This window comes from Andrographis paniculata, unplaced genomic scaffold (assembly GCF_009805555.1).
Source record: "Andrographis paniculata isolate CXL003 unplaced genomic scaffold, ASM980555v1 Contig54END, whole genome shotgun sequence".
Lineage (NCBI taxonomy): Eukaryota > Viridiplantae > Streptophyta > Magnoliopsida > Lamiales > Acanthaceae > Andrographis > Andrographis paniculata.
In genome coordinates, this window is record NW_026137589.1 from 1395581 (window position 1) to 1467669 (window position 72089).

General features: G+C 32.2%; 2 protein-coding genes across 5 annotated transcripts; one reads left to right on the plus strand and one right to left on the minus strand.

Moving 5' to 3' along the window:
* Positions 1-26433: 26433 nt before the first annotated feature.
* LOC127255565 (glycerol-3-phosphate acyltransferase, chloroplastic) lies at positions 26434-38988 on the plus strand. Of its 3 annotated transcripts, none has more exons than XM_051281153.1 (13): positions 26434-26866; positions 29033-29130; positions 30608-30694; positions 30785-30882; positions 31779-31836; positions 32498-32599; positions 32673-32734; positions 32816-32926; positions 34272-34350; positions 36714-36833; positions 36906-37019; positions 38305-38472; positions 38600-38988. In XM_051281153.1, exons 1-12 carry the CDS (start codon positions 26569-26571, stop codon positions 38437-38439), a joined length of 1362 nt encoding a protein of 453 aa, XP_051137110.1. In that variant the 5' UTR covers positions 26434-26568; the 3' UTR covers positions 38440-38472; positions 38600-38988. The 3 variants fall into 3 exon arrangements, with proteins under 3 accessions (XP_051137110.1, XP_051137112.1, XP_051137109.1); XM_051281155.1 differs by having other exon boundaries at positions 38635-38988; XM_051281152.1 differs by having other exon boundaries at positions 26435-26866; positions 38605-38988.
* A 2732-nt stretch (positions 38989-41720) lies between these two features.
* On the minus strand, positions 41721-56870 carry LOC127255617 (vacuolar sorting protein 3). Of its 2 annotated transcripts, XM_051281249.1 has the most exons (14): positions 55381-56868; positions 54593-54868; positions 49785-49981; positions 49479-49620; positions 48821-49096; positions 48578-48650; positions 47687-47735; positions 45995-46271; positions 45808-45863; positions 45455-45523; positions 45259-45370; positions 43266-43355; positions 42405-42575; positions 41721-42204 (listed from the first exon to the last, which is right to left on the minus strand). In XM_051281249.1, the coding sequence occupies exons 1-14, from the start codon at positions 56371-56373 to the stop codon at positions 42112-42114; spliced, it is 2874 nt and encodes a 957-aa protein (XP_051137206.1). In that variant the 5' UTR covers positions 56374-56868; the 3' UTR covers positions 41721-42111. The 2 variants fall into 2 exon arrangements, with proteins under 2 accessions (XP_051137206.1, XP_051137207.1); XM_051281250.1 differs by lacking the exon at positions 41721-42204 and having other exon boundaries at positions 42430-42575; positions 43170-43355; positions 55381-56870.
* Between the last annotated feature and the right edge of the window lie 15219 nt (positions 56871-72089).

Below are 72089 nucleotides of genomic sequence, written 5' to 3' on the forward strand. Positions count from 1 at the left end.
CTAAACTAAAAATGTATTATTTTGAATGTAATAATATGCTAATTTTTTCATATACTTATTGTGTGCTAAAATATACTCATTATAGTGTAAGTGTTTTTTATTTGCATATAAATATGTGTCAAACTACAAATGAATTACCTAAAAAATCAATCAATTTTTAATTTTAATTTTATTATTAAATATAAACTAATATATGAATTACCTAAAAATAAATAACACAAAAATATCTGTAAACACAAAATTATATGAAATTATTTATACACCGTATAAAATAAAAATAAAATAAAATAGTATAAGTAAATTATACGTTACAACACATCATCTTTAGATTAGGTGGCGCCCCAATATTTTGGAACTCCGATTATTAAAATATGGGGAAACAAAAAACAACTCTGTTGAGTGGCTAAGGAAAAAAAAAATTACTGAATTAACCTGAAACTCGCTCAAAAAATAATTGAAATGAGAGTAAAGAGATGTCTTTTATAAACATTCAAATGAGAGTGAAGAGATGTTTTTTATAAACATTCAAATGAGAGTTGTCATCAAATTTGTCATTAATGGCGACATTAATTGGTCGTAATCGACGTCTTTAATATTTAGTAACTTACGATCATAAATGTCAGAATTAATTTTATTCATAATAAATTCAATTATATTTAATAAAATTTTATTATTTAATTGTAATATATAAGATATTAAAGATAGAAGTATATTGATCGTAGTAGTAGTAGTAGTAATAATAATAATAATAATAATAATAATAATAATAATATTGACTAATATATTAATTGATAGTAATTAATTTTTAATGTATTAATTATAAATAGTTAGAATAAATATTTTTATTAAAAAATTAAAAAAAAAAAGAGAAAATATGATATGTGTTAATTACGAATATAATTATAATTAATTTGTATATTTAAAAATAAATTATTTTTTTAAAAAATAGTTATAAATTAAAAAAAGTTAAAAAATTTAAAAATGATTAATTATAAATATAATTAACATTAATTATATATTTTGATTAGAATTAAGAAAATATTAAATTAGTTTTAAATTTATTAAAAATTTCTAAATCTTAGAAATAATAGTAATTCATTTTTAATATCATTAATTACTATTATAATTTTCATTAATGGTGTTTTTAAATGAAGATTAAAAATATGAAATCAATTTTAAAAATATTTAAAATACAAAAAATAAGAAAAAAAAATTGAAACAGGATATAATAACAATAAGATATAAATAATAATAATAATAATTATTATATTATTATGGTAATTAATTATGAATATTTAATTTAATAGTATAAATTTATTTTTTATTAAAAAATCAATAATGAGAAAAAAATGGTATGAGTTTAATTTTTTTATATATAAATAAATAGATAAAAAAAAATTAAAATATAGGAGTACTTCGAATAATTATAAAATAAAATCAATTATTTAATTTTAAAATGAAAAAGTATTATATATATATATATTATAGTATATTATCAAATTATTTATATATTGATTGTGATAATTATAAATCCCGGGTGTGTTTGTTTGGGGGTTTGGATTTTGAGTTGTGATTTGAATAGTAAAAATTTTGAATTTGAATAGTTGTATGATGTGATATAAATAGGTGTTGATGTGATGTTTTTAATGTAAAATTGAGTTTTAATTATATACTGAAATAATTGTTTTTAAGAAAAATTTATTATATCGATTGTAAATCAATACAAGTAGTTAGATAATAAAATATATATTAATTGTTATAATTTAAATACAATTAACATACAAAAAATCGTAATAAAAAAATATTTAATCTAAATAATATTTTACATAAATTTTTTCAAATTTAATTGTTGATATGAATGGTCCGATATAGCATACTAAATTTATATTGTATATCATATATTGTATTAAAAATTTTGGTATCTTATTTTATAGTATCGATAATTTGTTATACCGAACTATACCTACGACATCGAATAGTATAATTTGTCATACTGAAATACCAAAACTAGAAATTATTTTATAATTTTTGAAAAATATTAGAAAAATTAATAACTTTTTTAGTATCAAATATACCGAATTACCGCATATAATATTGAAAATGCTATAAAAGAATATATGGTTACCATGCGTATTGGCAAAGTTCGTATAATATTATACCATATTGAATTTAAAGTATACAATAATTTTAATATTTTTTATACTATATGTGCATTATTTCATCAATTTAATATTTTTCACTCCTAGTTATTGATAGTAATAGATGAGTTTTGTTCTCGATTGAGTTTTTTAATGGATTTTATATTTTGTGTGATTAAAGTTTTTTTTTATTTATTTTTTGTTTTTTTACGAATAAAATATTGTTATTTTTTTTGTAATTTTTTAGAATATTTAATTTTTTTTTCAAATGCCAGTAAAATAAACGCATATCGGGAATATGTTTTAATTTGGATCCTTCTAATGGAATTTTCCTTTTTTCTTTTTGGAAGTAGAAAATGAAAGTAAGAATTTAAATTTAGAACCTAAAAAAAAATGAAAACATGAGTAGTGTGGTAATGTACACCAAGGATAGAATACTTGAAAAAAAATATCAAAACAATAAGAATGTTGAAAATAAATCATTATCCTATAGAAGTAAAAATAAAAAATAGGAAGATGTTATATTAGTAATAAATAATAACTATACAAGTAGGCAGGTAAGTTTTGTAAGTATAAATATATATGTAGGGTGTGTTCGTTTGTAGGATTTAAACAAAATCCTACTATTCATCCAAAAATTTCCTCCCAAAAACATCAAATCAAACCCCTATTTTTCATTTTTTATATTATATTAAAAATCAATTTTACATTGAAAACATCACATCAACACCTATTTATATCACATCATACAACTATTCAAATTCAAAATTTTTACTATTCAAATCCCAACTCAAAATCCAAACCCCCAAACAAACACACCCGTAGTGTATGTATGTAATGTGACGTATGTATGTGATATTATGTATATGGTGACATAAATATAACTATGTATGTATGGTTATATATATGTAATAAAAATACGTATGTGTTAATAATAAATGAGTGTGCAGAAAGAGAGGGGAGGACCAGAGGAGTGCGCAGAGAGAAAGAATGAGGAGAATTATGTGTCCCCTATCATTCCAAACAGTACTACATGTTAATAGGAATAATCAATCAATTAAAAACATCTATACTTTAACTAGCATACACCCCATGGGATTATCTATCCCAAAAACAAACCTTATATTCCTATTTCCACACACATAGTATATATATATATACATACGCACACACTGTGGTATGGAACAGCGGGATAGGATTTCGTCCCGGACTGACGATCCCGTCTATGCATACACACATTATCTATACAATACATGCGCAGTGACCGTGTGTGTTAAAAGAAGAATAAATTTATGTCTATAAATTGCTATGATTGTAATGGAATATGCCATTATCGTAAATAATATTCTAATAAAATAAATACTAGTCAAACAATTGAAGGTGTATTTCATGTGACTGAGTTTTGGGAGGATTTTCCTGTTTTGTTAGGACATTTTCAATGCAGCTGTATTTTTTATGCTGCGGCTGCGTAAATGGAGTTTTGTTACTCCAATCAAACATCATTTCTAACACCATTTATGGTGTTTATTACATTGCAACACCATTTTTGGAGATACACGGTAGCAACGCTATTTTTGGTGTTAGTGTATTTTTTTTACTTTTAAATTTTTTTAATCTTTTATATTAATTCTTTGATTTATTTTTTATTTTTTAATTTTTTTCCAAAAAATAATATTAATTGTAGATATAAAAAGTGGTTTAAAATAATGTATAAAATGAAATATTTGAAGAATATTTCTTTTGGGGTAAAAAAAATAGAGTTATGAATTTGAATAAAAATACTATAGCAATGGTATTTTTGGAGTTAAAACTACCTAAAAAGCGTTTGGATTTGATATGGCCTCACTGTGCATATCCTATCAGATAAATCTTGCAACCTACTGTTAGAAAATAAACATATAATCAAATATGTTAGCGGATGTGGAATTTAAACAAACCTCCAGCCATTGCTAAAAATTAAAGTTATTCTCAATATTCTCTTCTTCAAGCAAACGGTAAATTGGAACTGTGGAAAAATGGTGTTGCCAAACTCTGGAATCCTTGTGAGGATGTTGCCAAACTTTGGAACCCTGTGAAGATGTTGCCAGCTCCTGGAACCCTAGGATGATGTTGTCAAACTCTGGCTCTCAAATAGCGATGGTGTATTCTGATTTTTTGAGAGTAGGTTTAGTAAACCGTATGTGAGAGTATTTATAATAAAAAAAAGAAACCGTCCATCACGATTTTTCTGCCACTTCTCACGTATATTTTGAATGTGATAGACTTAATGGGAGAAAAATGGGCCACAATTTTAGGTTAGTTTAATTATATAAGATAATTAAAAAATAATCAAAATTCAAATATGATTAATTAATTAATTAAACTAACATTCTCCCACTTGGCTCATTCAAACTATCACAACATAATGAGAAACTTTACATACGATCATGGTGGTAGGTCTTCTATAAACGAATATTACCTTCCATGTATCACGATATGTCAAGCATCTCAAACTAAATTCACAACTTAATGAATAAATCATATATTTATTCCGGGTTAAACATAAGCGAGTTTTCTCAATAATAAACAAATATGTGCACGATAAAGCGAGAAAACATCAAACTGAATAAGAGTCTCAAATAACAATGCGTGCAAATAAACTACATTGTAGAATCAAGTCTCATACTTGCTACGTGATCCCTGAAACTCTTTAGTGGCATGCCTTTAGTCAAGGGATCAACAAGCATCAACTCTGTACTAACGTGTTCAATGACCACTTTATTTTCCTTGACTCGTTCTCTTAAGGCTAAATATTTGATGTCGGTGTGTTTACTTCGACTCCCACTCTTATTGTTTTTAGCCATAAATACCGTAGCAGAGTTGTCACAGTACAACTTAATCGGTCTGGAAATAGAGTCAACGACTCTAAGCCTGGACATGAAACTCTTCAACCATACACCATGCGAGCTAGCCTTGAAACATGAAACAAACTCAGCCTCCATAGTGGAAGTAGCAGTGATAGACTGCTTCGCACTTCTCCAAGAGATAGCTCCACAAGCTAACATGAACACATAATCCGATGTGGATTTCCGAGTGTCAATGCAGCCAGCGTAGTCCGAATCGGAGTAGCCAATCACTTCCAAAACATCAGTTTGTCTATACATGAGCATGAAATCCTTCTTACCTTGAAGGTACCTCATATAACATCCCTTTATCATTTAGTTGCAAGCAAAATATCATCTACGTACAACATAATGAAGCAAATATGACTCCCACTAACCTTTTGGTATATACAGTGATCCATGACGTTTTCTTCAAAACCGAATGAAGAGATAATAACATCATGAAATTTCAAATACCATTGGAGAGGCTTGCTTCAATCCATATATGGATTTATTAAGCTTACAGACTAAATTTTCTCACATTCCTCCATCAATGATTTCTCATCCTCTTGAACACACATGATCATCAATTCATTGATAGACCATTTATCTTTATGTGTATTGTAGGATAATGTCTCGCATCTGCATTATGTGCTCGCACACACCCCTCACACCCGTGAATCTCATGGTGGAGAACTGAATGATTGGCATAATCAATGTCCATCCAACCTAAATGAAGGAGGATCATTTCCTTCCAGATTTCGTAATTATCACCAGTCAATTCGGGGACATCACACTTAATGTCAGAGAAATTTATGGGATTAAATGCTCCAAAATTAAATATACATGCTCATCAATAAACAAGACAAGTGAATTACATGTTCTACCAATGTAAACATATTAAAACATGAATTTAGAGACATAAAACTTGCCTGTGGGCTAAAGTTTTACTCAATTAGATTCAAACAAAAACTTAACAATAAAATTATCAAATTGTGTTCCTTTTCTTAACTCCTGTGGGTAGATTAAGAAATACAATTCGATATTTTACCCTAATTACTCATATGAATATAACAAGACTCCTGTAGGTAGATCTCATCACATTGTACATGATAATTACAATCGATGTCTATTAATGTGATTTCAAATAAATCATGAATAAAGAATTAATCGAGGATGCTGTGACTATTCCCCAATTAAATAAAATTTAATAAATCACAAACATCATGAATATGCAATCTGAAGTACACATCTCAATAAGCTATTGAGTGCTCTGTATGTGAATTTATAAAATAAATTAGCAATCTTATTACAAGTTATCGAGCAACATCAACAATTGTCTTTGGACAAATTATTGACTCGCCAATGATAAATTTGTTTTGACAATCGAAAGTTGACGATAAGTAGTGTGTCAAACAATACTCCAAATTTGGACAAATCTATGTTCACACACAAATAACCAAATTATCATCACCATATTCATTGTCACTAAATATGCATGTAACTACTTAATCGTTGACTTGCCTTTGGGTCAATCAGAAGCCTTATAAATTACATACACAACTGTCTAACATATAAAATAAACAAATTTACACAGCATAGGCTGCTGTGGCAGCATAACTGTTTCAACCAATTCATAAAAATATTATATTATTTATTGCGAAATAAATTCACCTTAAAATAAACTGATATGTAGATCAGATTTGATAGAAGCTATAACAATAGCAATTAATATTTGGACTCATTAAAATAATCAAGTAGTCCAGAAAGTACCAAATGCAGCGAAATTATATAGAAAATATGCCACCAAAAAAGACTATAATTTAATACACCAAATAATTATAATCGAATTTGAATAAATGGATATTGCAGAGAACAAATACTATTGTATTTCAAATTTATATTAATCATAAAACGGAATATAATGAATCTAATTTTAATAAAATCAGCAACCATGAATGAATAAATAAACATGTCTTCATGGATAAATATAGATTACAATTGCACATATATGATATGCATACAGTTATACTTGACAATTAAGTGTCCCGATGAAATAATCAAACCCATTTTGATTCCAAATATTGGAGATGTATAATCGTAATTGTACATGCAAACAATTTTCTAAAGATGCGAAAATAATATATGATTTCATACTGATTCCAATTAAATAAAATTGCACATATTTATATATTATTAACAAACTCAATCAATAAATAAACAAATATGCACAAACATAATCAAACACGTCCTCTCAATTTGTACAACAGAGTATGATTACACGCGGACATGCATGCAGGTCCGTTCTTGACCTTTATTAGACCCGGGGCAAAATTAGAATATTGGGTCCTTAAATATATTTCTTATATAATAATAATAATAATAATAATAATAATAATAATAATAATAATAATAATAATAATAACAACAACAATAATAATAATAATAATAATAATAATATATTTTTTTAATATAAATGTATTAATAAAATATTTTTTATATATTAAAAGATCAAAATATAAATATAAAATTAATGTGACATATTTAGTATAACATAAAAAATTAAAAAAATATATTTGATTTAATATTTTTTTAAAAAATATTTTTATAAACAATCAAAAGTCTTTAAAAGAAAATTTTCAAACAAAAATATTTATTAAGGGTTTGTCTCTTTTGATTGGTTTAGGGAAAATTTTGGTTTGAATTTGATATTAAGATAATGTTTGATGAAATGTTTGTGAGAGAGAAAGCATAATCCTAATAGTAAAAATTAGAAAATTTAGATTAAATAAACAAACTCAACGTTTATATAATACACAAATTTTTAAAACTACTACTAAAAAATATAATAAAATATATAAATTTAAACATATAAATATAAAAATAAAAATAATAAGAACACAAAAATATTACTTATCATATCTTTTTAATTTTATATAATTCACAAACAATATAAAATCGTACCATTAAATAAACATACTAAAACATACAAATAAATAATTTAATAATTAATGTAAAATCATTTATTTAAAAAATAATTATAAAATAAATTTTTTATTTAAATTTTATTTTATACATTCCAAAAAAAAATAATAATAATAATAAATATTATTGGGTCCCCTTATGGGCCCCTAAAGACAATGGCCCTGGACAAGGGCCCCTATGGCCCTGGCCCAGGGCCGGGCCTGTATGCATGCATATATATGGATAAGAATGACATTTGACATTCTTTTCATTCACAAAATTAACAATGAAATAAATAAATATACATAATTACATATTGCATGCAGACACAACATAATATTTAAATTTTGTGACTGTTTGTTGAATAAATCCATAATATATAAAGCTAAAATGCTTTATTGTTGTTTTATGCTGGCAATCATTAATTGATTTCTTTGCAATCAATTAATTCAAGCAAACACCATAATCGATGCAATTAATTATATATATATGCGTTAACGTTAATTAATTGATATTTTAACAATTAATTAATCCAATTTCAAATACCCAAAAAAGCGAGGCGAGCAATTTCATTAGCAATTGAAACAAAAGTCAATCAAATTAATTGATTGGAAAGGATTCAATGCCTCACAACCACTTGAGTTATGTCTAGCATAATAATTAATTCAAACGCGACACTATAGTCGGCGCAAACATCCAAGGGATTTAATAAAATATCTCAATAATTCAACACGGAAAAGCTTCCTCAACATAATTAATTGCGCATACAAGTTGACACAGATATGAAGTGTACATAAGACATTATAAAAGAATTTGAACACTCCATCGAAACACAACACAGGAAAAATTCAGAAATTTAATATTTTGTATAAATTAATTTCAAAATAAAATTTAAAATTTTCTTCAAAGACAGAATGAAATTTTCTCAAATCGCAGGATCGGATTTTGATCAAGAAAATATCGCAAAGCAATTGTTGAAAATAGAAAACCAAAATATTTTCAAATAAGAATTTAAAGCGAATCTTAATCAAGAATTTGATGAGAAGAAAATTCTAAGCAAGGCAGAGGCAAAAATTGCTCTCATACCAAATGTTAGAAAATAAACATATAATCAAATATGTTAGCGGAAGCGGAATTTAAACAAACCTACAGCCATTGCTAAAAATTAAAGTTATTCTCGATATTCTCTTCTTCAAGCAAACGGTAGATTGGAACCGTGCGAAGATGATGTTGCCAAACTCTGGAATGTTGCCAAACTTTGGAACCCTGTGAAGATGTTGCCAGATCCAACCCTAAGATGATGTTGCCAAACCCTGGCTCTCAAATAGCGATGATGTATTCTGATTTTCTGAGAGTAGGTTTAGTAATCCGTATGTGAGAGTATTTATAATAAAAAAGAGAAACTGTCCATCACGATTTTTCTGCCACTTCTCACGTATATTTTGAATGTAATAGACTTAATGGGAGAAAAGTGGGCCACAATTTTAGGTTAGTTTAATTATATAAGATAATTAAAAAGTAATCAAAATTCAAATATGATTAATTAATTAATTAAACTAACACCTACGTGATAGATTCTGAAAAAGGTGAGAGCAACGTCTACATGTTTTATGTGTTTATTATTTACTTTAATTTAAAATGCAAATTCAATAAAATACAACCAATTTTCTATTTCTTAAAATTATTTTTTATTTATATAAAAAAAGTTATTATATTATATTTTTACATCAACACAATCTTTACCTATCAAATTAATACGAATCAAAAACCCCAAAACTCAAATCAAACCTAAAAAAATCTAAATAACACAAAAATTCAAATCATTTTCAAATTCAAATAAATCCAAATTTAAATTCAATTTCTTCAAACTTCCTCGAAAGAAAGCACTCTTAATATGTGTTTGGTATAGAAAATTGATAACAGAGAAATGAATATATTTCTATTTATTTTGTTTGAGTCAAATGGAAGTTGAGAAATAAAAAATTTCCATTTATCAAATTTCATTTCTCTCTCGTATCCAGAGAAACGGAGAGAAATGAATGTTGCAATATTATTTTTTAATTTTTTTATTTTTTTTTAATATTTAATTTTTATAATTTTTTAAAATTATATTATTTCAATTTTACAAAAATCATATTCAATTTATTATTCAAGTATTTAATTTTTACGATTTTTTAAAAAAATTGTACTAAAATATAATTTTACAAAAATCGTATATAATTTATAATTTTTTAAAAATAATCATCAACAATATTTTTCATGAATTCTCACTCGTTAAAACTCTCTTTTGTCTGATTAATCATTTTTCTTGTTCGATCCATTGAGATAATTGCATTTTTTTTTTACATTTCTTAAATTCTCTATTTTACCAAATAAGATAATTAGTTTTTATTCTCTACTCAATTTATTTTCTAGTCTGATTTCTATGCAATTTCATTATCTTTACGTAACGTTTGCTTAATATAATGAACATGTATGTAGTAGTCTAACTTAGAGGATATTTTCATGTAATTTGATTTTTTTTTTTAATTTTTTTTTTTTTTTGTAATTTTACTAGATGATATTTGATTGTTGCATAATTGATTTTTTTTTATTTTTTGTTGTTTAATACATATTTTTTTTCAAAATTGAAAAAATATATATAAAAATCAATCTAGATATTGTATGTGTTGAAATTGTGTTGCATGCATCTGACTAATATTGGGAGTAGAAAAAAATTATTTTGTAACATATATGATTGAGCTATTATAGTATTACAGTTTTTTTTTTTTTTTAATCTTAAATAAAAAAATATTTTTTTAATAGCAATATTGACCTCTATTTTTGAAAAATAAGTGCTGGAAAGAAAAAAATATTCTATTTTTTTTTTCTAAAATAGTGCATGAAAAAATATATACTATATTTTTTGTGAAAAAAAAATAATACTTAATAATTTCTTTGTGATATGATATGTTGGAACTTTTCCTTTTTACATGTGAGATATAAAGAGTTTGTTCTTTTAATAATTTTTTTTTTCAACAAAATTTCTAATATATAATATATATATATATTTTTAACATTTTACATAAAAAATCAACATCTAATATAAAATATTATTTTGTATTACCTATACAATTCTCTATATTTTATAAAAAAAAAAAAAGAAATTCAAATCAAAATACTAAACAAACAAACTCAGAATAATTATTATTTTTTTTTAGAAAGTGTTGTAGGTATGTTTTTTGTGAAATTTAGTTGATAAATATTCTTCTATGTGAAAAAACATGTATTGTTGCAGATTTGTTACTTGACGAGCTCAAGTTATTTGAGATCTTTGTGAGTCTTTAGGATATTTTGGGTGTGTTTGTTTGGGGGATTGGATTGGATTTATACTATTCATCCAATTTTTTCCTCCAAAAAATATCAAATCAATTTTTCCTCCAAAAAATATCAAATCAAACACCTATTTTTCATTTTTTATATTATACTAAAAATCAATTTTACATTCAAAACTTCACATCTAACACTTATTTATGTCACATGATACAACTATTCAAATTTAAAATTTTTACTATTCAAATCCCAATTCAAAATCCATATCCCCAAACAATATGTTGTAGTTTTATGCGAAAATAGATTTTTTGATAGAATTGATAGCTCTATGAAAAACTTTGAGCATGTATAGCTAATCATGTGATAGTTGTGTGCTCTTATGCTGATATATGCAAACTTATATGTTTAAAAGCTTTGTGATCTGATTGATGACAATGTAGTAGAGCAAGCTGCCTTTATGATTCTTTGTATTCAAACATATATGATATAAAATCCTATATTTTTATGTATAGTTATAATATGTGTGATGTTGTGATCTATATGATTAGGTGTAATATTTGTGAATATATTTGAGATGGAATTTGCAAATTATTGTTCTTGAGTGTAGAGCCTTTAGGCAATATTGAAATCCCGTAAATATATTTTATGTAACAAAGAATTTAATTAAATCATAATTGAAGGTGAAATTTTATTGGATTTATAGCCCATGATATATATTCGAGATCCAGTTTAAGGCTAAATTATAGTTCGGCCCCAATCCCATTTTACCTTGAGCCCACAATGAGATCTAAACCTTGTTGTGTTAGGGATTAATGATTTAATCTTTGTGTCCACCCAATTGATCTTGATATATGCATGATGTACATATCTATTCCATATAACCCTCACCTTTAAAAAATCAGTTTTCATTTCTCTTTTGGATGGTTTTAGTATTCGGTATTTCAGTTTCGAAAAAAAAAAAAAAAATTCATCCCTTCTTTATCTTCTTTGTGAAATCTTGGGTGTATGCTTTTGTCCTGAGTGAGTTCTTCGTTTTGCTCTCGAGATATTTGTAAGGTTTGTCTATAGGGAGTGTGTGTGTGAGAGAGATTGTGTTTGAGGTTGAATCTCATAGATTTGGGGTTGCATGTCATTGACTTGAGTCGGTGTTAAAATTAGAGCACGAACACAACAAGCATGTATATTTCTTTTGCATCAAATATTCAAATTGTATTATTTGGATTCTGTGTATTTCGAAAAAAAAAATTATTTCAAAAAATATTCCATCGCATATTATTTTAATACTACACACAAATCGCATATTATTTTAATACTACACACAAACCTAAAGTTCCCAAATCAAATTTTTTAGGTAGAAAAAAAATCATATTATCTCTTTTTATAAAACAATGCTCGTTTTACTATTTTTAATATGTCTATCAAGAGTGTGTTCGTATCATTCTTTAAATCTTCATACTTGTATTTTATTTTCTTTATAATTTACAAAGGAAATAGAAATCAGTTTAATGGATGAAAGTAGTATTTTTTTCATTTATTCATATAAATACCGATAATATATTTCTTACACACATTTTACGTTATTCTAAAAATTATATTACTAATTATGTAAAATTTCAATTCTAATCTTACAAAAGTACACAAATAATATTAAAATATCATATTTCTTAATTTTGATACCAAAAAAATTTTAAACATTGTTTTAGAAGACTAGATGAATTATTGTCTTTTCAAAATTTCAATACACAAGACAAAAATAACAAAAATATACACTATTAAAATTTTTATTAAAAAAAATGGAACTTATTTTTTCATGAATTAGAATATATATATATTTAAAATAATAATCTTTGAAATCTACACTCTTCATCTCATTTTAAATGATACGACATTTTATTTAAGGTAATAATATTTAATTACTTAATAATAGTATATATTATATAAATATCGTTGCATTTGTATCATACAACACTAATAGAGATATGCTTATTTCCTATTAAGTCCATCATGTTGAGAATTTACGTGAGAAGTGACAGAAAAATCGTGATGAATAATTTTTCTTTTTAATTATAAATACTCTCATATACGGGTTACTAGATATACTCTCATATAAATCAGAATATACCATCGCGTTTGACAACACATTCCCAAAGTCTTCCTAGAGTTCCAACCTACTAGTTTATAGAAGAAGATCTGAAGTGCATATTTGATTTTAGCAATAGTTGGAGATTTGTTTTATTGTCGTATTTGCTTCCGCTAATTTATTTGATTTAAGCATTATTATTTGTGATATAAATTTCATGTTTAAATCGTTTTATAGAAATTTAATTATTTCTAACGTTTAGAATCAGAGCAATTTTGCTTCTGCCTTGCTTCTTTTCCCATTTCAATACTTGATCAACATGGGATTTGATTTTCTGTTCAAGAATATTTGGAATTGGATTTCAAATAATTTTTCAGAAATTATAGATTTATAAATGTTGAGATATTTAGATATTCTTATTCATAGATTAGATTACTTAGATTTGAGTCTATCGAGTCTGTTTTGTATTGCCTATATATAGGCTCCTTATTTTGATGATCAATAAGACAATTTCATTATTTTCCCCAAAAATTTCTAACATGGTATCAGAGCCTATTTTTCTCATGCCATAGATATAGCCTACCAACCCGTGTTTCTCCGGGTACATTCAACCTAGATTGTACCCGGAGGTCTTGTGATTTTGAGATTATGTCTTTGTAAATTGTCTTTTTGCAAATATGTCTCATTTTATCTCCGATCTGCCATCTGTCCGCTGCTTGTCTGTTGCCTGTGGGCAATCTGAAATCTTCGTTGCTTGTCTGTTGCCTGCGAGCGATCTGAAACGATCTGCTATATGTCCATTGTCTGTCTGTTGCTGCGTGCGATCTGCCATCTGTCGTTGCCTGTCTGTTGCTGTGTGTGATCTGCCATTTGCCTGTCTGTTGCCTACATGCGATCTGCCATCTTTCGTTGCTTATTTGTTGCCGGAAATCTTGTCTATAATCTGTCATCTGTCCGCTGTTTGTCTGTTGCCTGCGTGCGATCTGATATGTCCGATGTTTGCGATTTGTCTATTTTCGGCTCCGGTGGAGTCATGTCGTTTTCGGCTTCAGTGGAGTCATGTCTTTTTAGGCTCCGGTGGAGTCATCTCGTTTTTCGGCTCCGGTGGAATCATCTTATTTTCTGCTCCGGTGGAGTCATCTCGTTTTCGGCTCCGGTGGAGTCATCTCGTTTTCGCCTCCGGTGGAGTTATGTGGTTTTTGGTTCCGGTGGAGTCATGTGGTTTTCGGCTCAAGTAGAGTCATGTCGTTTTCGGCTCCGGTGGAGTCATCTCGTTTTCGACGGCTCCAGTGGAGTCATGTCATTTTTGGCTCCGATCGAGTCATCTTATTTTCGGTTCCAGTGAAGTCCTGTCGTTTTCGGCTCCGGTGGAGTCATCTCATTTTCGGCTCCGGTGGAGAGTCATCTCGTGTTCGACTTCCGTGGAATCATCTCGTTTTCGGCTCCGGTTGAGTCATATTGTTTTTCGGCTCCGGTGGAGTCATCTCGTTTTTTGCTCCGGTTGAGAGTATCTCGTGTTCGACTCCGGTGGAGAGTTATCTCGTTTTTTGCTCCAATGGGTGGAGAATCAACTGCTAATTTTATTTATGTTTTCTTTTTGCGTTTATATTCAAATTTCTCATCAAACTCAAGTTTGTTTCTGTTATACCACTTGAGTTTGAGGGGAGATGTTGAGATGTTTTAAATATTCTTATTCATAGATTATATTACTTAGATTTGAGTCTATCGAGTCTGTTTTGTATTGCCTATATATAGGCACCTTATTTTGATGATCAATAAGATAATTTCATTATTTTTTTCCAAAATTTTTAACAATAAAAAATATAATTTTCTTTGATGAAGTGTTTGGATTCTTTTCTAATGCTTTCTGTGCGCTTCATTTATGTGTCGAATTGTGTGTGCAATTAATTACAATAACAAATGGGCTTGTTTCATGGCGTGTTTGTTGATCATAGCGTCACACTAATTTATAGGTAAAGTTCTACAGATTTTTCTTTAATTTATTTATTTATATATTTTATGTTTTCAAGAAGAGTAAATAAATGAACAAATAAATAAATTATGCTTATTTATATTCTACTAGTAAGCATATTATTGAAATTCTTATTAGAGACAATTTGAAGAATTGTTAGTCTATCATATATATATATGGTATATTATATTGGATGATGTTGAGATATTTTAGATATTCAGTTTTAGATTTAGTAGATTTATATCTTATTCATAGATTAGATTACTTAGATTTGAGTATATCGAGTCTGTTTTGTATTGCCTATATATAGGCTCTTTATTTTGATGATCAATAAGACAATCTCATTATTTTCCCCCAAAAATTTCTAACATGGTATCAGAGCCCACCTTTCTCATGCCATAGATATAGCCTACGAACTCGTGTTTCTCCGGGTACATTCAACCTATATTCTACCCGGAGGTTTTGTGATTTTGAGATCTTTTTGTCATTCGCTGTTTGTTGTACAATCAGAAACTTGTCTGTTGCTTGTCTGTCGTACAATCAGAAACCTGTCTGCGATCTGCCATATATCAATCTGTCATATGTCCGCTGCTTGTCTGATGTCTGCGTCCAATTTGAAACATGTCTGCGATCTGCTATCTGTTTGTTGTTTGCGTGCGATCTGAAACCTGTCTGCGATCTTCTTTCTATCTGTGCTTGTCTATTGCCTGCGTGCGATCTGTTTGGTGTTTCCGATCTATGTTATTTTTGGCTCCGGTGGAGTCATCTTGTTTTCGGCTCCGGTGGAGTTGTGTCGTTTTTTGCTCCGGTAGAGTCATGTGGTTTTCGGCTCCAGTAGAGTCATGTTGTTTTCCACTCCGGTGAAGTCATGTGGTTTTCGCTCCGGTGGATTCATCTCGTTTTCGGCTCTAGTGGAGTCATGTTGTTTTCGGCCATCTCGTTTTCGGCGGCTCCGGTGGAGTCGTGTCGTTTTTTGCTCCGGTGGAGTCATGTGGTTTTCGGCTCCAGTAGAGTCATGTTGTTTTCCACTCCGGTGAAGTCATGTGGTTTTCGCTCCGGTGGAGTCATCTCGTTTTCGGCTCTAGTGGAGTCATGTTGTTTTCGGCCATCTCGTTTTCGGCGGCTCCGGTGGAGTCATATCGTTTTCGACTCCGGTGGAGTCATCTCGTTTTCGACGGCTCCGGTGGAGTTATGTCATTTTCGGCTCCGGTGGAGTCATGTCGTTTTCGGCTCCGGTGGAGTCATCTCGTTTTTGGCTCAAGTGGAGTTGTGTCGTTTTCGGCTCCGGTGGAGTCATCTCATTTTCGACTCCGGTGGAGTCATGTCGTTTTTTGCTCATGTGAAGAGTCATTTCGTTTTCAACTCCGGTGAAGAGTCATCTCATTTTCGGCTCCGGTGGAGTCATCTCATTTTCGGCTCCGGTGGAGTCATCTCATTTTTTGCTTCGGGGTGGAAACTCATCTCGTTTCCGGTTTCAATGGAAAGTGAACTATTATTTTTATTTTTTATTTTTTATTTTTTTTTGCGTTTATATTCAAATTTCTTATCAAACTCAAGTTGGTTTATGTTATACCATTTGAGTTTGAGGGGGATGTTGAGATATTTTAGATATTCAGTTTTAGATTTAGTAGATTTATATCTTATTCATAGATTAGATTACTTAGATTTGAGTCTATCGAGTCTGTTTTGTATTGCCTATATATAGGCTCCTTATTTTGATGATCAATAAGACAATCTCATTATTTTCCTCCAAAAATTTCTTTAACATATGAAAATTTAACTATGGAACGTTGACTGTTGGCCTGCAAATTTATTGTGTATGTAAATATTTGTTTTGAAGCATGATTATGTTAATTGATTGCATGATTCGTTTAGTTCTAAAACAAATCATTGCAGACATTTGGCTTACTAAATTAATTGTTTTTCACATACATTAGGTTTCATTGCTGTAAATCATTCTAGTTTGTAGTATAGGTTATTGAGACGTGCAGAATTATTATTATCATTATAATTATTTTACGAAGATATCTGCACTGTATTAATTGAAGCATGCTGCTGCATTTGTCTCATTTAATCATGCATCTATTTATTTATGTATATTTGATGTTGTGATTTATTTTAAATTTTAATTAATTAGGGAATAACTACAGCATCTTTGATTAATTAAAATTTATTTTTGAATTTATATGAAATCATATTAATAGACATTGATTGTAATTATCCTCTACAGTGTGATGAGATCTACCCACAAGAGTCTTGTTATATTTATATGATTAATTATGATAAAATATCAAATCGTATTTCTTAACCTACTCACATGAATTAAGAAAAGGAACGAAATTTGATAGTATTATTGTTAAGTTTTTGTTTGAATCTAATTGAGTAAAACTTTAGCCCACATGAAAGTTTCATGTCTTTAGATTCATGTCTTAACATGTTTATATTGGTAGAACATGTAATTTATTTGTCTCGTTATTTAATTTTGTAGTATTTAATCATATGAATTTCTTTGATATTAAGTGTGATATTTCCAAATTGACTGGTGATAATTACAAAATCTAGAAGGAGAGGATTCTCCTTCATTTAGGCTGGATGGACATTGATTATGCTATTCGGAAAGACGAGCCACCGGGTATTATTGAAACCAGCAAGCCAGATGAGGTGCATCTTTATGAGCGATGGGAGAGATCTTTGTCATATTTTATAGCTTTTATTGATTTATTTATGTCGAATTTTAGTATTATTTATGTTAATTTACTCTAATAATTGTATTTATTTCATCTTGTGTGTATAATATTAATTTATTAGTTTTTAGGTATAATTTATAAATAAATTAAATTAATTGATGTGTTTCTTATATTATATTTGTAGGCATTATTTATGTGCTATTTAAGTATTTAATTTTGGTTAAATTAATTTTATTTAATAAGTATTATTTATTTAAATAAATATTTATAAGGTGTTTATTATTTATATAGGTGAAATAATGCTTGAAAATTGATATGAGAGTCCAAAATTGGCCTTAAAAAACGAAAAAATGGTTTCAGAAGCGAAAAAACAGTCACCGACGTGAAAGTCAACGGTCAACGCTGGAAAGTCAATGCGCGAAAGTCAAAGTCAACTGATGCGTGAAATTCAAGCGGCGGCCGCGCGGAAAGCAAGAGAGCACGGAATCAAGCGGCGGCTGGTGCGGAAAGTGAGCGGTGGCTGCACAAAGTGACCGAGCACGGAAAGCGATGACGGCCGCGCGGAAAGCGATGGTGGCTTACGGAAATTTGAGCGAAGCGGAATTCTATGTCCATTAATTCGTGAGCGGCGGTTGCATTTATGAGCGCGGAAGACATACATGGAAGTGAACGTTGGCGGCTTGTGCAGACTCTATGAGCGGTGGCTGCATAGGAGTGCACGAGCGCGGAAGGCAAGCGGCGGCTACATTTATGAGCGCGGAAAGCAAGCGACGGTTGCAATTACTGTCGCTGGTCAGCGGCGGCTATATTAATTGCCGCTGGTCAGCGGTGCATTTACTGTGCCGCCACAATAATTCCTGCACAGAATTTCACTGCATATATGTCTCCTGCACCCTCAGCTCCTGCATTTACTACACTCATCCAGCTCCCTTAATTAAATTCCTGCACTACTTTTTAGCCAATTTTCGCTATTTTTGTGTAACTTTTATTCTAGAACCTTCTTGAAAATAGGTAGTTATTAGTAGTTATATTAGTAGCTATTTTTATAGTTAGTTATTTATAATTATTTTTAGAGGTAGTTAGTAGCTATTTCTAGAAGTAGTTATTTATTGGCGGTTGTAACCGCCAAGCTTCTAGAAGCTTTTCCCCCTATAAATATCCCCTCTAATTTTACCATATACACACATATACACATCATATATACACAATAATATACATTTCATACACTTCATTTTCTCCATTTATTTTCTCCCATATTTTTATCTAGTTTAATAATACGAGATTTTTGGTTTTGTATCGCGAGCAAATTGATTTTCTCCTCATTTTCTTTTAATTCATGCATATTATTTTAGCTAGTAAAATTCCTATCATATTTCTCCACCTCACCTTCACCCAAAAATTCCATGTTCGATTTGAATTGTTCAAGTTGGATTTCGACAAGGTTGCGGAAGGGCGATAAAAGAATCGACTATTTCAGCCCTGTTTCGTGTCACAAACAGATTCCGGATAGTTTAACATAGCTAAGTACGCGGGAGCCTTGTCGACCTGTTTAGCTGCTGTTCTGAATTCGATTCCAATTAAAGAGAGGTATCAAAAGGGTAGAGTCATTAGCGAAACAATTGTAAGAATAATTCATGGGGCATAGGCGGTGGTCTATTGGGTCACAGAAATTTCTAGTGACAATAGAGTTTCTTTCTTATAATGTTCTTCGCCGGGTGTCGCTGAAGCCTCGTTGTAAATCCCCTAAGGTCGAGTACCAACCGAGTCAAGAATCGGCTTAAGCGAGCAAATGCGATCACGTTCATTCCTCCAAGCCGCCCCGCAATTATACATATATTTTTCGCTATCACGCCATCGTCATCCCGCTCATTTCATCCATAGAAATCTAGCCATTAAGGAACGCAAAATTCAGACACAAACGCCCCGTTTCATCCTTTTCGAGATACGCATATTTTATTGCTTTTTAGTTAGATTTATTTTCTACAATTTTTCTTTTCAGTTCTTCGATTGCATTAACTCATTGCACTTCTTTTCTAATTAAATATAAGATATTCACATATTCCCTGAGTTCGACCCGGACACTCACCGGTTAAAGAGATTTTTTATTTTTGACGAAATTCTTGGAGTTACTACACGAACACGCACGACACTATTTTTATTTTATACATATATCTTTTTTTGTATCTTAAAAGATATTTTTAAATCTCCAAAAATCTTCGATCACCAAGATATTTGTTGGTATTCGTGCGTTTATTGATCAATATAATAATTTCAGAGAGCTTTTGAAGGCTATTGACGAACAAGTCATCAAGTCTGATAAGGCTCTTGCCACCATGCTGATTATTCAGTTCTCCACCATGAGATTCACGGGTGTGAGGGGTGTGCGCAAGCACATAATACGCATCCGGGACATTGCGGCACAGCTGAGAAGCTTAGAGGTGACCATGTCTGAGTCCTGTATTGTCCATTATATTTTGTGCATTTTACCTAATCAATATGGTCCATTCAAGATATCCTACAACACACATAAAGATAAATGGTCCATCAATTAATTGATGATCATGTGTGTTCAAGAGAATGAGAGACTGTTCATGAAGGAAGGTGAGAAAGTGAACCTGATGGTTCATGGCAAGAAGAGTAAGTATGTTGCAAAGGGGAATGGACTTGTGCTAGCCGAGCGGGTTATAAAGAAGAAATCTACGTGTTTTTTTCTGTAAAAAGAAAGTACACATGAAGAAAGACTGCAATAAGTTCAAAACCTGGCTCGAAAAGAAATGTATCCCTTCTGCATTTGTCTATTATGAATCTAATATGGTTAATATTAATTATAATACATGGTGATTGATTCTGGTTCTACAATCCATGTTTCTAATACCTTGCAGGGTATGGAAAGCCTAAGGAAACCAATGGGAAGTGAACAGTTCATCTATTCCGGTAGTCGGATGCGTTCACCTGTGGAAGCCATTGGGACATGCATTTTAGTGCTGAGTAGTGTTTTTGTTTTGACATTGGAAAAAACATTTTATGTTCCTAGTTTTTCCAAAAATTTAATGTTTGTATCGAAACTATCATGTTTGAGTTTTCGTTTCACTGTATGGATTCTAGTTTTGTTTTGGATTTTGAATCTAGAACTGTTGGCTGTGGTGAAATAAATGATGGTCTTTATTAAATCAAATTGCAAAACGACACTATTTTTAATTCATTGCATGTCACGGTTGATTTGAAACGATATGTTACGAATGATAACTCATATATGTTGTGGCATCGTCGATTGGGACACGTCTCAACTGACATAATTAAGAGATTTGTGAATGAAGGGATACTTAGTACCCTCGATTACACTGATTTCGAGACTTCTGTAAATTGCATTTAAGGCAAGCAAACTAACAAGTCCATAAAGGGTGCACAAATGAGTTCAAATCTTTTGGAAATTATTCATACAGACATTTGTTGTCCAAACATGGATACAAGTTGTCTGGGATACTTCATCACATTTATTGACGATTATTCACGTACATGTATCTCTATTTACTTCATTCTAAGAATAAAGCTTTAGACGCCTTTAAAGTTTTCAAGGTTGAAGTAGAGAAACAATGTGGAAAGCAAATTAAAATCGTCAGATATGATAGAGGTAGTAAGTATTACGGCAGATACATAGAAAATGGACAAGCTTTCGGTCCATTTGCGAGATTTCTTCAAGAAAATGGAATTGTTGCCCAATACACTATGTCTGATTCTCCAGACCATAATGGTGTTTCAGAAAAAAGAAATCGAACATTAATGAACATGGTAAGGAGTATGAAGAGTAATGCAAAACTTCCTCAATTCTTGTGTACTGAAGCACTAAAGATGGCTGCGTATATATTGAACCGAGTACCAACTAAGGCTTTCTCAAAGACACCTTTTGAATTATTCAAGGGTTGGAAACCGAGTTTGTGACATATACGTGTTTAGGGATGCCCGTCTGATGTGAGAATTTATAATCCACAAGAAAATAAGCTAGATCCAAGGACTATTAGTGGGTATTTCATTGGATATGCCGAAAAGTCCAAAGAATATAGATTCTATTGTCCATCTCATAACACTAGAATTGTGGAATTGAGAAATACTAAATTTCTCGATAATGACTTGATTAGTGGGAGTAATCAAGTCTAAGATACTCATTCTAAAAGAGATAACTATAGAGCTCAACCTACTTAATCGAGTGATAGATTGATTGTCTTCCACACTCCTCAAGTTCCAATGAGTGTTAGACGATTAACTAATGAAGTTCCACAAGTTGCTGAAAATGATCATGTAATCGAGTTGTTAATGAAGAACATCAAGAAAATGTTGAACAACCTGATGATGAATCAGTTGGTCAGCAAGTTCTTCATGATAATGATGGAACAACATTGAGAAGATCTACACGAGTAAAAAAATCAACAATTTCTAGTGACTGTATGGTGTATCTTCAAGAATCGGACTACAATATAGAAGTCAAAAATGATCCTGAAACGTTTTCACAAAACATGAGTTCTAAGGAATCCAATTTATAGCATGATGCTATGAAAGACAAGATGGATTCTATGGCACCGAACAAAGTCTCGAATCTTGTCGAGTTGTCTAATGGTGTAAAAGCCATTGGATGCAGATAGGTCTTCAAAACCAAAAGAGATTATAATGGCAACATCGAAAGACATAAAGCAAGACTTATCGCCATAGGATTCACTCAAAGGGAATAAATTGATTACACATAGACATTTTCTCCGGTATCTAAGAAAGATTCTCTCCGTGTGATCATGGCATTAGTAGCTCATTTTGATTTTGAGTTACATTAAATGGATGTGAAAACGACATTCTTAAATGGTGATCTAAAGGAAAAAAGGTTTATATGAAACAATCTGAAGGATTTGCCTCTAATGGTGGAGAATTTTAGTCTGTAAGCTTAATAAATCCATATATAGAATGAAGCAAGCCTCCTGCCAATGGTATTTGAAATTTCATGATGTTATCTCTTCATTCGGCTTTGAAGAAAACGTCATGGATCACTGTATATACCGGAAGGTTAGTGGGAGTTGTATTTGCTTTCTTGTGTTGTACGTGGATGATATTTTGCTTGCGACTAATGATAAAGGAATGTTGTATGAGGTGAAACAATTTCTTTCAATGAACTTTGATATGAAATATATGGGAGATGCATCTTATGTCATTGGCATTAAAATCTATAGAGATAAAGATCGAGGCATTTTTGGGTTTGTCTCAAGAAGCCTATATAAAAAAGTTCTAGAAATACTTAATATGAAAGATTGTCACCGAGTGTAGCTCCTATCGTGAAGGGTGACAGACTCGATTTGAGTCAATGTCCGAAAAATGACCTTGAAAGGGAACACACGAGAAATATCCCTTATGCTTCAGCAGTCGGAAGTCTTATGAATGCTCAGGTTTGCACAAGGCCTGACATAGCAATATGTTGCCGGAGTATTAGGAAGAAATCAGAGTAATCCGGATGTTGACCACTGAAAAGCTGCAAAGAAAGTGATGAGGTACCTTCAAGGTACAAATGATTTCATGCTCATGTATAGACAAACTGATGTGTTGAAAGTGATTAGCTACTCCGATTCGGACTATGCTGGTTGCATTGACACTTGGAAATCCACATCGGGTTATGTGTTCATGTTGGCTGGTGGAGCTATCTCTTGGAGAAGTACGAAGCAGTCTATTACTACTATTTCCATTATGGAGGCTGAGTTTGTTTCATGTTTCGAGGCTAGCTCGCATGGTGTATGGTTGAAGAGTTTCATATCCAAACTTAGAGTCGAGCACTTGTAACGGGTTAGACGGTTCCTCCTCGAACACCTTCCTGTCAGCCCTGGCCTCCTCGCATTCTCGACCCTAGCTGTGGATTGCTGCCAAGTCTCGCTGGTATCACTAGCCCGTGGAGTTTGTCAAGTTTGGTCTCCCCCCACTTCTGTTTTGGTTAATCCCTCTTAATTGGTCATTCTCACTGGGCTCATTTTGCTCAACCTCAAGTAACCATTAAGCATACCTAATTGCTTTATTGACCGTTGAATGGAGCTTCTCCTTAATCCTCAACTTAGCCCACGGCCTTAGGCCCTCCAAGAATGTCAACAACGCCTCCTTAGGCGACATACTTGACACCTCCAACAATATATCGGAAAACACTCTATTTCTAGACCGATCAAGTTGTACTGTGACAACACTACTGCAATTTTTATGACTTAAAAAAAATAAAAGTGGGAGTCGAAGTAAGCACATCAAGATCAAGTATTTAGCCTTAAGAGAACGTGTTAAGGAAAATAAAGTGGTCATTGAACACGCTAGTACAGAGTTGATGGTTGACAATCCCTTGACTAAAGGCATGCCACTAAAGAATTTCAGGGATCATGTAGCAAGTATGAGACTTGGTTCTAAAATGTAATTTATTTGCGCACATTGTTATTTGAGACTATTAAGTTTAATGTTTTCTCTCGTTATTGTGCATATATTAGTTTGTTCTTGAGAAAACTCACTTCAGTTTAACCCAGAATAAATATAGGATTTATTCATTGAGTTGTGAATTTAGTTTGAGACACTTGACATATCATGATACATTGAAGGTATCATTCGTTTCTATAAGACCTACCGTCATGATTTGTATGTAAAATTTTTCGTTATGTTTGTGATGGTTTGAGCGGATCAAGTGAGAGAATGTTAGTTTAAATTAATTGATTAATTAATCATATTAATTGTGATATTAATTCAGATATATATATCAATTTGATTATTTTGAATTATTTTATCTAACTAAACTAATCCTAATTTGTGGCCCACTTTTTCTTCCATTAAGTCCATCACATTAATAATTTACGTGAGAAGTGGCAGAAAAATCGTGATTAACGATTTTTCTTTTTAATCATAAATACTCATACGTACGTGTTACCGGATCTACTCTAATAAATTAGAATACACTGTCACTACTTGAGAGCAAGAGTCTAACAACATCTTCCCAACATCTTCATAAGGTTCGAACCTATTGGTTTCTAGAAGAACAAGATCTAAAACACATATTTGATTTTAACAATGGCTGGAGGTTTGTTTTATTATCATATTTGCTTCCGCTAATATTTTTTTATTTAAACATTATTACTTGTGATATAAATTTCATGTTTAAATCGTTTTATAAAAAATTAATTATTTTTAACCTATTTTTTTCTTAATTTGTTCTATGTATGAATATAAATATTAATATTCAAAGTTCTACTTGCAAAAGAAATTGGATACTTAGGAGAGTGTATTCATTTGAGATTTTGTAGGATTTTAAAAAGTCAGTGAATTTATATGGATTTAGAAATTTCAGAGTTTATAGCCAGAGTTTTATGGATTTTATGTATTGATTTAAATAGAATTTTATAAATTTGATTGGATTATTTATGGATTTGTATAAATTTCGTAGGATTGTAAAATATTTATTTTTTTATTGATTTATATAAATTTATATAGAACACATTTGTAGATAAAAAAAATTCAAATAATTAAATAAAAAATGTAATATAGTTAAAAAAATATTGTTAAATTATTCATTATTTTTATCTTCATTATATATTATATATAATTAGTAAATATATAAAATTATAGCATAATCCTATTTTATATATTAAAATTTTTAATTTTTATTATATTATTATTCAATATATTAATTTGTTTTATTAGATTAAAATTTTAGCATAATTTTATAATGTGTATATTACTTCAACAAGTCTAATGTGAAATGAATTTGGAGAATTGACTCTGGCTCAAATCATCTCTATATCATTTTCAAAAGTCTGCTCGAATACAAATTTTAAAAATTCAATAAAATTCTACGAAATTTTAATTGAATATACTTAAGGAACATAAGCAATATATATATTTTATGTAAAGGTCTTGTGAAACAATACATGAGTTTCGTGCAATTTTGCTTTTATTTTAAGATTTTTTGTTTCAATTTAAAATACTATTTTTCTTATTTTTGTCAATATTTTTCAAAAATATAAAGTTAATAATATATTAATATAAAAATATTCTTAATTTTTAGTTAAATTATAAATATATTATTACAAATATAATTATTTTATATTGTAAAACTTCATACATACCCAAGAGTAATTTTTTTATGGGAACATGATAGCCTGTATGGTAGGGGTGCTTTTGTTTTGGGATTTAAATTTGAGTTAGAGATTTAAATAGTAAAAATTTTGAATTTGAATAATGTTATATAAATAGATATTGATATGATATTTTAAATATAAAATTAATTTTTAAGTATAATATAAAAATAAAAAATAAATATTTAATTTAATATTTTTTTTTTTAAAAAAATAGAATTGTGTATTTAAAATCCAATCCAAATTTATGAATAAATTAAATGTGTATCTTGGTGCTCTGCAATTGCATTATCCAATTTTGGCGTTCCCAACGACTGAATAATTATTTGAGTCACATTTCAACGGACAGGCGACAAGCAGCCGCAGCCGCAGCCGCCGTTTCTTCATATATCATCATCTCCGCACGCGCCGATGACCTCTACCCTACAATGATTCTCTCTACTTCAGCTTCTGCTTCTACTGCTATCTTCGCCTACTCTAGGGTTTCTCCTGCGCCAACAATCTCTTACTCCCTGCGATCCGTCGGCCGAGTCGCCCGTTGTTCCTCTCTGCTTTTCTTCGCTCCCAATCTCCGGGGAACGGCAAAGGCGCTTGATGGTAATAAGAGCTCCTTCAGCACTACGGCTGCTGCTGCTGCCGCCGTCGTCGACTCTGACTCGGTCTCCGCCTCTGACCACGGCGATGTTTCGCCGGTTCAAACTTTTCTCGATGCGCGAACTGAGCAAGGTCAGTTTTAGCTATTTACTGTTTTTTCCTTGATTATTTTTTCATGTAGTTGGTGATGTGTGCTTTTGCATTTTTCTGTCGGTGATTTAACTTTCTGTTTCCGAGCTGTTTTTTAAGGAGATTTATCTTGCATTGTTACTTTTTGTTGGGTTTGTTAGTGAAGATACTGGTTCGGAGTTTGGTATGAGAGTCTATAATTGGAACAAGAAAGAACACAACTTAAAAGGACGCATTTTTGTGTGTATAAAGACCTTTACTGAATGTCTTTTTTCTTGTTGTTTTGTTTTTTGAGCGGTATAATCAACGAGCATTGCTACCGATACAATGCTATAAAATACTACACGAGTTTACATAGATTGACTTAGATATGGAATCTCTGTCCAACCTGTTGTTGAGAAGGGATCCAGTTTTAAAACTAATTGGTATTATGTGGAGAAGTGGGAAGGGTTTATAACTAATTGGTATTAAGTGGAGAAATGGAGAGACCCTTCAACCTTATAAGCCAATTCCTCTCAAGATGATAATCTCGAAAATACAAACGGGACAGGCACTATGGCTCTTATATCATGTCAAGGATCCGGGCTTTCAACCTAAAACCAATTGGTATTAAGTGGAGAGGCCAAAGGAGTTCTCACATTTTTCCTCTGCGGGACATATTCAACATCTCTGTTAAAATTTTGAGAAATTTTGAGATAATGTGAGCTTCTTAAATAATCCTTGAACAATGTAGCTGGAATGTTGTCTTCATCAGAACCTGTACTGAGTTACTCTTGACAATTAATGTCTGGTCGTTTGAATTTTTGTTGCCTAGTGCTTGCTGGAGAAACTTTTTGCTCTTTATTAAACCTTAGATGTTCAACAATTTGGTGCAGTCAAATCTGAAACTGACTGTGTGCTCTTAATATCCCTACCCTTTCAAGTGAAAGACGATAAATATGCCTTTTCTCATGTTAATCATTCAAAAAGTTTGTTCAATGTTCTTCATTATGTGCTAATTCAGTTGTTTTCTGTATGTATCTTGATTCGCATATGTTCTTTTTAAGTCTTTGACTATGGTTGGATGGATAGATAAGCAGAGTTAATTAGTGCACTTTTCTATGGATCTGATGTTAGTTGACTGCACATCTTATCTCTACATTTGGCACTTCACCACATGGTTTTTATGTATATCATAGTAGTGTTGAACTTGATGCAATCACTGCCTTCATTATCAGATTTTTTATTTTTTTATTTTTATTTTCAAAAAAGGATATGCTTGCTTATTTTTAGAAACTGATTTGATTACATTTCTTACAATTGGAAAGTTTACGTTGATTGAAAAGTGATCGGACTTTTTAGTTGTACTTTAAACCGTCACCGTGTAATTTTTTTTGTGTTTTGTTAATACAATAGACAATAGTAACAAATATATTACATTTAGGGATATTTGTACTGTGTATGAATGCAGATAAATGAACTCATGTAGCCTGAAATGGTATTTCTTCTTATCAACTAGAAAGTTCTTTGTAGTCATGTGCTACTGTATTTTCTAGTTAGTCTTTAACTATGGGTGGACCTGATGAAATTTTAGTTTTAGAGGACAATTAAAGCATTGGATAGTATGAAGCCTGTCTAACTTATGCATTGTTCACTTTGTTAATGTCCTTTAATTTGAGTAATAGCAAATCCTTATGAGGTGATTCACTCATGTTAGCTTTATCCCGTTGTGTTACATTTGTGTTCCAGAACTGTCTCTCCTATAGTTCAGGATTTTGTGGCAAAACAACTTTCTATTATGGTGCTGCACCTTCAGAATCTCTAATCATTTTACGGAAATCTGATTCACTGTACTTCTCTGGCGGTGGATTGGAAAGGGAATGAAATCCAGTCCAATTTCTAATAGAGTGCCTTTTTTCAGTTATTTCTTTGCTTTATGTGAACTATCATGATTCAATATTGATCCTTTACCCTGTCTTTGAGATGCTCCATTTGCCTGATTCAATACCTTGTTTTATGTCATCACACAATCTCATGCTAATACCCCAATCTTCATAATTATATGCAGCTTGTATGTGTGCTCTATTGTTTTAGGTGAAAGCTTTGGTGTGGAATCCCACCATTACTTGTAAATAACTTTCTGTGACTATGAATGCCACAAACTTTACTTTCTCTCTTATGTGCTTCCAGATTTGCTTTTGCTGATACAGAAGGAAACTGAAGCTGGAAAATTGCCAGCGCATATTGCTCAGGGGATGGAGGAATTGTACTACAATTACCGAAATGCAGTAAATTAATCTTATTCTTGGTGCAATGTTTTTACTAGGCCTAGTATATCATAAACTTTTATCTGTTAGAATCAACATGTTGGTTTTATATAGTCACATTCTTATGCTGCATATCTTGCATTATTTGATGAACCCTTAAATTTTGCAAGTTTTGCTCACTTAGATAAAAGAAAATATCACAGATGGGCTTTAGACTTTGCAGAGAAACTATATCATTAAAATATTCAGTTCATTAACTTCATCTTTTTCTATATATCAATTACACTATACCACCTCTGTAATGAGTATGTTATGTGTGAAGTTGTTTTGTTCTTTAGGCTTTGCTTTATGGGTTGTCTTCCGATGGAGATTAGGTCTGATTATCAAAGCCATTGTATGTATTTTTGTTTCATTTTCTCCAATATTGGCCTTAAGTGTAAATAAAAAAGCTTTATTTCTTCTTACTTTGTTTGCATTTATAGGTGCTATGTACATGCTATATATGTTCTCTATTCTTATTCATCCTGGAAATCTGTGGCTTAACTTGCTAGAATGCCTTTCTTTCTGTTTTTTTTTTTAGGAAAATGTAGATATCAACTTTCATAGACGATTGTTGAGTGTTGCTCTTACCATTGATCTTATCGTTACCTCAACTTAAACTTTTTAGTTATTATGAAATTAATTCATAGATTTTAAAACGATTTTCCAGAAAATTAGACCCGAACGCATCAGTTTCATATATATATATATATTTATATATATTTCCGAGAATTTTCATCATATGAGTGGTTGTAAGTCAATTTTGAGCCAAGTAACCTAAAGAAAAATGATGTAACTCATATTCATAATTGACTCATTACCTAAAAATTGAACTGGGTTTTGGTAAATCAACTTAAGTTACCCTTATTTACAACTATCTTGCTTCATTACTATGCAATGTATCAATTTATCTTCCATGTATTTAAAATATCATGTACATCCAAAAAAGTTAGTTAAATAAAAAAAAAAAAATGGGAAAAAGGAAGGAACAGACTTTTCTACTTATTTTTAAACTGATATAATCATTTACACTGTTGCAAATGGTTTCCAACAATATTCCATTATTTTTGTTAAAATTATGTGAATATATAGTAATAGTATATATGTGCTAAAATTCTTTAGTAAATTTTAATTATTAATTTTCATATAGATATACAATGCCATTACTATTGTTCTAAAATGGATTTAACTATTAAAATTTTTAATTTGGGATTTTTTGAACATATTTTATTTATTTTTTTGTGCAATTTTCTGAAGCATATTGAAGCTTAGCTTTCATCTTGAAATATAAGCTTTAGTTGAAATTGAAAAGCTGATGAACTTGACTGTTGTCTTTATTTATTGTCGTAACAAGCAACAAGCAATAAGGTGAATTATATATATATATATATATATTTGTTCATGGCTCTCAAATATCTGAAATAGATGCAATTTCATTTTCTTGTGTCTTAACATTCAGGTTGTCTATAGTGGACACCCCAAAGCTAAGGAGGTTATTATATCCAATATGGCCATTGCTTTGGATCGTATTTTCATGGATGTATTGGTAGTCACATTACTGTTTATGTTTATTCTGTTTTCTAACTGAAACATTCAGCAACCTGTAATCATCTTAAACATAAGATGGAATTTGCAGGACCCATTTCAATTCTCACCCTATCATGAAGCCATTCGAGCACCATTTGACTACTACATGTTTGGACAAAAATATATTCGTCCATTGATTGACTTCAGGTTAGACAATAGCCACTGATCTGTTTCTCTTTACCTGGTGAGTGAATGCTAATGGTAAGCAAAAGTACTTTTTTTGTAAATCAATGACCATGATTTTCTGTATGTTGTAACATTATGTGAAGTGATCTGTGAGACTTCTTAAGAAATGTGCAGTTGTTTACGTGGTTCTGAAGTTAATGGTTGAAATAGACTGTATAAAATGAAAGTGTGGGAAATGGGTGGGGTCTATTTAGGTATTTATCTATATGGTTGGGATGTTGATTTGTCTGAAGTTGGGTCTGAACAGTCCCATTGCATAATTTTTTAAATTAATTATGTGATAAAGTTAATGTAAACTGTTGAGTCTTTTCTCTATACATTAGTTCTTGTAATATGAATCTGCTGTGATGTTTGGTAGTTGATCTTACCTTTACTTATATCAGACTTTAATCTTATCAAAACTCCCTCAAAACAGATTACTTAGTTCTTGCATGTGTTTGGGATGTGGACCACTAAACTAAATAGAAGGAAATATTAAATGCATTAGTAAAATCTCTCTCTTGGATCCTACTGTGAATGCTGCTTAGCAAGACCAACTCATTGCCATCCACAAAAAAAGAAAAACACAAAAAAAACCCATCTCAATCCTATAAATCTAGACCTAACACAATGCAAATTTGGTTGAATTAGGTTAGACTCATTGCTCCAGAGTCCAGACCAATATTAACTCCTTGGTTGATGACTTTTTCAACTTTTTTTTTTTCCTTGTTATGAGCTATATAAGTAGTGTTTGAAAACTGGAATTTTGTACTCATTATTCCATACTCTTTTCTAACGTCAACTGATTTGCGAGTATGTGTTACTTTCTGGTTGTACTTTCTACACAAGCTGATTCCTGTTCTTTTTCTGTTGATCAGAAATTCTTTTCTTGGGAATCTTCCTCTCTTCAATGAGATGGAAACTAAGCTTCAGCAGGTGTATATTTTATCTTGTAGTCTATTATGATTGGTCTGTGTCATATTTCTTTCCCATTGTCTGGCTTGATCTATTATGTCTCTTGCAGTTTATTTACTCTGAAAAAGTTTATATAATATAATAGAATCACATTATCATCATTGTTTGAGCCTCCATCTCACTATGGATTCAGCTTTGAGAATTTCATGCGCCATTTTATTCAATTGAGACATAAATTCTCTTCTAGATTTAATGCTACTAGGTTTCCTGTAAAGTTTTTATACCACTTCTTCACCTGGACTCGTGTGTCCAAATTTTACTTGTCATTCTGGAAAATTTTAAGGTCCCGTACTCATTTTCAGGAATGTAATTTGGCAACTTAAGAGTTATGACCTCACCTTATGGGCTTCGCCTCTCTGTTTTATTGTCTTGCATGTTCTACCCTATATTTATCCTTTACAGTACATAATCCATCTGTGTATTTGGTTGTTGATTCTGTTCAAGTGTTGTCACAAATTAAATTTGAGTGTAGAATTTTTTTAAGGTATCATTGTGTCTTAAGAGGAATCTTAACTGTCTCTGCTAACTTTCTTTGTTGTCCACAATTGCCAATGCCATGTTTATCGTGCTGTAATAGGCTGACCATGCACATGTAATTAGTAATGTATGTCTTAAATTTCAGGGTGAGAACGTCATTTTAATCTCCAACCACCAAACAGAAGCTGATCCAGCTGTTATTGCTTTGTTGCTTGAATCTACCCATCCGTTTATTGCTGAGAATATGGTGATGATAAATTTGTAATTATTCAAATACAAGTTTAAAATTCTCATTTGCCAACCTTCGATTACATATGCAGATTTACGTAGCAGGGGATAGGGTGGTAACTGATCCTCTTTGCAAACCATTTAGTATGGGGAGGTGCTTTATTATTCTCAGTTCATCTGTGTTAAATGCTGTCACCTGCTTAATGAAGTATTTAACTGAGCTATGATTGATCAGGAATCTTTTGTGTGTATATTCAAAGAAGCACATGAATGACGACCCTAAGCTAACAGATATGAAAAAAAGAGCAAACACAAAAAGCCTGAAAGAGATGGCAATGCTTTTGAGGTACATTGATGTTCCCTTTGAGTTATTATTAGGAAAATTCATCAAGTTAGGACTTTGGCTTATGATGTTGTTGACTTCAAGAATCAACCTTTTGTTTTGTTATAGGGAGACCATCTCCGTAAAAAGAAGAAATTCCTTTAGTTTTTGGCTTTGTTTAATTTCTTCATAATAAATTTCTTTTGCTCTGTAACAATGGTCTGAGTTGCTGGATTCGCTGCCACTAGCCATCTAGCCCAAAACAGAACAAAATTTCTGTTTCTGTTGGTCACCACTCCCCCAAATAGGAGTTACATTGCCACTGCCTTGCATTGCCACTATCATAGAGAAGTGCTACTGTTGTAATTGTCTGTTGGCACCACAGAACTTCTAGGCACTGCCCACCACCACCACCCCCACAACCATTCCAAATAGCTGGAGTCTACCACCTCCCTTAAGGACAAGATTGTTTTAGAGAGTGCAGGATTGTTAGAGAAAATAGTATTGGGGCTAAGCCTGTTAAGGTTGAGGCCCATTAAGTTATTTCGATTAGCTTAGGGTGACCGATTCTAAATGAGCGTCTAGGGTTCGTATTTTAGGCTTATGAAGTACTTTAAGAATCGGCCTTTTAGCATGGGTCTGGGAGTGTATTATGGTATGACGAGACTAAATTCTATGTTTTGTTCTTTTGTTAAATTTCTCATAATAATATACGTTTCTCTCTATATCAACACAACATTAGTAAATGTAAAATCATTGGAAATTCAATGAGCAAGATGTAATATATTATTTTTGTGTAATGTATCAAAGAGCTCAACCTATTTAAGTTGCCATATAAATACATATAAGAGGAAAAAAGGTTTGATTCATTAGTAATGGAAAGATCATACATAGTGGTAGGCCCCAAGCAAGGGATTACAATACAATACAACAAGGGGGACTTTAAACATAAAAACAACGCTTAACCCATCGATTTCAGCTTAAGCTTCGAGAGATTTGTTGGGAAATAATGCAACCAAGTGTTTCTTCTAGGCTCAAGATTCGAAATGATTTTCCATGGCCACGACCCATGATAAGTAATTTGTGCCAGAAATGAAAAGTGGTATAAATTCCTATTTTGCAATGTTAGCCATAATTGTATTGAAATGATACATCTACTTTGCAAAATATGACCTTGGTAGAGGTTTGCCTGTGTTTAAATTGTGCTATAAAATTAGTATATGGATAACCAATGTAAATATTAGTTATTTCCCAGAAATTTGCACATTACCCTTATTACCCTTCTATTAAAATGTAAAAAAATATAATGACAGCCTCAAATACTTGCTTTTTGGAGTGTAATTCCACTAATAATTTTCTCTCATTGAAGGGGTGGATCAAAAATTATTTGGATTGCACCCAGTGGTGGAAGGGATCGCCCAGATTCTGTTACAAAAGAATGGTATCCAGTACGTGTCTTTCTTTATGTGATGCTACTCAGTCTACTGTAGTATTGATTTTTTTAACATACAAATGATTCAGTCCAAAAATTTTCTCATAGAACTTAGATCTCATGTTCCTTTCATGCCAGTTTTTTCCTCCTTAAATGTTTTCTGCACCTCCGACTTCTTTTGCCATCATCATTTATGACATTTTTTTAACAATTATGGTACAAATGCAGTAATTAGTTTAGCAATGGGAGAAGTTGTGTTGTCTTCAGGAAAATTTAGTTTTGGATTATTAATGTTATTTTCATTTTTTTATACTAATAAGAATCCTAAGAACAAGATATATGGCAGCTGCTAAGAGCCCCATGTTTCATAGCTGCTGTCACATGACCTATGCATTGTCTACACCTGATAAAGCAGCTTCCTTAATAGGTTTTGTTTATTTTTATCTTAACTTACTGGGTTTGTTGCAGTTCCTAAATACAACTTAATACATGCACAAACACACACACACACACACACACACATATTTCTATGGTGCTTGGAATGGTGAGCCATGGTACACTACACTATAGCGAATTGCATTAGCATAGATTGTGGAAATTCTTGCAGCTTACCTAATGTCTTCAGTTCTCAGTTCCTTGGTTTTCCTTCTCTACTCCCTGATGATCCTAGATATTTCATATACATGATTTGAACGCATTCTCTGTACTTAATCTTGGAAATAATTGTTGTGTGTGTGCATTGTGGACAGGGTTTTGCTTGCAGATGTGAAATTGGCTGACATAATATATATGTATATAGGGGTTTACATAAGCCTTTTAGTTTGTTTATATTTTTATTTTATTTTATCTTATATTATTTTTGTTGATTATATAATATTTATTACTTGATTTTTATAAAAAAAAAAATTACACTTACTGTCCAAAATAACTTGGTCATTTAAATTTGTAACACCTTTTATAACCCATAAATATATATTTGATCTGTTCAAGTTGTTATCTATGCTGATTTCTATGATGATGATCTAAGTTATTACAATAATATCTAAAGACAGAAATATAATAATTGGGCTAAATTACCGTACTTTGTAATGTTAAAAAGTGCTCCATGTATAACACCATAATGCATGTGTTATAATATCTATGCCAAATATTATTATGCTTCTATCACCTAAAAGTCTCTATATTAATATGATCTAGAAATTTGAAATGATTCCCCTTCATCAACTTTGTTCTACAGTGTGCCTGTTCTGGAACAATTTACTTATATTTGAATTTGTTACCTGTTTGACAGAATTAGAAATTCAAGCTGATGCATACGAGGGTATCTTGATCTCTCTCTGAAAAGTTACAGATCATTTAACAATGAGGCTGTAACATGAATCTCTTTCAAATTTCAAACTTGCTAATATATTTCAAGTATAAGCTTATTTGATTGGATGTTTGCCTTTGGTTGGCTGAAAAAAACAATCAAATGATGATAAGCACTACCCAAAGATTCAACACATACATGGAAATCTTCTTGTTATCACCATATTTATTTGTAGTGTGTGCTTCAGAGCATGGAGCTGGTCTAGTTCCCTTCTTGCATTGTTATGCTTGGTGCTTGGTGCACTAAGGCACTTGTACTGGGCACATTGAGTATGTTTTATCTAGAGTACCAACCTGTTACATAAGGCTGCCAATTATTTATTTTGTATCTTTTAATTAACATGTAATGTGTTGAAATCATCACTACTGTGCCTTTTATTTAGTTATTTATTTTTCCTTTTTTTGTACTTTAATTTGTATTTATTTATTTTCCATCTTCTCTAAAAGCTTTCCTTCTTTTCTGTTCTTGATCTGTCCTTTTCATTATTTAAAAAATAAGTTGTACTTTTTGTTTATCTTGGAACTTTGTTTTATTTCTGCAAAAATGCTTATAGGACAAATATATGTATATATATATATGATTTTGTACCACACATTGATAATGCATATTTTGCTCTGACTGTCATGGCTCCAAAAACTCTCAACCATAGTGCAATGCCTGGATGATAAAGTAGCAGAAATTGAATGTGTTCTTATTGTGTTTTGGAATGTTGACTTGCTAACAAATAATTTGTAGTTTTATTTATTTGAAATTTTATATATGTGAAAATGGGAGAACAGTAGGTAGAAATATGAATGTTACAAGGAAAATCAGGGAGATGGACAAGAAACCACAGCCAGACTAGGAGTTAGGCATGCCCTTGCACACCACACTTGGCATAGAAATTATTACATTGACAGGACGAGGGGATGTAATTGTTTAAATAATGTGTAGTTAATTGGTTTAATCTACTTGCCTCGTCCGTATTTTCTTAGTATGTCTGATCAGCTCATTATGAGCTATTTTTGCAGGCACCTTTTGATGCTTCCTCTGTGGACAACATGAGAAGGCTTGCAGAACATGCTGATGTTCCTAGCCATATATACCCCTTGGCAATATTGTGCTATGATATTATGCCACCTCCACTTCAGGTTGTGTTTGATGTTGATTTGATTTCATTTATAAATCCCTGTTATCCTAATTTAACTCAGACTTGATGATAGGTTGAGAAAGAAATTGGGGAGAAACGAGTGATATCCTTTCACGGAGTTGGTTTATCAGCAGCCCCAGAAATCAGCTATAGGGACGTCACTGCAGCTTTCAAGGGTTCTGAAGAGGTTACCTCAAATTTCTGATTGTCTCTGGCATATTGCATGCTCTATATAATTTTTGGACAATACCTCTGATACAAATGATTTAAAAGAGAAAAAAAAAAAAAAAGTGCAAACAATAGCCTATATGGAAGATGTGAAAATGTGGTATTGCTGGGTTCTGGAAAGTCTTGCCCAGTCACAAAAATAATGGATACTTAAAACCGAAACAGGGAAACTTTTGGTTAGCTCTATGTTACAAGCTGCCTATTGTAACACAGTTCACTCATTAAAAAAAAAAAAAAGAGAAATGTAAATAACCTATGAAGCTTGAGCACTGACTGTCAGAGCAAGGAAACACCACTCTTTTATTTGGCATTTTTTTTTTACAAAGGAAAATTATGTTAGATCAGGGTCATAGAAGGTGCATGGTACTGGGAGAAATACAAGAGATTAAAGCCACACAATGAATTTGTTATTTGCGAGTGTACATTGTTATTGGCTGTAGATAGACAGTCTGCCATTATCTGGATGTCTCGACAGTATTTCAGCAAATATGTCCTTGTTAGGTTGGAGGGTGACATACATGCTTAGGTGCTACTTCTCTGTTGATGGCCTAGAAGTTCAGTTAAACTTTGCAGTTGTGATTTATGTTTGGTTTGAGTTGTTCTTTCCCTCAAAATATTTAGAAGGGGGATCAAACGTGCAAAACTGTAATTGCAATGCCCTTGGCAGAACTGGTTTTATTTGTAGCTCTGGGTTATTATTATTATTTTATTATTTTGATGATGTTTTTGTGTACAATTAATATACCTTCTCAGCAGATGCTTGAGATCTGAGTATATGCTATGTTAACATTTCTGGATCTTGGGTATCACTAAAATATCATATATTATATTTGAAGTTATTATAGCTCATCTTGGTAATTTTCGTTTAATCATTCATTGTAAGCAATGTGTGTTTTTAACTGAGATAGCAGCCTACCCCTCGCTTTTGGTTTGCTGAGTTGTAGTAGAAAATCTTGAAAAGTTCCGACACTTACGTTAATTTTGACATCCATGACTAGGAGTGCATCCTTTGTTTTTATCATTTAATTTATTTATTTTAACATCATGTGGTGAATAGATTCGGCTTAGCTGGGCAGGCATGTTATATCTGCATTTGATAAATTTGTAAGAAATTACAGAGTCGCATACTCATGGTCTTGCCTAGGAGTCCTTTTTCACTGCTTTTACTTACGGTAGAATTGTTATATGCCCACTATAAAGTTGTTGTATTAAAAATTCAAACTGTATGATAATCTATGGTGCAGGCAAAGATTGCATACTCCAATGCACTGTATTCTTCTACTTGTGAGCAGTACAACATTCTCAAATCTGCAATATATGACCATCAATCTCTCCAGGCATCAACTTCTGCAATTTCTCTTTCCCAGCCATGGCTATAGCTTTCTTTTGATTGATTACATAATTTATGACAGGTATTTTAATTTTAATTTTTTTTATGTTATGTTTTCCAGTATATCTAGATAATTTAATGTGGTCTCAATACTCTAGCTACATAACTTCTTCACTAGATTGAATTATAATTTATTCCAAACTATCAAGTTCAGAACACTATTTAAAGTGGAGTGAGTTTCCAGTGCATGCCAGTATATGGAGCTGAATTGTTTGGAAGCCCAGATCCTGCAACAGGCAAAGTCTTTCTCTTGAGTTTGACCTGACCGTTCAAACCTTGCTGAAGTTTCATTATCCACGATTAATTTACCCAAGAAGATGCATGAATCATGACTCAACTAGTCACAGTATTTCCAAGCTTATTGGGAAAATATACCAGGTATTGGACAACTTACCGAGCTTTCCATAGGTTTGAGATTCTGTATAGTCATTAAATATTTACTTGTATACAGTTCCGATCCAGTGTATCTTGTATCAAATTTTGTTGCTCCTGCTCATACCTCCAATATTTTATTTTTGAATGAGGGTTGAAAAGATAATGATTGTTGGGAATTGAGTTACAGTCTAAAATATTGACTTGCTTGAAAGTGGATTTACCCTATGATTTTTGAAGGCTTTGTTTAGATTCAAGAATATGAATATATATATATATATATATATATATAGGTGGTGAGCTAAGTTTAATAAGGTGAGACTCATTTGGAGAAATTGGCATGTAATGTTGTTTTTGTTATGTTGGTATTAGGGGTAGAGTGAGAAATGAGGTTGGCTAGGCTAGGCTGGGTGCTTCATTTATTAATGCATATGAAATATTGTCATGTTGTATTATTATTGTCCACAAGCACAAGCACAATCATCAGTTGGAGAGAGAGTATGGTGGATAAAGGAAGAATAGTTGGTTATTTATTTATTTATTTATTTTTTTATATGTAGATACATGAATTTTCTTTTTAACATGAGTGATTATTGCCATGGCTTCATTTGGACACAATTTTTTTTTGGAGTTAATGAAAATTTTAGAAATACTAGAAGGCTGAATATATGACCTGATATTTTGTGATAAAAAATATGAATTTGGTGTTATATTATTTGTTAGAATTTTTTTTTTGAAAAATGATAAAATTTCCGGAAGTGAACATAAATAGAACCTATGATACCTAGGGAGAGCATTTTGACAGTAGATACAGTGAAGTGTGTTTGTGAGAGGGAAAAAAAGCAAGGGAATCCCTACAGCGTTTTTGGTTTATTTTGGTATTTTGAATTGAGAATGAGTTAAAATAGAACAAAATGAGTATTAAAAGTTTGATGAGAAAATAAATAAATAGGTTGTCTATATAATAAATAGGTTATACAGTTTTAGACGGTTGAAAGAGTATACTTATTGATTTACATATGCTTCTTGTCTGTGGTACTACCAATCACACCCAACCCACATTTCATGTTAAAAACAAGTCTCGTAAGAGATGACCTAGTGGTGTGGGGTGAATTCGCGACCATGAAGTTATGGGTTCAAATCCCCCACACCTCCATGTCACACATGGTTCGTCTAGTGTGACTTGTCTTGTCGAACTTAGTTTGCATAATTTGGAAGGTATTAGATTCGGCCGAAGGTTTATCCAGTGCACTTTTAGTACTGGTTGCCATCCATTCTAAGTAGTTTTCGAACATGCGTCAAATTTAAGCATATATAATGTGAAACTTGGTGATAAAACACAACCAAACATGCTCTGTATTTGTTGATACGAGGAAACAGTGTTGAACTTAGAATTTAGCAGTATGATAGTTTCATAATTTTCATGTTCTAATAATATAAACATCTCATATGATAACTCTCAACATATTAGAGATGTTTTTATATTTATAATTTTTGTTTGAAACAAACCATCAACCACACTTACATAATAAAACTCACCATTTTATGATAAAGACCATGTAAAGGATCTATTGGGGTTTTTTTTTTTTTTTTTTGTTGACGTAGGAATTTGACGGTTGCTACTCGAAAGTGAGCACTGGGTAAACTACCAGTCGAATTTAATATCCTGCAAACTAGGCCGACAAACAACTCACACTAGAGGCAGATGACCCGAGATATTGGGATTTGAACTGATGACTTCACGGTCACACAAGTCAAACATCAATTTTTGCTTTATGTAGTACTAACAATCAATACTTTCAAGATTAGAAATTAACAAAGTATATAAAGAAGGTTAACATTTTTATTGCAATTTGTGAGAATAATATGCATAAATAAATAAACAATATAATTATGATGACGAAAATAAATAAAATAAACAAAAACAACTATGGTATGGATGCATACTTCGTGATCATTAGATGTAATATTTTATATTTAAAAAACTTACTATTGAATACAAAATAATAAGTTCAATAGTTAAAATATGAAAAAGAAAAGCTAAAGCTTAGGCTGGTTGATTGGAGCCTTGTTCTTCATTCTAAAACCTCACAATGAATCTTTAGGATGCAAAAGTTTTTTGTATTTACTTTTTGTCAATGACATTCATTCCTAAATGGTACTTTTGTGGGCATATATTTCAATTACATAAGTAAAAATAAGAAAATTTCAAAATAAGTTTTGCATATTTCAGTTAATACATAATGATTTCAATTAAATACACTACCATTTTTACCTTAATTTTACTTGTAGGATTTTTATTCTGATTTTACTATTTCAATTTTATTTTTTTTGTTTCAAAAAGATATCAAATCAAACGCCTATTATTTATTTATTATATTACACAAAAAATTCATTTTACATTCAAAACGTCACATAAATACATATTTATATCACATTAAATAACTGTTTCAATTCAAAATTTTATTATTTAAAACCAAGAACACACCCATGTTTTTCACAAGTGAAATGTGATATTCTATTCTAAGAACAATTAGAGTAGTCAACTGAGCAAACAACAACAAAGTAAGACATACCATACCCATTTTGGGTCTTGTTGGTGGTTTTAATCAAAATTTTAAAATGTGATTTATTTATTTGTTTGTTTAAATTCTGTAATAACCCTTCATTGAGGATAGAATGCCAATATAAACTACACAAACTGCATTCACTATTCTACTAGAATTTTTTGCTGTAGAAAAATGGTACAAATCGTGCATGACTAATTAAGAAGGGGAATAACTTATTCTCTAATCTATTTTTAAAGGAAAACCCCAACTATGTTCATTTGTATCTTAGTTTTGTTAAGAGATTAGAAATTTTAGGATGAAAAAAACAAAGAGAAATTCAGAAGAAAGATAAACAATGATCTTGTATTAAATAATACAAAAACTAAAAAACAAAAAAGAGGCACCATTGTCCAAAACAAAAGGCTAAGTCTTTGTATTTCTTACATAGAAATATACAAAATGAAGATGTTTTAGTGTCTTTGGCAACCAACAAATTAACCTCAATACAACACATGTTTCTATGTACAAACATCCTTCCTTATTCTAGTCTAGTGTTAAGAGAGAGAGAGACTATTGTTTCTCAATTATTTCTGCCCCCATAGCCCATATGATTTCCTTCAATCATGTCACCTGCTTCCTCTGGACATCGTTTGCATCGATCGAATGTTCAAGTATCATCCATGAATAATAATAATAACAATAAAGCTTGCCAATTTGCCACTTAATGCTTAAAAGAGTCATCATCGTGTCACCAGCCAACCGGGTTTTACCAAAACATCTTTCCTAAAGTCGCGACCACCGACAGATGTGGACTCGCCCTGCCGCCGATAACACTGCATGTAGGTTTGAAAAGAAACCTCAGTGGTAAATGCAATAGAAAAATAGTTAAGTGCAAAATACGAACAACTTCAAAGACCTGTGAGTGTATGAGTGATTGATTGATTCTACCAACGTCTTTAATTTTAATCCTCCAATTCGGAATGTAAGAAAATTGCAATTACGTTTCTCAAAAGGGTACAAAGACACAACATACCTTGTAACAAACAACGGTGTCATCGGGGTACATGGCGAATAGTTTAGTACCAAGACGAGCATGGCAAGAATCACAAACACTTTCCTCATTAATTTGCACATGGCGTGACCTTTCTTCAAGCCTTGCCAGGCTTGCATCAACATCCAAGGCACGGGAAAGGTTATGCACAATCTGTAGAGAGAAATAGCTTAGAGGTTTCCCAATTTATAATTCATATTAACATCCTGCTAGAGATTAAACATATTTTCACGATAAATTAGATTCACAATCTTTAAAAGGGACATGAGATCGTGCTTGTACTTATAAATCGAGCAGAATGGAGAGTAGACATCACAGAAAGGGGCATGAAAAAAACATTCAGTCTACTATACCATTTCCCACATCCTACGGCTTGCATTTCATATGACAGGATGAAGAATTTTGTGGAGTACGTGTGCTTTACTCACCAAAAAAGTGCGCCAAACAGTTTATTAAATACCGCATTTAACACAAAAGATGCAAAAATTACACTAAAGCTGTAATCAAAGAAAAATGCATCATCGTTCATGATTTTAACCTGACGATCATAAAATATGTAGAGGATGATATTAGTAAGGTGAATGCAATTAGGCAGAATAGGTCCCTTGGGAAAAAGTTGCTCTGTTCGTGAAAATTGTTATTTTGTTAAAGGTTATTGACATGTTATATTATGTTTTCTTTTATATCAATTATTGAATTTATATTTTCTTTTTAGAAATTTCACTTTCACTCTAGCATGGTGCTTACACAGGGTTTGTGCTGGTTTGCCACGGAGTCTCTGCACCATTCCCACTAACACCTACAATAATAAAAATAATTGGAAAAGACAAGCGAAATACATACTTGCCCTTGACGATAGTGGTGATGCTGAGCTCTCAACATTCTTAATAGTGTGTCTGAGGCGAGCTGGAGGGGCATATCTGGAGATAATCTCTGCAAAATAGTATTAACGTATAACTACCACATCATATTATATTAAGTAATTGTGAGGGTAAATACAAATAGGTACGTCCTTGGCCCAGTCACCAGTCACATTCGAAGAACCAAAAGATACAAAGAATTCTAATATGTAATCTACTCTCCCACTCTATCTTCTTTTATTGTTATTCAAAACATTTGTTACCATAATATTTAGATTGAAACAAATAGGGTTGTACCTTCAACCACTTGGAGGAACCGGGAAGAACTAACTAGAGAAATAGATTTATCAAATTAAGTCTAATCTCGCAATATGAGGATAGTCATTCAACTTTAACAAAAGGGAACATCCAAATGATCCACTTTCAATTTGGTAATAAGATGGGCACTTTGGGTTTGTTAATGATTTCAAATACAAATCCACAACATTCATCCCACATAGTTTTCAATAAAAATACATTATTCCATCTCACAAAACATCACATCAAAATACTATTTGTTGAAATATATTTTAGATAGATATTTTGGTTGATATTATTTAGATTTGCTAGATGGAGTATGATTTAATCGTATCGATTATTTAGATATATCTACAAGATTTACTATATTAGGTTGTTATTATTTGACTTCATGGTTTTGTATAACATCTATAAATAGACTTTAATTTCATTATTAATAAACATCTCAGAAATGTCTAACATAGTATCAAAGTCATACTTTTCTGAATAAACAGTACTAATCCATGTGGATACATCCCGTAACTTGGAATGTACCCAGGGGATTGCCTTTCGAATATGAGTCTTCCTAACATTTCCAAAATATATACCCATTGTAACCTCACACTACCGCCACCATATTCTTTTTCTGAGATACACTTGCCACCAAATAAATCTTCAAAAACAGCACATTACATGTGTTGGTCAACGCCGGTGAATACCGGTCAACCATTTCATTGCCGCCGACTTTTGGCTACATGTGCAAATGTGTTCGGCGTTCAATTTCTCGAAATTCCAAACTACAACATAATGAGATATTTTCAACTTATTTGTCAACTTCCAATTTAGTTAAGATTTTTTGTTTTGCTATTCAATTATCTGTCTGAAGTTTTTGTCTATTAGGATTTAATTTCTTAGGACTTAGCGCTGCCGTAGCGACAGAGGATTGTCGGTGCCATTGCGACAGGGGATCGCCATAATAAGAAATTCTACTTTGATGCTGCCGCTACGATAGAAAATTGTGACGATTAAAAATTCTAACTTGGCCAAACTTTAATTCATTAGAGTTACAGCCTTTGCGACAGAGAATCGTCAGCGTGATTCCGCGACAAGAGGATTGACGCCACTAGAGACCTTAATTTGGCCAACATACTAATTTCTTAAGGTGCCCCGCCACGATAGAGAATCGATTTGAATACTAATATCTTTCTTTTGTCAAACTCGAGTTGACTTCTATATCACCAATTTAAGTTCGAGGCAGGGTATTAAAATATATTTTAGATAGATATTTTGGTTGATATTATTTTGATTTGCCAAATATTATGTAATTATATCTATTAGATTAGGTAGTTATATTTAGATATATTTACTAGATTCACTAAATTAGGTTATTATTTGACTTCATACTTTTGTATAAGGTATATATAAATAGATCTTAATTTCATTATTAATAAACATCTCATAATTTACACTATTTAAACAAAAAAAGAAAATTTAACACCTCATTTTAAATCAATTTCAAACCACAACCAAACAAACTTTTATATTTGTCAACCATTGTCGTATACCAGTTTTGTGTGCAGAGGTATTTTACTGCAAGTAATTAAATATGCTACAACACATCTTTCTAAAGCCTCCATACTAAGATTACGGGAATTATATACTCATAATTCGTGCAAGAAGTTTCACATGTAAAATTGTACCTCCAATACTTGCAATGAATCCAGAAGTTGCCCATGATTGTGGAAAAGATGGACAGCAGCTTTATACATGGGCTCTCTACCATCCTTGGGATTCAAGTACATCTCAAGTAACCTCCACAAAGGAAGGGAAAAGGGAAATGAGATAAATGTATTTACGCAAGTGAGACAGAAAGAGAGAGGAGTGAGAAAGACTAACTGCATATAAGCATCTGGTCTACCAATCTCTGCACAATACTGTTCGGCAGCTTCACAGTCCTCCAATTTCCTATTAAGAGCATAAAGGCCAAACAAATACATATCATGACTCCATCTCATCACAAATTTAATGAATGACATATCCTTAATATCCAGTCATGTAATATAAAATCATAACACGAAAAAAGAAAGGAAAATAGATAATGCACAAAAGGAATCACTAATTCAGCATTATTGTAATTAAAAGGTAGGACATAGAATAGCTTTGAAAGAATATTTGCAAGCTTTTTTAAGTAGAATGAAATCCAATGTCCCAATGACAGATCAAGTAACATATATAATATGTGAACTTACAAGGCCAAAATCTCCAGCACTAACGTTTCCTGACCAAGCCTCCTATACAGAATCGCCTATCAGATATAAAGAAGCTAAATCAGGCAACATTAGGAAACAAGTTGTCCGTTAGCACAAAATTCATATGCAGAATAGTGTCAAATGATAAAGTCTTCAATGAAGCAGTTATATCTATGCATACGAGGACCTTTTCTAGCCATAGCTCTGAGTCTTCAATCATATCAAGAACCTCTTCCACATCATACAATTCTGATGACTGTAAAAAGGTTTGTAGTCTTTCCCTAACAGGGATATCAAACATTGTGCTCCTTCCAATTTCAGATACTTCCATTCCATTTTTTGGAATTCCAACCACAGCATCACTCATCTCAATTTCAAGGGATGACTTAGCAAGCAATAGAGCATATGCTGTATGGAACTGAGGATCATCGGAGCCTTGGGATTCAATCAACCACTGAAGATATCTGCCTCACATCATGCAAGCATTGCATTGTTAATATTGGCAAAATATAGTGTAACATAATGCATTTTACTGTGCAATAAAAAAAATAATTAAAAAAAATATCAAGATATAAACTTCATTATGATTTTGCAATTTTACATAATTGGAGAAGAGCATACTGGCATAATGCATAAGTGCCTTCCAAATACCTACCTACACACACACACACACACAAAAAAAAAAAAAAAAAAAAAAAAAAGGAAACCTTACATTTCATCAATCTTCAATAATATAGAGGCATTAGTTTAAAATCAATATGGTAGAAAAAGCATCCCCTTTTCAGAAGATAAGGCATGTTTCAAATAAGATGATTAATTTGAGATCTTGAAAATCCACGCTTTCTCATATTTAAAGATCTCACCATAAGATACCCAAATTGTGGCCACTGCTGTCTTTTTTGGCATTAAATCTAGGCAACTTTGAACTAGATCATCTCCCAATTTCATTTTGGGAAGGTAAGAGGCAGTACGTAACTACAAATTCTATTGCTTTGATGACTTCATGTTCATACAGAACATCTAATTATCCCATAAATTATTATTGAAGCACTAGCACATATTGGCTAGTGTAATACAATGATAATAGCGATTATGTATATTGAAAACAAATGTGATTGGGAGTTAATGAATCTACAGGAAAGCTACAGGATATCAACGAGGGTTAATAAATTCAACTAAGGTGGTTTAATCGCTAGTCTCAAAATTAGTCTAGTGGCCAAAGGCTTCACTCAAGCATATTAATGTAAATTTGTTCGTGTTCTTGCTAATTGCTAAAACAGATTCATTCCTACAATTTCTTATTTGGTTTAATATTTGTTTATTCTGCAGCAACAATGAATGAAGAGCCTCTTTATTACTTAGATGCTAAAAAATGCACCCACAAAGCAGTGATCTTCATGAAGAATGTATTACTAAAAAACCACCAGGATTGTTTTCCCAAGAAAGCAGGGAAAGGTGTGTACCTCCTCAAGTCTTTTTTCAGCCTCAAACAAACCCACATGGTTCGAAAAATTAATCAAGTGGTCAAAAAATTGGAGTGAGAAAAAGCAGATCTCGTTACTTTATTCTAAACAACATTCTATATATTATCTAAACGTTGGATATATACGTGAATGATATTGAGTATTCCACAACTAAAGTCTTTCTTTACAGTCAATTTCAATGAAAAGCTTAGACAAGCTAATTAAGGCAAGTAGAAACCAGAAGAGTAGTCATGTCTCAACAGAAGTATGTACAGGCTTTATCAGCAAAATCTTAATATTGCGAGCCAAGGATGTGGGTACTCCTGTGAATCCTAACCAATAGTGTACTGGGAAGAGGGAAATTTATTTAAAGGTACATTGAAGTTAAATAGGGAAATGTGTTCAACAAGTGATACCTTTGAAGAATTTCCACTTTTTCGGGATCAGTTGCAGCAATTACTTCATCTATAACAGAAGAGATTGCAAGTAATTAACCAGCAATATAAGAAACTAGTGATGTATTGTGAGATAAACAAATACTGAATGTATGCATTCATATTTTACAGGTTGCAAGATCAACAATACATTTTGTAAGAATTCAAATTATTTAGCAACTTTCAACAATTTGAAGAAATTGTTCAAACAATCAATGAGGTAGATTCATTTTAAGTCAGAATGCAGCATGCAAATTGTGCGCTCACGGTCATGAGATTAGAAGTGCCAAAACATCCTTCCAATGACATAATATATAAGGGGCACCTAGCAACCCAGTAATATGACAGGGAAATAATAACTTAGAAGCACACTCATGAATTTTTCATACTTAATTAACAAATCAGATAAAATACTGTATAATTTAATTCTTGGAAATGTAGATGGAAAATCAGGCTACATGAATAAGATATTACGACTTGTGAAAAGTGTCAATAATCAGAGTAGTTAACTTCAATTACTCATCTGAAATTAAGGTTGTAATGAGAAATGCAATATATGTGAAAAGAAGGTTACAAACTAAAGCACGAGGAGTGAATAAAAATATATAGCTTGTACATGATGTCAGGTTCCAGGATATGGTTGTAGAGAGGCTGCTTTGAAATTGTTTCCATAATAAGAAGATAAACCTGACTACAAAGACTCTTCTTCTCCGGAATCTTATAATTCATAAACCCATTTATTTAACATACAGAAATTATGGAAACTAAACATACTGCTTCTTGAAGAGTTATTGATGATTAAAATCTCATAATAATAAATATAAATAAATAAGGATGCAGATGTGGTGCTACTGCAGTCATTGATAGTCTTGCCTGGTGATAATAAATTGTCTCGTTTCTCTGATATCAGAATTTGAACAGCAAGCACCTGGCTGATATCTGCAATCTAAAACAGAAACAAGAAACAATACATGTGTCATAAAGTTTACAACATATACAATACAGACTACATTTCCTTGGCATAAAACATGGAATATATATATATATATATTGCCTGTTGGAATCAAAACAGAAGGTTAAAAGTAACAGAATGGTATAAAAGTTCTGCTTACATACCCACCCAATGTGCTGTAGAACCAAATCTTGATCAGAAGACCCCTCCAAAATTTTAGAAGCTTCCAAGGCAGCAGTTTCACGACCAAATGTGAACGCTCCAGAGATACCTTGTAAATCATTTGCCTCGTACTGATCTTTGCTATAGCTGCTTGGCAAATAATTTTTTGCCAATATACGCCAGATAGAAAGAGCCTTAGCGCTCATCCCCTTACTAGCATACAAGAAAGCAAGTGTACGTAAATGCCGGGATTCTGTAAGTAGTGCTTCTAGCTCCTCCTGCACTGCCCATTAAATTTTCACGATCGGCCCCTTAAACGAATTTTAAGCAACTCAATTTTATCATGACACTCAATTATTCATTATTACAAGTGTTCTCATACTTCTACCAATTCCTCTCAAATGTCTACAGCCTTTGCACCCTCTCTTTCTTCCTTACTGCATGTGACTTAACATAAAAATGGTGCTCCTCAACTTTTCAAACAACAAGTAATTGAATTGTGATGTTCGAATACTATTACTTATAAGTAACTCAAGTAATCACTGCTTGAATCGACTGGATACACTTTCCTTTGTCACATTATATACCACATAAAAATGAGTTCAATACATATAAATACGTCATTCAGCAGAGTGAAGGGATATGGAAAGAGATACATACCACCACACAGCTATTCTCAGAGGATGCAAGACTTTCCATGTCGTCAATACGGTTTAGAGCTCTATACATTTGCATCAGAAGAGTGTCAACTCCCTCCTTTACCGAAGAGGCCAGTTCTCTTCCACGGCAAGATTGCAAGTATCTGTAGCAAAAGAAGATTGATAAGAACTTGAAAGTCAAATTTGCAATCAAGTTAGACATAAATTGAAATCACTTGTAGACAAACAAAGAGAACTGTAAATTCGATCTAGAAATGAAACAGAATATAATAAACATCAAAGAACCCCAAAATAAAATCATAAACACCTTATAATGTTTTCTATTGCAGATTCTAATAGTTCTGCTCTACTAGGTGGGTTTAGAAGAAACTCATTATCCACAGCAGTCTCCAGACCTGCCTTCTTTAGAAAAGCAGCTCTTTGAATAGCTTTCAGGCCATCGTCTATTAAATTTTCAAGGAGTGTTGGAGGCGGATGCAAGCCCCAATATCTGTTCCTCGCAACCTATAAGTTCACAAATAATGTACAGTAGTAAGAACATTTTTAAAAAATGATACACAGAAATGTATGCAGTTCACTTGGCTAGAAAACAAGCGACATAGAGGCACAGGAGAAAATATCAAGTTGTAAATGTACCAATCCACCATACTAAATCCCAAGAACTTGCAACTGTTAAGCCACACTGTTAAAATATTTTGCAGAATCTCTAAAGCTTTCTTTCTTGATAATCAAAATAAGGGGCCTATATATAGGCAACCTAAAACAAACTCGATAGACTCAAATCTAAATAATATAATCTAATGGATATGACCAAATCTAAATCTAAATCTAACAAATCTAAAACTAAATATCTAAAATATCTCAACAACATTATAACTCAGCTATTCTTTGACACTCCCCCTTAAGCTGAGGAATAGATGTCTTCCATTCCCAGCTTGGATACAAGATCATGGAAACTCGAACTGTTCAGCCCCTTTGTTAGAACATCGGCTAATTGTCTCTCTGACGGAACATAGGACATACATACTAACCCTTCCTTCAGTTTTTCTTTGATGAAATGTCTATCAATTTCAATATGCTTTGTCCTATCCTGTTGTATAGGATTATGAGCTATATTAATAGCTGACTTATTGTCACAGTAAAGCTTCATGGGACCCTCCCATTTGACTCTCAAATCATCCAAAATGATCCTCAACCGAAGTAATTCGCATAATCCTTGAGCAATTGCCCTAAATTATGATTCTGCTGATGACCTTGCCACTACATTCTGCTTCTTGCTCCTCCATGTCACTACGTTACCTCCAAGAAAAGTACAATACCCTGCAGTTGATCTTCTATCCACTAGGGAGCCAGCATAGTCAGCATCGGTGTAGGCTTCCAAAGTAAGAGTGTCATTCCTTTTGAACAAGATTCCTTTCCCTGGATTGCCTAGTGCAATACTCTGTAAGCAGCTTGAAGATGAGGTTCTCTTGGATCATGCATGAATTGGCTGATCAAACTTACAGAATATGCTATGTCTGGTCGAGTGTGAGCAAGGTATATAAGTATGCCAACCAACCTCTGGTACATTCTTTTAGCTTCTCCCAATTTATAATTTGGATCTATTGGAGTAGAAATCGGTTTACACCCAATCTTCCCTGTTTCTGCCAATAAATCAAGCACGTACTTTTGTTGAGATATGAAGATCCCTTGTCTAAAATATGCCACCTCAATACCAAGGAAATACTTCAATTTCCCTGGTTTTTTAATTTCAAATTCTTTCATTAGTCTCAGCTTTAATTCATGCTTTTCTTTCTCATCATTTCCAGTCATTATGATGTCGTCCACATAGACTAAAAGAGCAGTCACTCCCCCTACAGCTGAATGCTTAATGAAAAGCGTGTGGTCACCTTGGCTTTGTTTGTACCCAAATTCCTTCATGACTTTTGCAAATCTGCCAAACCATGCTCTAGGAGATTGTTTTAACCCATAAAGGGCTTTTTTTCAGTTTGCACACCTTGTTACCAATGTCCCCTTCAAATCCTGGTTTAAGTCACCATGGAGAAATGCGTTCTTAACATCATATTGTAGCAGTTGCCAATTAAAGTGAGCAGCCAATGATAACAAAATTCTTACTGTGTTCATTTTTGCAACTGGAGCAAATGTTTCTTGATAATCCACCCCATAAGTTTGAGTATATCCTTTGGCTACAAACCTTGCTTTATATCTCTCAAGGGATCCATCAGCCTTGTACTTCAATGTAAAAATCCATTTGCAATCAACAATGTTTTTTCCCTTTGGTTTATCAACGATCTCCCATGTTTTATTCTTCTCAAATGCATTCATCTCTTCTCTCATAGCATCCCTCCATTCTTTTTGACAATGCCTCAGACACATTGTGAGGGATGGCAATGGTGTTCAAACTCATAATGAATCCCTTTTGGGCTGGCGATAGGCGCTTAAAAGAGAATAGTGAGATAGAGGATAGAGTGGTCGTTTAGTGCATTCTCTGGTTTCTTTTCTAACAGCAATGGGAAGATCTAGAACAGTAGTTGAATCAGTGGACTGTTCAACAGATTGTGTGTGTAAAGGTGGATCTGATCTTACCGTGATTTCTTTCTCAGAATTTGGATTGGATTCTTGGACTTGTGTCAATTCAGAACAGTCTTTCTCCTTGAATACACCTGAGGAAACTTTGGAAAATTGTGAGTGATGCTGGTTGGAGAAGGAGATGATATGGGTTCAGTGACAGGATCGGGTAACTCAAATGTGACTGGTTCAAAGGACTCAGGTTCAACCGGAACATGAGGAGGGTTTTGTTCTGAGTGACTGCGGGGTGGCACATGCGGAAGGTCAAGGGTTTTAAGTGGTTCGAAAGACTCACAAGTACTATCTTCCATCATTGAAATCTCCTCCTCAAGAGAGGACTTGAAAAAAGGTCTATTTTCTGTGAAAGTGACATCCGCAGAGATGTAAAATTTTTTGGTCAAGGGGTTGTAACATTTGTATCCCTTTTGAGTGGATGAGTAACCGAGGAAAACACATTTGATGGCTCTAGGGTCTAGCTTCCCTCTATGTTGTTTGTGAACATGAACAAAGGCGGTACACCCAAATACCCTAGGAGTGAGGCCATTAGAGGTTCTGAAGTGAGGGTAAAAGCTATGAAGAGCCTCTATGGGGCTTTTGGAAGTCTATTTATCATATATGTGGCAGTAAGAACGGCTTCTCCCCAATAGGACTTAGGAACATTCCCTTGAAACAGTAAGGCTCGGGTGGTATTGAGTAAATGTCTATTCTTTCTTTCAGCTACCCCATTTTGTTGGGGTGTCTTCACATATGATGAATCATGGATAATCCTCTATGATTGAAAGTAAGGTGACAAAATTTGATTGAAATAATCTCTAGCATTGTCTGTCCTAAAGCTTTTTATTTTGACCCCAAATTGATTTTGAACCATTGAATGAAAATTAAGTATAACAGTGCTAACATCAGATTTTTGTTTAAGAAGAAAGAGTCATGTGACCCGAGTGCAATCATCAATTAAGGACACAAACCAACGAGCCCCAGAAACATTAGGTATAGTGGAAGGACCCCATATGTCACTATGAATCAACTGAAAAGGATGAGAACTTCTCTTATTGCTAATAGGAAAAGATGCACGGATATGTTTTGCCAATTCACAGATGTCACAATGAAATTCAGAAATATCTAATCCTTGGAACAAATGACGAAACATTATTTTTAAAATCCTAAAAGAAGGATGACCAAGACGTAGGTGATATAGCCAAATGGCATCTTTATTCGAGGAACTAAGAAAAGAAGAAGGCAAGTTACTCTTAGGTTTTTTAGATGGTTCAAGGTGGTAAAGACCGTTCCTTTCCTTAGCAAGTCCAATCCTCCTCCCCGAGTCTTGGTCCTGAAAAACACAATAAGAAGAGCAAAAAACAGCATAGCATTTAAGATCATGAGTCAACTTTTGAATGGAAACAAGGCTTATTGACAGTTTGGGCACATGGAGGACATTTTTAAGGATAAGGCTAGGTGTGATATGTATATCTCCAATCCCTGCAACAGTGGCTAAGGAACCATCGGCCATAACAATTTTTCTGTTACTTGGACATAGGGTATAGGTGTGGAAGAGTTGAGATGTGGGGGTCATATGGTCTGTAGCACCGGAGTCCATGATCCAAGAGTTGGTACATAATTTGTCTAAGACATTCGTGCACACAGATTTACCTGAAAGAGCCATTGAACATGTTCCTGAAGGCTTCTCAAGAGTCCCCAACAAACTTCTCAATCTCTCAATTTCTTTACTATTGAACCCCCCTATTGCTGGATTTTCCTCAATAGTGGGCTGTTTTGCCATATGCGCTTGAGGCCTTTGTTACTGCCCCCCACGGTAGCCCCACTCTCGGCTTGGAGGTTTACCATTCAGCTTCCAACACTTCTCCCTTGTATGCCTGGGTTTCTTGCAATAAGTACACCAAAGATTGTCTTTATTTTCTTTCCCTTGGTTATCTCTACCAAAGTGTTTAGGCATATCATTCTTTCCCTTGGAGATGGTTTCAGACATGACTTAGTGAAGAAGAAAAATTCACAGCAATTAAGGCCAGAACAAAACACAGATGAAAGCTGCTTGAAGAAGACTACAAAACCCTAGAAAAATTCCTAGAGCTCTGATACCATGTTAAAATATTTTGCAGAAACTCTAAAGCTTTCTTTCTTGATAATCAAAATAAGGGCCCTATATATAGGCAACCTAAAACAAACTCGATAGACTCAAATCTAAATAATGTAATATAATGGAAATGACCAAATCTAAATCTAAATCTAACAAATCTAAAACTAAATATCTAAAATATCTCAACAACATTATAACTCAGCTATTCTTTGACACACACCTTACAGTTCTTTGTCTGCAGCTAATTCCCCAACTATTAAGATCTCATTAGAAACTATACGCTACAAATAGTATGAGAACTAGCCAGTTCGTGATGGATAACATAATGAGCAAGACTATCAGTGAATATTGCTCACAAGTAATTGTTTAGGATGAACATGCAATCCATGTGTGGTATTAAAAAAGAATGAAGTAGAAAAGTTAAACAAGCACAAAGAACAAATGACAGCACATACCAATAGGGTCCAGCGATTTGGATCACGCAATATGAAGGGGAAAAGTTCAGAAGGCTGCATAGTTTCTGAAAGCAGGAAGTGGTCAACTGCTTCCTTGAAATGCAAATCAAAAAACAACAGGAAACCAACTTGGGCATGGATGAAAGAAAGCATCTCCTTTGTCATTTCACCTTCGCTCTCAAGCTCTTCAACCAAGGAGATGGCTTCCTTGAAGCTTTTTTTCCTGAGCAGATCTTTGATTTGTTCTTCTCCAGAAACTTTTCCATAGCATATAAGCTTCAATTTTAAAACATGGCACACTTTATGAGGTCAAAATAAGCATTGGAAAAACGAGCAATCAATACCATTTGGTAAATCCCCAGCCTCAACTAGTATCAATAATAGTAATAAATCTAATAATGGATCTTCATAGAAAGCCAGGTATAACTAAATATTAACCTTCAACCATCATCAATAAGTACCATAAATTTTGTTATAAGCTTTTCGTACAGAATTTATATGAAACCAGATGCAATAAATCCATCTAATACGGTGGTAACATGTAAAACGCAAAATCTTTTGTTTAATATCCTTTAATTTCCTTTTAAAGTTTTTAGCATGCCAACTACCATATCATGCAAGCATGAGGCAACATACAAGAACCATAGAAGAGTTTATGTATCACCATTCATAAAACTAGGCGATTTTGACTTTCATCCAATAATTTTGTTTTGCATAAACCAATCATTGGGATCTGTCTATTCAGAATAAGAAACATAAAATCTAGCTACAGTGGGCCTGAAGTATACCTTTGAGCTTGTTGCAGTAGCAACAAGCTCCCCATTTTCACTCTCCTCATCTGCCAGTATCCACGTAACCCCACTTCCATCCCCAACCACAAACCTCTGAACACAGCATCCTGTTTTCTTATGATACAACTCCACCATGGAATTCCTTACTGCCACTACATAACTCCTTATCTCTCCCAATGAATCGGGAGCCTCCTTAAATACCAAGCTCCCTCCCACAGGCTGCCCCTCCATATCCACAATAATACCTACATTATCAACCATTAGTAAAACCCTCAAATCCTTTGGTAACAATTTCATCCGCGGCAAAACAGTAGAATCTGGCAGTGAAAAGATTAACCCACATCTCCCGCTCACACAATTATACAAATAATATCCAAAATTGGTGCCAATAAATATAGAGTCATCAACCCACAAAGAATTAATGATCGACCCATCAAGAACCCCATTAATTTCCTTCTGAATTACCAAGGATCCACTCAAAATCAACTCTGCCAACACCAACTTTTTCCCAATTCCAATTGCAACCAAATTGCTGCTATCAACATTCCCATTTTCAGCATATTCAAAATTATTTTGGGAGCTTCCGTTGATGTAACCATATCGGGTTCGGAATTTACAGGACAAAGATGTAACACCTCTAAAGAGGCTAATCCTCTTAGCAGGCTCCAGTAATCCAGAGTCAAACAGAAACAAGAACCCTTCAGAAACCACCAAAATCTTTCCAATGCGCACAAGAGGATGGATAGCATTCACTGAGCGAGGAATACTGACACGCCTGAGGAAAGCGATTTCGGCTGGCGCGCTTGGGGGAATTCGGAGCGAGTAGAGTAACAGTGCGCCGGAGAGAGTGCCGAGATAAATTACAGTTTGACCGCCGTCAGGTAATTTAGAGATGACAAGAGATTTGAGAGGCGAGTTGGTAGAATCAAGGGCTACGGCGGATTCAGCAAGGGTTTCGAGAATGGTACGAGGCTTGGGTTTTAGGGCCATTGTCAAAATTAGCCAGTATAGAACGGATCTACCGACGGCTACACCAAGAAATCCGACATCCAGACCGAATTTGTGAAAGCTTAGAGCAATCTGATTCTGTTCCAACCCAGCCAGAATATGCTTAACTCAATCAAAGAACATAAATACTATGAAACCCCATTTTTCCTCCTAGCTGAAGGGTTTAGAATCACTTTCTTAACTATCTTACCGAAATTGGCGGCGAATCAATTCTATTTTTGAAAGAACAACTGTAGAAATCATTTTCAAAACTGAAAGCTTTGCTCTTTCCTTCCGCCGTCGATCCGAGTTGAGATTCAAAAGCTTCGTTCGTGATGGTACGATGCGACTCTGAGGCAACAGACAGGAGATTGGGTCGAATTGTCACTGGGAATTTTGATATGATGTATGAAAATAAATATAGAAAAGTATGTGTGTGCGACTGCGAGGGAAAGGACTGTGCAATGAAGAAGAAGGGGTGTTGTTTATGATATCGAATGAACAAGCAGAGTGGCATCCTTTTGAAAATTGAAAGGGCTGGTGGGGGCAAAATAGTAAATGTAAGGATTGGAGGATAGTTCAGTCAATTTGGACCCGATTTGTATGCATGACAAATAATTTGAAAGTAGCCTAATTCTAATATAGAATTATTATTAGAATTAGCAATATAAATATTAATTATCCCGTTAATCATTATTTTATATATGATATAAATAAATATAATAATATATATATAATATGTATAAATATATATTAAGAATATGTATGCATGTGCCTATGAATGCATTAAATATGTGTAATGATTACAAATGTACGTATGGTAGGTTTGTTTAGGGATTCTTTCCCAAGTATACTATTCAATTCATTTTTTTTTCAAAAATATTAAATTAAATACTTATTTTTTATTTTTTATATTATACTAAAAATCAATTTTACATTCAAAAATCACATCAATACATATTTATATCACATTATACAACTATTCAAATTCAAAATTTTTACTATTTAAATCTCAACTCAAAATTCAAACTCCCAAACAAACACACCTGTAATGTGTTAATTATTATATATGTATGTAAGTAGAATATATATAAGGTAAATGAATAAGCATATAAAGAGAGTAAAATTGCACTATTTTCATTTGAATGAATTTCATTATTTATAAGCAAATAAGATCAACGAATGCGGCTAAAATTATTACAATGATTAGCTTACGTATATGATTCGTGACATCAACAAAAGCATCCGCACTTTCTCTACATTGGGTATATGTATATACTTAGTATACATTTCATAACACTCCCCCTTAGATGTTTTTGTACGAAGAATGTGCCTCGTTAAAACTTTATTAGGAAAATACCCTGTGGGAAAAAAAATCCTAATGAAGGGAAAATAGTACAACATTCTTGTACTTGTTTGCTCATCCTGATCTAAACATTATTTGAGATCTCTTAACCGATGCATCCCAATTTTTTTCACCAATTTTTCAAATGTAGCAGTCGGCAATGCGTTGGTTAATATATATCCGCTAAATTATTATATGATTGAATTTGATGGACATCAATTTCACCATTCTGTTGAAGATCATGAGTGAAAAAGAATTTAGGTGAAACATGTTTCGTTCTATCTCTTTTAATATAGCCCCCTTTCAATTGGGTTATACAAACCGTATTGTCTTTGTACAATGTAGTCGGGGGAATTTTTATCATCGGGTATTAACCCACAATTTTTCTATATATGTTGAGTCATTAACCTCAACCAAACACATTTTCGACTAGCTTCATGTATTGTCAATATTTCAGCATGATTTGAAGAAGTGACAGTTAAAGTTTGTTTCATCAATCTTCAGGATCACCGTTTCGCCACAAGTGAATATATAGCCAATTTGAGACTTGGCTTTATAAGGATCAGATAAATATCATGTATAGGCAAAACCAATCAATTCATACCGAAAATCTTTCGAATAAAATAACTCGAGATTAATTGTTCCTTGGAAATAGCAAAAAAATGTGTTTAATCTCACTCTAATGTCGTCGAGTAGACGATGAGTTAAATCTTGCCAATAAATTTACAGCAAATGATATATCAGGTCGAGTGTTGTAAGCAAGATACATCACTGCACCTATAACACTCATATATGGCACTTCACGGCCAAGTGTTTTTCTTTGTTTTCCTCTTGTGGTCTAAAAGGATCCTTTGTTGGATCGAGTGCTCTGATGATCATTGGGGTACTTAGTGGATATGATTTATCCATCAAGAACTGATTCAACACCCTTTTGGTATAATTTGATTGGTGGATAAAGATTCCACTTTTCAAGTGCTCAATTTGCAGACCAAGGCAAAATTTAGTTTTTCCAAAATCTTTGATATCAAACTTCTTTTTTAGATATTCAACAGCTTTCTAAATTTCATCAAGAGTTCCAATCAAATTGAGATCATCGACATATACAACGATGATTACAAATTCAAACCAGTTTTTCTTTATGAAAACACGTGGACAGATAAGGTCATTTATGTAACCTTCTTTTACTAAACTTTCGTTGGGACAATTGTACCACATTTGGTCTGATTACTTGAGCCAATACAAAGATTTTTGCAATTTGATGGAATATGATTCTTTTGGCTTTGATTTGAATGATTCAGGTATGTTGAACCCTTCTGGAATTTTCATATAGACATCATTGTCTAAGGAGCCGTAAAGATAGGTAGTAGTAACCACATCCATTAATCGCATATTAAGATTTTCGCGTACTATCAGACTCACCAAATACCTTAATGTTATTCAATCCATGACGGGTGAATATGTTTCTTCAAAATCAATGCCCGGTCTCTGGGAAAAATCCTAGGCTACAAGTCTTGTTTTGTATCTTGTCATATCATTATTTTCATTTTTTTTCTCACAAATACCCATCTGTAGCCAACAGGTTTTACATTTACAAGTGTTTGGACTATGGGGCCGAATACTTGCTATTTTGTGTTGAGTCCAATTCAGACTTAATTGCATCTTTCCATTTTTCTCAATCATCTATTTGCCGACATTCATCAACTGATTTTGATTCATAATCCTCGTCATCTTTCATTATATCGAGTGCTACATAATATGCAAATGCATTATCAACATTTGTTTTCTTTTTGTTCCAATATTTTCCACTGGCGGTATAGTTAACAGAAGTTTTAATAACTTCATCATCACTTTCATCAGAATTTTGAGTATCAACCTCTTCAGGGGTTGTACTGACATTTTCAGGTATCTAATCATTGTTGATATCTTCACCAGTACTTACAACTTTCTTCTTTCGTGGATTCTTATTCTTGGAACCCAACGGTATGCCACATTTTACGCGGGCATAATGCTCATTAGCACTCGGCACTTTCCCTTCTGCGATATTTATTTTAGCTAGTGCATTTGCTGCTGCAATATATGAATTTGTAACTTTGGCAGCATCATTAAAAGCATTAGGCAATTTATTTGCAATTATCTGTAAATACACAATTCTTTGAACTTCAAGTTCACTATATTTCATATGAGGATCAAATTCAAGTAGTATTTTCTACGAAATTTATGTTTTCAGTTGATTATTGTATCCCTTCAATGTCGGGAAATGAGATTCATCAAAGTGACAATCTGCAAACCTTGTAGTAAATAAATCACCCGTTGTTGGTTCAAGATATTTTGCAACCGAGGGTGATTCATACCCAACATATATACCCAACTTTCTTTGAGGTCTCATTTTCGTGCATTGTGGTGGTGCAATCGGCACACAAACAGCACATCCAAAAATTCGCATGTGAGATATATTTGGTACTTTTTCAGATACTAATTGTGTAGGGTAATAACAATGATAACTTGTTGGCCTTATTTTTACAATGGTTGCTGCATGCAATATAGCATGTCCCCAAGCTGATACGGGAAGTTTAGACCTCATTAACAATGGTCTAGCAATTAATTGCAATATTTTGATAAGGGATTCAACGAGGCCATTTTGCGTATGTACATAGGGAACATGATGTTTCACAGTAATCCCAATTGACATGCAGTAATCATCAAATGTTTGTGATGAATACTCTCCGGCATTATCTAAACGTATTTTCTTTATCGGGTGATCTGGAAATTGTGCTCGCAATTTAATTATTTGTGCAAGTAGTCTAGCAAAAGTTAGATTGCGAGTAGATAACAAACATACATGTGACCATCGCGTTGACGTGTCAAGTAGTACTATAAAATACTTGAAGGGTCCACACGGTGGATCTATAGGTCCACAAATCACCTTGAATTCTTCCAGAAAAACTAGCGATTCAAATATAACTTTTTTGGAGATGGTCTGATTATTAACTTCCCTTGGGAACATACAACACAATCAAATTCATTCGGACTCAAAATATTTTTCTTTTCCAATGGGTGGCCATTTGAATTTTCAACAATTTGACTTAGCATTACATTGCCACCATGCCCAAGTCAATCGTGCCAAATTTTAAATTCGCTAGTAGTCATTTGGTCAACTAGATAATATGTTTCAACGACACTGACTTTTGAGTAATACAAGCCGGAAAAGAAAGATGGTAATTTTTCTTTCACAATTCTTTTGCCATTTATAATCTAAGTTATTAGAAGATACTCATTTTCTGTTTCATTCAATGTTTCAATATAATCTCAATTTTTTCGAATGTCACTAAAGCTCAATAAATTCTTATGAACTTTGCTTGAGAGCAAGACATTTTCAATTGTCATTTTTGTTCATTTAGGAAAAAATACAGTAGATTTCCCTGAGCCTTCAATCATTTTCGATGCACCACGGATAGTAACAATAGTGTTTTTTCCCACGTTCAGATGAGAGAAATAACTTTTAATTTTTCAGAATGTTGTGAGTCATAGCATTGTCGATAAGACAATATTGTCATCGGCTCCAGAATATTTGACATCCATATTTTTGCAAGAAGGTAGAAATAATAAAAGATATGTATTAGTAATATAATAAAAAATAGACTTATATTATAGGGGATAATACAAAAAGAGGGCCGGAAGCATCAAAATAACAAAAGAGATACAACAACGTTTTATCATTAATATCATCAGCTATGTCAAGCTGATCATCGGAATCTAGGTGCATGACATTTTTATTCACCACATCATCAAATGTGTCACCGTGGGTAGCGTGATTTGTTCAGGGGCAAGTCTTTATTTTGAGGCCCGATACAGTTCAGCCAAGTGACTGGCTATGTGACAAACATTGGCCCAATCGTCTTTGATTCCACCCCAGGTGCATTCCTCGTCATTGTTTCTGTTTCTTCTGGCATTGAACCTCTGTTGAGGTCTGTACGGCCTTCTGTCATTATAAAGCCGATTTGGCACATATCAGGGACTGTTTTGATAATTATTGTGACTGTATGCATTTATCTGGCCCCGTCCGGAATTTGATTTCGATCGCGATCAATTTGTTGATTTCTGACCTGCCCACGACCACACACCGGATTTTCCGGTTGTATTGCATTTGCTTATGGAAATGTATTTGCACCTGCTGGCTTAGATTCGTGATTTTTCAATAGAAATTCATTATTTTGTTCGGCAAGCAAAAGACAGATGATCATCTCAAAATATTTCTGGAAGCCTTTTTTGCGATACTAGTGCTGCAAAACTATGTTAGAGACATGAAAAGTGCAGAAAGTTTTCTCCATCATATCAGACTCAAATATATTTTCGCCATAATGGCGCAGTTGTGATGTTATTTTAAACATGACAAAATTATATTCTTGGACTGTTTTGAAGTCTTGAAGTCGTAGGCTTTGCCATTCGCTTCGTGCCCTTGACAACATAGTCAGTCTCATATGATCGTATTTTCCTTTCAATCTCTTTCACAATTCAAGTGGGGATTCCAACGTTACATATTGCATTTTGAGTGTCTCATCGATATGATAGCAAAAAAAAATCATGGCCTTTGCACGATCTTGGCTCGGGGAGTTTTTATCCCGGGCAATGGTATTTTCCAAGCCCATTGATGTAAGGTACATTTTAACATCGCGAGCCCAGGCCATATAGTTTTGGCCATAAACAAGGAGATGAGAAATTCATATTTGACAATGTTAGACATAAAAACAAATAAAATATAAAATATTATATTGCAAAAATTAAAATGCACAATCGTGTTGATAACGTGTTGTAATATTAATATGATATTAGCCAATGGAAATATTAATTATCTCTATCGCTAACTACTATTTTACATATGGTATAAATATATATAATACATATGAATATATATATTAAGTATACGTATGCATATGCCCGTGTGAATGCATTAAATATATGTAATGATTACAAATGTATGTAATGTGTATTAATTATTAAATATGTAATATATATGTATCTAGGTAGAACATATATATATATATAAGGTAAATGAATGAGCCGAGAAAGAGGGTAAAATTGTAGTATTTTTATTTCGATGAATTCCATTATTTATAGGCAAATGAGATCAACGAATGTGGCTAAAACTATTACAACGATTAGCCTACGTATATGATTCGTGGCATCAACAGAAGCATCCACACTTCATCTACGTTGGGTATAGGTATATACTTCGTGTACATTTCATTATAGAGATATGTTTTTATTTTATATTTTTAATATGGAATCCGCAAGCGCTACCCTCAGGGTGCGGGGTGAGATGTGTTTTTTAGTGCTCTATGTCAAGTGAATCCAAGTGTATTAGTATTTTATTGTAATACAAATAATATATGAAAAGATAATTTTATTTTTATTTTTTAGTAAAAAATGATAATATTGTGATAAAGTAGGAATATGTTTGTATTTTATTCAAAATGTAACTTTGTTTTTTTAAAAAAATGAGAAGATTTAAGTGGACAAATTAAAATAGAAATTTGAGGGAAAAAGTATTTTAGTTAGAAGTGTTTTTTTTGCAATGTTTGAATGATTTTATCAATAATATATAATATATATATATGTTGTATTTGAATTTTTTTAAGAGAATTTATATATATACTATATTCTTCCAATATGATAGTCTATATTTACTTTTTTGCGCATGGTTTAAAAAAATAATATTTTAATTATAGCGATAGTTCAAAATAATATAAAAATGATTTTATTCTTACTTTTTGATATAAAAATTATAATGTGATGGTAAGTAAAAATATATATATAGAAAAAATAGAATTATATTCATAATTCAATAAAAATATGATATGTTTAATCATTTGAGTTACTATACCGTTCTTATATATGCTCTATTAAATCATTACGGAGTGCGAAATAAACATCTTTGTCGTTAATTTGTTTATGTCAAGCAAGAAATTGTTGAAGTAGGATAATTTTATCGGTTGTCAATTGATAAAAGTGGTGTTGAAACTTATGCATTGAGATTGTGTTCATCTTTTATTATCATATTATACATAATAATATAAATTGTGATAATATCATGCAAAATATTTTTTTTTTCCAAGATCAAACAAGTCCGACAATAATATGACAACGTGATTGTGAAACTTCGAAAGCACGGTCAACATCTTTTATACAAAACTTGTTTTTGTATGAAATTTTTTACTTTGTAAATCGCAAATAGTTTGCCCAGGAGTAGCCCGTGTATGATAAACAGGGACGGAACTAGCTTCCGAAGTTAGTGGTAGAGTTGTCTAGTATATATTGAGTTTTATGGTTCGATTTTGATTTTAACATATTTCAAACCGTGAGTCGTTGATTTTTTTGTTCAAACAAATGGTTCGATTTTATTTTATTTTATTTTTTACAAAAATCTTAAAAATTTATAAAAACATGTCGGATTTTCTTATGTACCACTTCAATTTTTTATTTTTTTTTTTCTTCCTCAATGCTATGGGATGATGAAAAAAATTAGAAGATAATACAATGAGACACTTGAAATAATGTTTAGTATAAAAAATATTTTTATTTATATAAATTATAATTAAAAATATTATATGAATATAAATTAAAGTAAAAAACAATAACATAACATATAATACACTGAAATTTTAAAAGGGACAAAGTGATAATTTTAAATTAGGAGGGGCAAAATAATATATTTACATAAATTTTATTTAGGCAAAATAGCAAAAATTCCCCTTGTGATTTTTCGAATTCGCTGAAAACCTCATCTAATTTTAAAATTGCATAAAATCTACTCGTGGTTTCCAAAATATTGCACACTCGTCCCTCCCTTCAAAATTGGACTAACGGTGTTAATTTTTTACTTATTAATTTTTTACTTTTTGTACCATTATACCCTTATATTTATGACTTTTGACCCCTTATTCTATATTTGACCATTATTTTTCTCATCATACACACATACCTAAACCCACACACACATTACACAGACATGCATACGCATTCCACATGTTTTCTTCCTCTTTCTTCTTTTTTTTCTCCATTTTTTTTATCTCGGTTTCTTTTTTTTTTTTTACACATAAACATACACTCGTACATACATATTCTTTCCCTCTCTCCTTACTTCTTCTTTCCCTGCCCGCCTACTATTCTTCTTTTTTTCTTTTTTCTTCTTTATTTTTCTTCATTTTTTTCCACTTCTATTTCTTGAAGATTCATTTAAGTTTAGGCGATTAATGATTGATTATGTTTGTTAGATTCATAGATCGATTAAAACCCTTGCCAATTTAAATTTGGAATTTTTTAAGTTTAACCCAAATCTTAAGAAAAATGCCTAATTGATTGAGAAAAATATGTCTGATTCATACATAAATCATTGATTGTGCACACGTTAATTATACATTAATAGCTTAATTAGCAAATTCCCCTAACTATTTTTAATTAAAAAAATAATTTATTGTACAAGAAAAAAAAAAGAAAAAAATTCATATCTGCTCCGCCGTTCTTATCCGTCTGTCATTACCAACACCACATTTCTTAATACTTCAGACATTTTCCTTTCGTCACTTTTCTCAAATGAAAATTTCAATTTGAGGGTTACAGATTAGATTGATTCTCTTACTATTTTTCCTTGTTCGAGCTCACCGCAATCCATTGTTTATTGCGAAGATTTAGGAATTGTCGACTCTCATTATTGCAGAGGTGCGTCTCGCCAGAGTGCTGCCCTATTCTTACTGGACTTTTATCAAAGAAAAAGAAAGCAATTGAAAGCATAAGAGAACAACCATGACAAAAAGGTTGGGGAAGATGAAAGAAAGAATATAGGGTAAATTTGTAATTTTCTTCCTTATATTAAAGGTGTGTTTGTTTGAGGGTTTAGATTTTGAGTTGGGATTTGAATAGTAAAAATTTTGAATTTGAATAGTAAAAATTTTGAATTTGAATAGTTGTATGATGTGATATAAATAAGTGTTGATGTGATGTTTTGAATGTAAAATTGATTTTTTAGTATAATATAAAAAATGAAAAATAGGTGTTTGATTTGATATTTTTGGGGGAAAAAAATTGGATGAATAATGTAAATCCAATCCAATCCCCCAAACAAACACACCCTAAGTGAATTTTCAAGAATACACGCATTAAGGCGTGTGTAGTACAATTACCGTTAAATATTAACAGTGAGAGTATTTTTTATAACATTTTCGAAACCACGAGTAGGTAATATAAAATTTTAAAACCATATGGGGTATTCATAAAATTTAGGAAACCATGAGGAGGATTTTATGCTATTTTGTCTTTTATTTATTTTAAACTAAAAAATACTACCTTCGTCCGTCTCTAAGGGTCTCATTTACTTTTTGCATATTGATATTTGAATATTACTTATTATATCAAAATATAATACAAATTAAGGAAAAATGACAAAAATACTTCTATTAGTGTCTTATAATACTATTATAATGACATTTGTGCAAAAAATTATACAAATATAATGATATTTTTAATGTTAAGTATAATGACGCAAAAGGTAAATGAGACCCTTAGAGCCGAACGGAGTGAATATATTTTTGGGGGTTGTACGTCCGCCTATGATGATAAATACCATCAGTTAGATAATAATTTATATTGTATGATATTGAATGATATAAATCATATAATGCGTAGGAGAAGCAATATTTAGAGTAACATTTGAAAACAAGGGCAATAATTCTAAATTATTAATTTATTACTGGCGTATGACATATCAAAATATGCATGTCATATCCAAATATTATAATAATTAACTTTAAGAATAATAGTTGGTGATCCATTATAACAGACATATTGACCTATAAAAGTCATAAAATAGTTTTTCTAATTCCAATGCATATAATTCAAATTGTTCAACATTTTTTGAAAATTATGAGATTCTCCAATATAAAACAACATTGAAATATAATTAGCATTAAGTAATCATTGAAAAAAGAAATCAATAATAGCATGACAATCTTTAACACTTTCAATTGTTGTTGATTCATCAATTTTAATGTAGTAATAAGTTGAATGTGTAGCTACACCAAATGCTAACATCCAAAAGACAACAATTATCTTTTGTAAAATCAACAACCCAAATGTAGCTATGTGTTTGTTTGGGGGTTTGGATTTTGAGTTGGGATTTGAATAGTAAAAATTTTAAATTTGAATAGTTTTATGATGTGATATAAATAGGTGTTGATGTGATGTTTTGAATATAAAATTATTTTTTTAGTATAATATAAAAATGAAAAATAGGTGTTGATAATTTCTCTTCACGTGATTAAGTACAAAATAATCTGAAAAGTATAATATATATATAATATTTTCCTCCATCCGGATATACGGAAAACTTATTCCTTCTAAATTTTTAGAAAATTCTCTACAAATTTTCTTCCAAAAGTTTTTAATTCGGTTTGTGAAATCTGTTATTCCGTTAATAATTCGTTCTATCTTAGAAGGCAATCGGTGGAAGGCCAAATTCGCTTCAAGGAAATCGCGTTCTGCGTGAGGCTTGGATTTGATTTTGCATCTATCCGATTTTGTGTTTTCAAAATTCAGCATATCTCAGAATCACTAAATTATTTTCCAACAATCTTGAAGCTAATTTGTGAAATATGAGATTAAAAAAAAAAAAAAAAAACCCAATCCACCGCTAATCCTCCAGATTTGCTGCAACTCAAATATTTTACAGGTTTTTGAGTTTATAGAGAATCAATATTGCACTTCCAAGTTCCATGGCTGAAAGCCTTATTTGCCCATCGATTTTTTTTCTTTTGTCATTTTTCTTTTGAACTTGCGTCAGTTTTTTGGATCTATCTCACTTTATTGCGTATTCGAATTTGGTTTCCAAATAATGCAAACACTTCACACATAGAGATCTAGATCGATATCTTTAGTTTTTCACCCAATTATCGATTACTTTCGGCACATCCAGCGAAAGCCATAAAGCGGTTGAAAAGATTGGCCAAAACAGTCGTTTGTGAAAACAATTTGATTTATTTCTCTCTGGATGTTTCTTTAGGTGATTGATTTACACATTTTAGAGAATTTTTACAAAATCAAAACTGACTATAGCTTTTTTCAACATTTTATGCGTCAATAGTCATTTTCATAAGTTCTGAAAATGATGTTTATTTGATCAATCTTTTTATGTAAGTAGTTATTCTGTTGTCCATTGATGTAGTTTTGTGGTTCAAATATCCTTGCTTGTTCTGTTTCAATAGTCATATCGATCGATCGATCTTACGTTTTTTTCTTGTAGAATGGAATCTTATCATACGAATCATAAAAGAGTATGAAAACATTCTCTAATGATCTCATCCACCCACCCAACCGGTGAGGCAACCAAAAGGACTGCTGCCGAAAAGCTGTAAAGGCAGTGTACAAATAGGCCTTCAAAGCCGCGATGGAGGGAACGCAGCTTATTGTTGCGACCTTCAACCAGCCTATTATGTAGAAAAAAACAAAACAAAAAAAAAAAGCAAACGGGATCCTGTTGATACCCGTGTGAGACAACCTGTTGTTGTTCTGCCTCGTCCGCAACATATGGCTGTAGGACCTACGCAGGGTCTCGTTGTGTTTTCCAGATAGCAACCAGATGACTTGGAGGGTATACAACTTGATGCTATTGCGGACCATGTAATGCAACATGTTGCTGCAACTTTCTGGCAGCATGTTGCTGCAGCAACCAAAAAACCAGAAAAATTCAACGGAAAGAAGTTTAAAACGTGGCAGCAACTGATGTTGAAAAAAATATATAAATATATATTGCAGTCTAGTTGGGGTGATTTTAAGATTTACTTGAAATACAAACGGAAGGAATATAGACATGGTGAGACTGATCAATCGTTTCTAAACTGAAGATGAGCATAGATCGAACCTGGCAAATAGGGGACATCTGATGCTCGGCAGCAAGGCCAATGTTGTCAACACAATTTCATAAGACAAGTGAACGCAACTAAGGTTATTGGGGCTGGGGAAGCTTGAACCCAATTCCTACAGTGATTAATAGCGCAATTAAAATTTCTGAGGAGTTATACATTTGTGTATTGATAAGACCATTCACTATTTCTTGAAGCTCGATCTCTTCCCCTGATAAACCATATAGCCAAGAGAAACCATGAACTAGAATTGAAGAGCTTGCCCCACCATGTTGCGTCAAAAGATAACCAAGCGGATCTGCTAACCAAAGGATTAAATTGTGATGCAGGTTAAAAACTGACTAGAGGAATGGGGCTTAAGCCTGCTGAGGAAAAAAACTTATAATGGAAAACCCAACCTAAAAAAATTGGAGATCCCAAAAACTAGGTACAATGGGACAACCTACCTATAAAACTTATGTTTGTTACTATGGGGGCTAATATCCTCAACCTATTCCTATCAACGAATAGTGACAGAGTATAGGGGATAACAAATAATTTCTTTAATGATTACTAAGTGAGTGTTGCATCACTCGGAAACTTAGAAAGATCACCTATGTGAGAGAGAAGTGAGGCCACTTCAAATGAGAAATGTTCAGGCTCAGTTCTTTAGAAATTCTCGCAGAACCAGGACGGGTTCCATGGCCAAAACGGATCAAACAATGGGAACCGAGCTAGACACATGAATTTTGTGTCGGTATGTAGCCCACTTACTAGAAAATTGAACAGTTCAAGGACAAATCAACGATTCAAATTAGTCAAAAACGGATGACTACATTCACGACAAATATTATTGATTAGATATATTCTTTTAATATATATAGTCACATAAGTTGTTGAGATTTGTAAGAAAAATGTTGATAATGTTTATTTTCTACCCAACAATAAGGAATTATGAAATCTATATCAACGGTTCGGATTAATTTTTTTAATTGATAAGATCTAATATTCATCTAATATACATATGTCTATCTATATTATAAATACGAGTGTGTACTACATGTCACTTGAAAGTACTAATTTACCCTTTCTTTTATTTGCAGTTTTATCCTTCATCTAAAAATTTTAGCGTCTCTCATCTCTTCTGCCATATTTATCAAATCCTTTCAATCTCATTTCAATTCTCTACTACCAACATAACAACCAAACCTTATCTAATCCATTTCAATCTTAAAAAAACCAAATATCCACTTCATCGTTGATATTTGGTCATAACTCCGGCCGCCACGCTGTCGTCTCAAACCCTTTCTGGGTGCTCGAGGTATGTCATTGCTCTTTTTTTATATCTTGTAGTGTGAATTAGAATTATCGACCGTTATGAACAGAAACTCAGTCTGGATACTGCCGGTAGTAGTGTTAATTATGTCTTGATCGGTCTAAATATGTCTATAAATACAACTTATTATTTTTATTTATTTGTATTTTAACATTTTACTTCTTATTCCAGTATATTGAATTTTTTTCTCAAAATGTCCATATGAGGTGGTGGTTATAGTCGTGATGAAGATATGTTGCTATGTCAACAATATTTGAATATTTCGCAAGATCAAATTACTAGCCAACAACATTTAAGTGATCAAATTTGGAATCGAATCACCGATACATATAATCAAAATAAAAAGACCGATTGTGAGATACATAATGCTAGATCTGTACACAACCCGATCCAGACCATAGAGAGAGTTGTTCAAAAATTACCTTATTTCATATACAAAAAAGTATAATTCAAGTAATTGTCTTTATGTATGTGTATATACACACACCCTATGTGTAAGCACAATGGACAGGGCCCGATTTTGGGACCGTCAATCCGATTTAATATCATTGTATGTGTGGTAATTTGTATGTATGCATGTTTAATTAATTTAAGTCATTTACAATTCAAAGTAAAATGAAATATGAATCTATTTATATCTTCGACAAAAGAGAACACGTGCTTGACAATGACACTTTTACATATTTTAATCTCCATGACCATGCAACACCCATAGGTTGTATGGCAACTTCATCATATCCAATTTATTTGTATAAATATCACTAATATGGATGTCATACATGACTCTGTATGGAGACAATATGATAGGCAGACATAGAGACATGCTGACAAGTACAAGAATCCATCCCACGAAATTGGTGTTGCTCAATTCACTAGATATACCAAACATACCACCGTAGCACACAATATCAATTACTACCAGAGTATCGTATGAAACTCATGTTGAAGGAATTGCTTTGGGAACCACAAACATAGATTAGCTGCAGTAAAGATAGTCTCTATCGACGATCCGACAACTCCAACAACTCAGTATGTGCTCCACATGCATGTTATAAACTTTAATTTCCCGTACAAATCTATCAATCACACGACGGAAAGACGAGACAAACGAAATGTGCTACAAAAAGAATTACAAAAGAGAGTAAGGATTTTGTTGTAAAGAAAACAATCTAAATGAAGGATTGCATGGTAGATAAGGCCAATCAAGCGATGACGAAAGCCAGAGACTACAAGGATTACAGAATTGAGAAAACGAATAAATGCTACGACAGGAAAAATCGCAGAATTGAGGGGCACAATGGCGGATGTAGTGAAAAGGACAAGGAATAATAAAAGTATAACAACAAGAAGAAGAAGAAAGAGAAGACAATAAATGAAACTACAAAAGGAAGACGAGTGGCGGCGGTTGTGACTTTAGGATTTTTGTTTTTACTTTTTAATTAAAATTATTATATAAAATTATTATTTTTATGATATAATATAAGAAAATTTGTACTCGCTTCGCTCCATCTTAGTTATTTGATTTTTTTTATAGATATAGAAATTTAAGCAATGATATAACTAGTAAATAATTAAGAAATGAATAAATAAAAATAATTATAATTAAGATTAATATAATTAATACATTTAGTTAAAATTTTAAAAATTATAAATTATAAAATTTAACGTATGTATGATTAACTGTATAATTTTTTTTTTTAAAATGATAAATTATGCAAGACAAATATAAATGAAAAATATAAACAAATCATGTGGGACGAAAAAAATATCTATTTAATATTTTAGTTTGAATTATTATTATTTTTTATGTGAGGGATAAAAAAATATAATACTCCCTCCGTCCTAGAATTATAGTTTGGGTTATTGTTTGACACGAGATTTAAGAAATATTGATATTATATTAGTATTGGGTAAAAAGTATGAGTAAAAAACTTTTTTGCCCTTATGAGTGTATTAGTGTAAAAAGTAGTGACAATTGTGTAATAATAATGAAAAAGTAAGGATAGTTTTATAATGATATGATTATATATGAAAATAAGACTATTATTTTGAAACGGATAAAAATGATAAACATAACTATTGTATTGAGACGTAGGGAATATAAAAAATAGTAGTACTTTTTTTGGCAAAACTGCCTATATCCCCATTG

Excerpts from the sequence above, each read along its gene's own strand:
- LOC127255565 (XM_051281153.1), top strand. The coding sequence starts at position 26,569 with ATGATTCTCTCTACTTCAGCTTCTGCTTCTACTGCTATCTTCGCCTAC. Across the intron at positions 29,131-30,607 it reads ACTACAATTACCGAAATGCA|GTTGTCTATAGTGGACACCC; the intron begins GTAAATTAATCT and ends CTTAACATTCAG. Across the intron at positions 32,735-32,815 it reads AAACCATTTAGTATGGGGAG|GAATCTTTTGTGTGTATATT; the intron begins GTGCTTTATTAT and ends ATGATTGATCAG.
- LOC127255617 (XM_051281249.1), bottom strand. The coding sequence starts at position 56,373 with ATGGCCCTAAAACCCAAGCCTCGTACCATTCTCGAAACCCTTGCTGAA. Across the intron at positions 49,097-49,478 it reads CTGAGAATAGCTGTGTGGTG|GAGGAGCTAGAAGCACTACT; the intron begins GTATGTATCTCT and ends TGGGCAGTGCAG. Across the intron at positions 48,651-48,820 it reads TTCTACAGCACATTGGGTGG|ATTGCAGATATCAGCCAGGT; the intron begins GTATGTAAGCAG and ends TTTCTGTTTTAG.